Below are 72,089 nucleotides of genomic sequence, written 5' to 3' on the forward strand. Positions count from 1 at the left end.
GAGTTGTCATATGGCAAATGTGGAAATGTTTCCATATTGGGAGTTGGATGTTGAGAGTCTATGTCTAGATTAGAAACTTTTATGCAAGAAGGATGTTCAAAGGAATGTACTTTGAATGTGAGACTTCGCGTCTATGGAATTGTCTTGCAACAATTTCTGAGAGAGTACTTTGTAATTTCATTAGCCAAGTCTTGGTGACTTTTGTGCTATGACTTTATGAAAGGATCGTTGCATAAGATGTTAGAATCTAGCATATTCTAATAGTAGCAAAGAACCTTGTGTTCTTACACTAATGATAAGGATTGGGAATTGTGAAATGAGCATCATTGAAAAGGTTTTTCAATTGATCTATTTCACAAAGTAAGGACCATAGGAAACATAGTGTGCATGCTTTATGCATGGGACAGCTATTGTTGTAATTTGAGTAATAAGTTGATTTTCTGAAACAGTAAACGATAATAATAAGTAATCAATATGGTGGTTAAATAGAAGTGTTTTATTTACTCTCACAAGTTTGAGGCCATATAGGATTAAGTATTATTGTTATGTTTCAATTTTCATGTTTTGACTTCCAGAATAACTAGGTTATTCAAACATCCACAGTCGGTCATACGTTGGAAGTAAGTATGAAGGAAGACTGTCATGAATCTGTCTGTAGATTGTCTGAAGTGTTTAGACATAGCACAAGTTTGCTGCAGAGTTCATGAGTGCTTTGATAAGATTAGAGTATTGGATTAAACCCACACTCACTTGGATCACTTCATGTTTTATCACGAGTGATTAGTGAGACGATAATATTGTATATTCTTGAAACCGAGACGTGTGAGTTGTTATTTGTTGGTCGGTTGCACATTGATAATAAGTAAACGCACCAGTAACTTGGTATTATAAAACTTATTGTTGTGTATGATTCGATCAGTAAATTCAAGCGAGCATTTGAGTCGAAGTTTATCCATTCCTTTTATCCAAAGTGGGATAAAAGCGAGATCTGTGGGCCTCTCAATGATTTAGTGATGACACCTAAGCGCTTGGCCAAGCCGGGACTAAGTTGATGTGTTCAATTGTAGTCTGTTGTCAGTCGTCATAAATCGGAAGTCGGGAAACAGTATAGAGAGAATGATTGAAATTCATGTCTTTTGTCTATACGATATCTTGAGAATGGAGGAATATATAATCCCTTATCTAGAGGACACGCTATCTGATAAGATCAGAGTTGACAGCGGCTTTTGAAAGCTACGATTGCTGATCAGGTTCTGAAGTAATACGGAAAATAGTTATTAGACTTATCCAAGTGGGAGACTGTTGGATTAGTGTCTAAGTCCATAACTATTTTGGTATGTACTTGACCCGATTATGAGCATAGTCCTTTTGGGTTGCCTTCACCATAGCAATATGTAGGATGATTTAAGGAGAGAAAGGTTTAAATATGATTTATTAATATATTATGAGAATAATATATTAAAGGAGAAATCATATTGTTTAATTAATATTAGTCAAGAATTAATTAAGAGTTAATTTTGTGGCTAAAAGAGATTAATTAAATTTAGGGGACTGGACTGCAATTATTGGATAATTGAGTTATTGGGCTAAGGAATGCTAAAGGAGTAAGGGGTGAACGAAATTATGATGGAAGCCCATCATATTTTCTTCCATAGCTTTATCCAGAAGGTTCCATGGGCTGCTTAGAGTTTAAGCTGTCCATTAGGGTTTTGACTGAAACCCTAGCAGCCCAGACAAGTATATAAAGGACCCCTTAGGCCCCAAAAACGTGTGGAACTAATTCTTAAGGGTTTCCAGCCATTTTTGGTGTCTTCCTTTCTTCTCCTCTTCATCTAAGTTGCATATGGTGTTTGTGACTCCATTAGAGGTGCAGCACTTGAGGCACTAAGCTTTCTAAGGCCAATCAAAGCAAGGAATTGATTGTTATTGCAATATAACAATCAAGGTAATTCTTTAAACCCTAATTCAGTTTATTATATGTTAGATCTAGGGTTTATAGTCTTGGATTCATTGCATGTACGATAGAGAAACCTAGATCCAAGCATTAGGGTTTGTATGAGCACTGAGGATTGTTCTTATGCCTAAAACCCATCAAAAGCATGTAATCGACCGAGCTCAAGTAAGTGTTCCCAATGTATTAGCCATGCTAGAGATATATTCTTGGAAATTGATGATTGAATTAGTTATTTGCTAAATGTATGCTTTCAAATTTCTTTATGTCTATGATTTCATAGCCCTAGAATGATGGATTCTGCATTATTCCTGTTCCTTGTTCGGTTTTTGTTTAGGGTAGAAGCTTTATTTGACAGTATATGGGATTCTATCTGTGTATAACTTGCATTCATAGGGCAACCTGCTATGATTGATTTATGTTTATGAGGATTAGAAATCCTAATAGTCTAGGAACTGAGTTTGTGTCGTGTTCTGTGGGTCATGTTATTTGTAGTTGGGTGAATTAGAGGCATCAGGTATGGCCTTAGGGAACGTACAAGTAGGTGTGGAAGGTAGTATTGGGCCTGTACTACTTAAAGCACATGACATGTACCCGAAAAAAGGGCAGACTTGGAAGCTCTAAGGAGCTCAATGAGTAGGAATCCCTTCAAACTTCCTTATCGATTGATATTTATGTTGTATTTTTCTATTTAAGATGGTGATGATTACGCAAGGAGGTTCAGGTTCAGGATCAGGATCCGGATCAGGTTTAGGCTCTGGTGTAGAGCCCATTGATGAAAGGCTATGCGATCTTATCATGACTGAGGTTACTCGTGGCATCCTTGACGCTACCTCGGTGATCTTTGGTACCGTTAAGGAATGGATCATGGATATCATGAAGGAGCGGCTCGGGTCTTTTTGAGCTGAGATTGTTGCGAGTCAGATAGGGACTCAAACTCCCTTATTTCGGGAGTTCAAAGCGTGTGGTGTGCCTGAGTTTTTTGGGGTTAGGGACCCCATTACAAGTCACCACTGGGTTGCAAAAATGGAGAATGCCCTACGCACGAGCTTTTTCCCTGAGGTAGAAAAAGTGGGGTTCGCGTCCTACATGTTGAGGAATCGGGAGAGAGATTGGTGGGAGGAGGTTACCCGTGCGGTAGGATCAGCGGGTATAACTGAGATGTCTTGGGAGGAGTTTGTGCGGAGGTTTGATCTGGAGTTTGCACCTGCTATTGAGGGGCATCGATTGGTGAGGGAGTTTCAGGACCTTCATCAGACGACATAGACTGCGGCGGAGATTACCGCCAAGTTCACAGAGAGGGCACTGTTGGTTCTGTAGTATGCTGCGATGACGAGATAAAGAAGACGAGGTTTCTTTTCATGCTGAGGGATGATATCCACGAGTTTGTTAGGTTTTCAGGGTGCAGAACCCTTAATGACATGGTGGAGAAGGCCCAGGAATGGGAAATTGAGTTGGAGCTCCGGACGAAGTGGAAGCCGGAGCAGGTTCAGACAGCAGTGGGTTAGGCTAAGAATCCTAAGACCTCTGATCCTCTCAGTAGGGGCCAATAGGGCCGAGGCCATTGTGCCAAGTGCGGCAAGCCGCATAGTGGAACCTGTCGGGCAGCAGGCTCGACATGCTATGCTTGTGGCCAGTCGGGCCACATGAGCATGTTGGATTAGGTGTCTAAGCCCATAACTATAATTGGTATGTACTTGACCCGAGAGTAGCATGGTCTATTTGGGTTGCCTTCTCCGGAACAATCTGATAGGATGGATATTTAAGAAAGAGGTTATTTATGATTTATTAATATATTACAAGTATAATATATTAATATGAAATCATAATATTTAATTAGTATTGATCAAGAATTATTAATTTGGAATTAATTTAGTGATCAAAAGAGACTAATTAAATTAACGGGGACTGATTATGTAAATCAGTGATATATATAGTGTTTGGGCTATTGATCCATGTTGGGCTAAGTTTATGTAATTATCCATGAAGAGTTAGCCCACATGAGATATGGATCATAACCTAAGTGTATGGATTAGGTTTTACCCATGACTCTTGGAATCCTACACTATATAAATGTCATCCTTTAGCCAAAATCTGTTAACCCTAAGAGTTCTAAGAGAACCCTAGCTAATTTTGGTGGTGCTTAAACTCTCTCTCAAAGTCCTCCTTTTTTCAGGGTGTTTGTGAACCATTTGAGGCATCACAATTAAGGTGCTAAAGCTTGCTAAGGCCAATAAATACAACTACATCAATAGGTATTCATCTAACTATGAGTTTTATATTGTATATCCTCTATTGTATGCTAGTTAGGATGTATGCTTTTGAAACTTGAAATTACATGTATAATTAGAGAAAACATAGATCCAAAGCATCTAGGGTTGCATGTGCACAATAGGAGTGTTATAGTACTTAAAACCTAACAGTGGTATCAGAGCCTAGGATTGTTTTCTTTTATAGTTGATGCTTGTTGATTTTTAAAGATGAAAAAATCGATTTTCTGGCCTCTGACTGATGAACTCGCCGAGTCCACTGGCTGACTCGACGAGTCCACTCAGTAAAAAGGCAACTCGACGAGTCCAGCTCATGTACTCGTCGAGTAGATGCTTCTGGTTGCAGAATTTCGAGTTTTTGGCCAGAATTGGACTAGGATCATTACCACAAACTGTTTTATAATCATAAAAAAAACGTATTTTCTGATTTGGTAATGATGATCCTCATCCAATTAAAGGACAATTGTCAAATTTTAAGATAATAAGATAATTATTTGTATTATTTGATATGAATTGCCTTGCTACGAGTTAGATTAGATCAATAGTGAAATTATATGATAATGTTGTTAGCTAAAATTGATATAAGTGTTTTTGAAGTGAGTTTTGTAACTTTTCCTCAAGTTATATGAAGAGTCTCATTCATGAACATTAAAACTCATAAGTTTTCATAAGTTATGGAAATGAAAAGGTTTTCAAGAGTTACAAAACTTGCTCTCAAGTTTTGGTATTTGAAAAGTCTCAAATTATGAAAATATTAGCTCTTGTAATTGAAAGGTTTCAAAAGATGCAACTCTTGGGTTCATAACTTAAAAATTAATTAAATAGTTTTAATTTTTGAATTTTTAATAACCTAGTGTCTTTTGCGTAGTCCAAATTACCTCTTATGGATTTCATTAAGTTAATTAAATTTTTAATTAAAAGAAATTATTAATAAATCCATAATTATATGGTTTGAGTTTAATTAAATTAAAAGTCTAGTTTAATTAAAAGATTAAACCACCAAGTATTGTAACAAATTAAAATACACCCTTATACTATATAAAAAATTAAATGTTTAACATATTACATATGTATAAGTAAAAAGTCAGTCTTACCGTTAGTAGGCCTCATTCACGAAGCCGGTCTATAAGGGGGGGGGGGGGTTATAAGGTTACTGCCTATAAAATGGTGGTTTAATGGGTGTTCACTCTCACCCACCGCTTCCTTGACTGTTGGAGGGTCGTTAGCCGAATGGATAGGATAGGACATTAATTCTCATTAAAAGTATAATGAAATACCAAGTAACTAAACACTTATAAATTCCCAATCTTAGTTACTTAGGAAAAATGTGAATTTGATGCTAACCCGTGAAATTGCACATTGCACCTTATTAGTCGTTAGTGGAGTGTGTGTGGTTAACCCGCACACTAATATGAGACTAATGAAGGATGTCAATGGGTAACTCGATGTTAATCATGGATCAATGAAGTGTGTGTCATTAACTGACACATTGATTGGATGATTTGTAACATTAAGCGTACTAAGCTAATTTGCATGCTTATTCACACCTTGTTTGTGATCCTCGACATCCCAGTCACAAACTTGAAGGGCATAATCGAGATTAAATATGCCATTAGAAAGTTCAATGAATCTCAAAAGATATAGGAATTTCAATTCATTTAAAACCTAAAGTTCTTTTTCGTTTTTCATGGTGGAAATTGGTAAATCGTCATTTACCTACCTTCAAATATTTTACAATTGGATTACGACATCCCTCTTCCGAATTGTAGAATATTGTGTTGGGTCCTAGCCTTAATATTTCATTTGGTTGTTATATTGAGGACTTAAATCAACTAACTTGAATTTCTCCGATCATAGATATCTAGGTCAGACAACTATTGTCTTCCTGAATCTTTTGGAAAAAGCTTTCGTCATGAAGATGATATTCTACAAGACAGTAAAGGTGAAAGATTAATCCCTTCCTCATGTTGTAGTGGAACTTCACATCCTCCAGCTCCTCCAATAATTCTCCCTAACCCACAAGTTCAAAGACTTGAAAAGTTCAAGGTCACTCAAGCCCCATTGGCAAGCCAACACCAAGATGGAAGGTTTGTATGTGCACATGTCTTGGAGATGAAGTCATACATTGACAGGCTGGGAATGTTAGGCGTCATTGTGTCGAGGAAGTTGGCTGTTGACTTGGTTCTTCAGTCACTTCCGGAGTCATATAGTCAGGTTGTTAAAGACTACTATATGACAAACCACGATGTGACCCTTATTGATCTGACCTATTTGCTAATTGTTGCTGAATCAGCCATGATTTGGCGTACTGGTAATGCAAATTTGATTGGAAGGTCTACTTCCCAAACTTCCATGGACATTGTGTTGGGTTTTGAGCATTCTAACACTCCTATGGTGTACATGCAACCCTATAAACCTTGGATCTATGTTTTCTCTAAAATACATGCAAATAAGAATTTCCAAAGTTTACATCCTAACTAGCATGGCATGGGGAACTTGAATCATAAAATTACTAGTAGAATGACATACCTTTTAGTAGTGGTTGATTGCTTGGAGTTTGAGAGCCTAGCACCAATAGTGTGGATTCCTCAAATGGAAATCACAAATCACCACAAACTATGGAAAACTCTTGAGAGAATAATGCACACTCGTGAATTGGCCACCACTCTTGTACACACACAACTAGTCCTAATCAAGTGCAAAGGACTCCTTTATATAGTGTGGAGGATTAGGGTCACATCCATGTAAACCTTAATACCCATGACTCTTCCTTTCCAAGGATCCATGGACTATCCATGGACTCAATGCAAGCCTATCCCATTCCAAATGAGTATTAGCCCACACTATATAAAATACAAGAGCCCATATTTAATTAGTCACCTTTTTTATCAACAAATTAATTCTAAATTAATTTATGATAAATACTACCTAAATAATATGATTTCATATTAATATATTATAACTTGTAATATATTAACAAATCATAAACATATTATTCTCAAACGGTTATCTACATCGTTCGGGTGAAGTGCAACCCAAATGGACCATGTCGGGTCGGGACAAGTGCATCTCAAATATTGTTATGGACTTAGACACCTTATCGAATAGTCTCCCACTTGGATAAGTCTAATAACTATATTTACAGATATGACTTCAGGAACCAACCCACAATCGTAGCTCTCAAAACTCTGTTGAACTATGAAGCGCCATTTAAGATAAGTGATCATGTAATCCTATGTTCTAGATATCAGTCGGAAAAATACATGGAACAATGTCTTACTTATTGGCCAGCAGTTTGTTTCTTGATTTTCGATTTGTTTGACATAGAACTTAAGTGAAAAGATCAACTTAGTTCTGACCGGGCCCAGTATAGAGGTCAAAAAAATCATCGAGGGGCCCAAATATCGCTTCTAATCCTCCAAGGACTAGAAGGAACAGATAAACTTCGACTCATATACTTGTTTATACTACTTTTTGAATTATACACAAATGCACGTTTTATAACATCAAGTTAGTGATGCGTTTTAATGCAATCAATGCATAACCAACTCATATCTCTTGTTTTGAAGACTTATATGATATTACCGTCTCACAATCACTCGAGATAAATTTCATGAAGTGATGCAAGTGAGCGTGGGTTTATTCCAATACTCAGAACTTATGAGCACTCATGAATGTTGTAGCAACCATTGCTATGGCTAAACACCTTTATTAATCTACAAGCCCAATTCATGTCAGTCTTAATTCATACCTACTTCTGACGTATGACCGACTGTGGAAGTTTGAATAACTTAGTTATTCGGAAAGAATAAACTAGTTATTATGGAAGTCAAAACATGCAAAGTGAAACACAAGAATAATTGAATCCAGTATGGTCCCAGCACTTATGAATATGAATAAAACACCTTTTATTCATCACCATATTGATTACACATTATTCTGTTTCGATTTATCAACTTAACACTTGAATTAAAACAATAGTTGTCCCATGCTCCAAGCAAGTACACTATGTTTTCAAAACAATAGTCATGCCATACTCCAAGTATGCAACCTATGTTTGTCTATGATCCTTACTTTGTGAAGTAGATCAATTGAACATGATTCCAATGATGCTCATTTCACAATCCCAAATCCTTACCGTAAATGTAAGAATATCAAATTCTTGTCATTTACTGTAATCTGTTAGATTTTAAATTCATATGCATTGTTCCTCTTGCAATGACTATGCATTGTTCCTCTTGCAATGACTATGCACAAACGTCACAGACATTACAAAGTATTCCAATGGAGATCCATTCCATGGAAACGAAGTCTCACATTCAAAGCACATTCCTTTAAATATCCTTCTTGCATAAAAGATTCTAACTTTCTCATAGATTCTTGAAATCCAACTCCCAATATGGAAAATATTTCCATATTCCAATTTTGACTATCACTTCTGAACAAGAGCTACCTCTTTTCTGAATATGTCAATATGGCCCTTTCCAAAATTTAGCATCATACTTCCAACTGTCCATGAGAAACCAATCTTAGGTAAACCTTAGATTGTTCTCGACAATTGCTTAATCATTTCACTCATATCCGGTTTTATTCCTTTTCCCTCTTAATGCTCTAGGCATTTTGAAAATTTAGAATAGATAGATATTGTCGCACATGTGATCGATCCTATACCCCAAGCATATGGGACACGATTCATGATGTCTCACATAAAGACATGATACTAGATCAGTCTTTTGCTACAATATTTTTATTTGCCATGTTTTCAAAAATCGACTATGAAGAGGGATGTTGTAATCATAATCAAATTTTTGAGAACGCAATATATATAGAATTTCTTTATGTTGAACCATTCCAACATAAAATTCATATATATATTCTTGACTAAAGATGATTAAAATCTCAATCTAAACTTTTATGATTGAAATTCGAAATGAAGTATAATATCCTTTCCCTTAATTATAGCAAAACAACCTTTTTCCAAGCGAAACTTTTGTTTTCTATAATTAACAATGTTTATCATTATGCTCCGACTAGCATAATAATTATTTAGCATAATAATTATGCTCCCACTAGCTTCGACATGTACTTAGAAAATAGTTGGACTTCTAGAAATCAATACGTTATTAACTTTCTTACCAAAGTTCAGATTTATGATACGAGATGCTTTGATAAACTTTATCTAAGCTTCTCAGACTCATACATCTTTCCTTAGATAGCTCACATGTATGTCTAAACAATTATGAAGAGGGATTCCATAATCATAATGTTTAGACCTTTTTCCATTTCTCACAAGTCCATGTTAGTGTGCCGGTTAACCACACATGCTCCACTAACGACTTTGAGAATGAAAATATCACAATTGCTATCTACTTAAAATCTACTTTGTGAAAGCGTTTCCTCACCATCATTTTCATGAATTAGAAAAAAACCTTATGACACTTAGATTTTATAGTGTATGTGTTCTTATCCATATGAATTTGTCAAAACCATAATCACAAGACAAGGTTAGTGACAATCTCAAAACCATATGGATTGAACTTGTTCAATCTTGATTTCTTGCCTCTTGGTAGCGCAAGGGCCCACCATTTCTTCCAAGTTGTTATGCACACAATTGAGAACTCACAGAACTCATATACATATTCAACTTTACCGGAATAGGCACAGAAACAAGAATTATGTCAACACGATAGGTTACAAACCTCAAGTCGTGTGCTAGCAATAAACTATAGGTTTTATCCTCGATTAGCTCTTGAAACTTTCAAGACCTTAAAAACTCCCACTGTATTCTTGACATATAAGTTTCTATTTGTCAAGAACCATTCCTTAACAACCAAACAAATATTCAAGAGTTAGTGCGGATTCTTATCAAGATAAACACTTCACACAATTGGCCTTAGTTGGTCTTTGTTTTATCCAAAACATCACAACTTACCAATTTCAAATGTACAAGAGTAGAAAACATTTTACTCTTACATTTGACAAGTGTTGTAAACCTTCTTTAAGAAGTGTCACTCAAGTTACAATCTTGGAGTATGACTCTAAGACTTGTTTTGGAACGAAGTATGACTCATCTTCTTGATTTTAACCACTTCAATAATTCATGACTCCTCTTCTTAGCCATAAGAATGCACTAAGATGTCCCCATAGGATGTATTGTGATATGGTCTCACAATCATTAAGATGATCATAAAACATGATACTAAAGTATTCTCCCATCTTTTCAGATTTGAGAAACTTTTATCTTTCTGCCAAATTTGATTCTTCTCATTCGTTCTGCCATACATTGAAACTTTTCCAATGTTTTAGAATTATACTTAAACTATTAAGTATAACCATATTTACTAAAATTTAGTAAATCATGACAAATAGTCTTATCGATCTTTGTGGTGGACTTTGACCTGCACACACCCAGTGTACCCGATCCTTTAGTCTTTCACCTGACTCATATATACATGTGGTCAGGGAATTTGTCTTAACTTTCCAAAAATGAAAATTCTCATTCAACATGCAATACAACCTACATGATGCCAAGTTTATGTACAATTGAAACTTGGGTGATGAGAATCTTTCCTTATTTAGTAAATTTAGACACTACCACAGATGAAAGAATCAAATTCATTATTGCTAGAAACATACACACATTAACTTTCCATGAACTCCATTGCAAGGAGATATAAAATGAAGTAAAACAAAATTTATATTCATTTATAAAATGCGGAAAAAACTTTTTCCTTACAATGCAACTTTAAATGGAATCTATGCTATTACATATTTCCTAGCAATCTATTATAACTCCTAAGCACCAGCTCAAGAATCCAATCTTCGAACCATGCGATTGAAATCCATCTTTGCGATCAGATTCATCATACTCTTCTTTTAAGCTTCTTTCCTTTTGTTTGATCCAGCAAAACATTAAAATGCAACCCAGTCACATCATGTATTAAGGATCAACAATTAGGAACTTAAAAGAGTTAGATAGTTGACTTACCTAAAATAGAACCATACATTCTGACTAAAGATCTCAGGTAGTCAGGGCAACTTCGATTCCAATGTCCCTTTCCTTGGTAGTAGAAACACAGGCTCATCTGAGCCAGCAGATAGAGCAGTCTCAGAAATGGCCTTTCTCTTATGATCATCAATTTTGACCATAGCCAATTCCTTCCCTTTAGGAGAAAAAAATCATTTATGGGATGTCCATGTCAGCTTGGGAGGCATACCTTCCATTCCAAGTTGCTTGACCATTGTGCCAAATCATTGTTGATTCAGCAGCAATTAACAAATAGGTAAGATCTATTTAGGGTCATGTAGTGATATGTCACATAGTAGTCTTTAACAAACTCACTATATGACTCAGGAAGTAACTGAAGAACCCAGTCAATATCCAACTTCCTTGGGAGCCCGACACCCATCATCCTTAGCTTGACAATGTGTGCCTTCATCTCTAAGACATGTGCACACACTGGCTTTCCGTCCTTGTTTTTACTATCCAATAGGACTTGAGTGAGTTTTAACTTTTCAAGTCTTCGAGCTTGTGGGTCAGGGAGAATAATTGGAGGAAGTGGAAGAAGTGAAGCATGATGTTGTGGGACATCATGTTCAAGAGATTTGGGAAGATCATACTTGTCTGAATCAGACTTCTATAATGGGAGAGATTCAAGTTAGTTGATTTAAAATCCTTAATATAACACCCAATATGAAATATTAAGGCTAGGACCCAACACAATATTTTATAACTTGGAAGAGGGATGCCGTAATCCAAGCTATAAAATGTTTGAAGGTAGGCGAATGACGATTCACCAATTTCCACCATGAAAAACGAAATGATTTATTAGGTTTTAATTGGATTTGAAACTCCTAGATCTTTTGAGATTCATTGAAATTTTCAATGGCATGTTTCAATCTCGATTGTGCCCTTCAGGTTTTGTGACTGGGATGCCGAGGATCACAAAACAAGGTGTGAATAACCATGCAAATTCACTTGATACCCTTAATATTATCACCTAATCATTGTGCCGGTTAACCACACATGCTCCACCGATCTATGATAAACATTAAGTCACCCTTTTCCATCCTTACTAATCTAATTAGTGTGTCGGTTAACCACACACGCTCCACCAACGACTTGGTAAGGTACAAAGTGTAAATTTCATGGGTTAGCACCAAATTCACATTTTTCTAAAGTAACTAAGATTGGGATTTTATAAAAGGTTTAGTTACTTTATATTCATCATTAAACTTTTAATGAGAATTATTGTCCTTGTCCTACCCGTTCGGCTAACGACCCTCCACCAGTCAAGGAATCGGTGGGTGAGAGTGGACACCCATTAAGTTGCCATTTTATAGGCAACAACCTTATACCCCCTTATAGATCGGCTTTGTGAATGAGGCCTACTAACGGTAAGACTAACTTGCTCTTATACATATATATTATTAACTTATAATACTATAAAGTATAAGGATTGAATTTTAACTTTTAAAACTCTAAGGGTTGGAACAAAAGTGTGTGTGAGACTTTACAAACTCCAAAACTTGAGGGCAAGTTTTGAAAAATTCAAAAACTTTTGGATTTTCATAACTTATGAGTTTAATTAAGGTTTTAAAAACTTTTAATGAAGAGACTCTTGGTCATCCATAACTTGAGGACAAGTTATGGAGTCCATAAAAACAATTATGATGAAAAGACTCTTCAACTTGTGAAACCTATGGTTTTTAATGGACTTTAAAGAAAAGACTTTTGGTAATCAATAACTTGAGGAAAAATTATGGATTCCATTAAAACACATCAAGATCAAGAATTAACTAACAAACCATTTGAAAATAACTCCTATGATCGAACAAAACTCATAAGTTCATGAACATCCATATCAACAATTTCAAGAATCATATGAACACATACAAAACTTGAAATTTTGATAATAGCCTTTGAAATTGGATTAGCATAATCATTACAACATAAAAAACAGTTTTTATAAGTCCAAAACATTTTAGTGTAATGATTCTAGTCCAATTCCAGCTTAAAAACTCGAAAAACTGCACTCTGGGCCTCATACTCGTCGAGTGCATGAACCTACTCAACGAGTAGGATGAATGTATGCTTGGTCTTGTCGGGTCCCCCCATGGACTCGGCGATTCCACTGTCCAGATAGCAATATTTTTCGATTTTTCAAGTCTTTGCATCAAGTATTCAAGAAAATAAGCCTAGCCTCTGATACCACTGTTGGGTTTTGAGCATGCTAACACTCCTATGGTGTACATGCAACCCTATAAACCATGGATCTATGTTTTCTATAAAATACATGCAATCCTAACTAGCATGGTATGAGGAACTTGAATCATAAAATTACTAGTAGAATGACATACCTTTTAGTAGCGGTTGATTGTTTGGAGTTTGAGAGCCTAGCACCAATAGTGTGGATGCCTCAAATGGAAATCACCAATCACCACAAACTTTGGAAAAATATTGAGAGAATAATGCACACTCTTGAATTGGCCACCACTCTTGTACACACACAACTAGTCCCAAATTAAGTGCCAAGGACTCCTTTATATAGTGTGGAGGATTAGGGTCACATCCATGTAAACCCAAATACCCATGACTCTTCCTTTCCAAGGATCCATGGGTTAAAAGCTCCATGGACTATCCAAGGACTCCCATGCAAGCCTAGCCCATTCCAAATGAGTATTAGCCCACACTATATAAAATACAAGAGCCCATATTTAATTAGTCACCTTTTTTATCAACAAATTAATTATAAATTAATTTATGATCAATACTAATTTAAATAATATGATTTCATATTAATATATTATAACTTATAATATATTAACAAATCATAAACATATTATTCTCAAAAGGTTATCCACGTCGTTCGGGTGAAGTGCAACCCAAATGGACCATGCTGGGTCGGGTCTAGTGCATCTCAAATATTGTTATGGACTTAGACACCTTATCCAACACACTGACAATGGCAACATTGGACGTCCAGAAAAGTCTTCTCATCCCAATGGGAAAGAATCAAAGAGAAAGGCTAAGTCTATGATTGTCTTGTGTACTATTCCAAAGGAGTCTGTTTGTTTCTATTGCCAAGAAAATGGACATTGGAAGCGAAGCTGCCCTGACTACCTGAGTGATCTAAGAGATGGTAAAGTCAAAATGTATGACTCTACTTCAGTTAAATCAACTATCTAAACTCTATTAAGTTCCTACTTGTAGATTCTTAATACATGATGTGATAATATTGCATTTTGATGTTTTGTAGGATCAAAGAAAAGAAAGGAAGCTTGAAAGAAGAGTAAGTTGATTCTGATCGCGAAGAGATGGATTTCGATCGCATAGTTCGATGTTTAGAATTTTGAGTTGCTGCTTAGGAGTTTTGATAGATTGCTTAGAAATATGTAGAAACATAGTTTTCATATGTATTTGCATTTTAAGGACAAGTTTTCATGTTTTATAAATAAAGAATAAAATTTTGATTTTGTCTTAGTTATATTTCCTTGCAATGGCATTTGTGAAAATTGATGTTTGTATTTTTAGCAATATGAATTTGATTCTCTCGTTTGTGATAGTGTCAGAAATTTACTAAATAAGGAAAGATTCTCATCACCAAGTTTCAATTTCTCATGCAACTTGTATTGCATGATTAATGAGAATTTTCATCTTTGGGAAATTAAGACTAATTCCTTGTTCACATACATAGGTGAGTCAAGTGAACGACTAGGGATCTAGTACAAATTGTTGTGTACTGGTTTAGGTCCACCACAAAAAATGATAAGACTATTCGTTATGATTTACTAAAAGTTTAGTAAATATGGTTATACTTACAAGATTAAGTATAGTTTTGAATCATTGAAAAGGTTTCAATAGATAGCAGAACGAAAAAGAAGGATCAAATTAGGCAGAAAGATATACATTTCTCCAATCTGAAAAGAAGGGAGAGTACTTGAGTATCGTGTTTTATGATCATCTTAGTGATTATGGAACCATATCACAATTGATCCTCTAAAGTGAACTTATGTGGTTAAGAAGAGGAATCGTGAATTGTTGAAATGGTTAAATCAAAAAGATGAAACATACTTCATTTCAAAATCAAGTCTTAGATTAATAATCCAAGATTGTTAATACATGATGTGATAAGATTTCATTTTGATGTTTTGTAGGATCAAAGAAGAGAAAGGAAGCTTGAAAGAAGAGTAAGTTGTTTCTGATCGCGAAGAGATGGATTTCGATCGCATAGTTCGATGTTCAGAATTTTGAGCTGTTGCTTAGGAATTGTGATAGATTGCTTAGAAATATGTAGTCACATAGTTTTCATATGTATTTGCATTGTAAGGACAAGTTTCTGCGTTTTATAAATAAATAATAAAATTTCGATTTTGTCTTATTTATATTTCCTTGCAATGGCATTTGTGAAAATTGATGTTTGTATTTTTAGCAATAAGAATTTGATTCTTTCGTTTGTGATAGTGTCAGAAATTTACCTAATAATGAAATATTCTCATCCCCAAGTTTCAATTGGACGGAATTTGGGATCATGCAACTTGTATTGCATGATGAATGAGAATTTTCATCTTTGGGAAATTAAGACTAATTCCTTGTTCACATACATAGGTGAGTCAAGTGAAGGACTTGGGGATCTAGTACAAATTGTTGTGTACTGGTTCAGATCCACCACAAAAAAAGATAAGACTATTCATTATGATTTGCTAAAAGCTTAGTAAATATTAAAAGAAGGTAGAGTACTTGAGTATCGTGTTTTATGATCGTCTTAGTGATTATGGAACCATATCAAAATTGATCCTCTAAAGTGCAATTATGTGGTTAAGAAGTGGAATCGTGAATTGTTGAAATGGTTAAATCAGATAGATGAATCATACTTCGTTTCAAAATCCAGTCTTAAAGTAATACTCCAACATTGTATATTGAGTGACATATCAGCAAATGTAGAGTAAAATGTTTTCTACTCTTGTACATTTGAAATTGGTAAGTTGTGATGTTTTGGATGAAACAAATATAACCTAAGACTAATTGTCAGAAGTGTTTGTATTGATAAGAAACCGCACTAACTCTTGAATATTTGTTTGTCAATGAATGTTCTTGACAAGAGAGTATTATATGTCAAGAAGTCAGTGGGAGTATTAAAAGATCTTGAAAAGTTCAAGAACTAATCAAGAGTAAACCTATTGTCAATCACTAGCACACGACTTGAGATTTGTAATCTATCGTGTTGACATATTCTTGTTTCTGTGCTCATTTCAGTTAAAGTTCACTATGCATGTGAGTTCTATGAGTTCTCAATTGTTTGCATAGGGCAAAGCACCTTGATCATTGAAAGTTCATTAATCAGTAAGGGTGATTTGCTGAACAACTTGGAAGACATGGTAGGCCCGTGTGCTGCAAAATTGCTAGAAATTTAGATTGAACAAGTTCAGTCCATATAAGTTTGAATTTGCCATAGACCTTATCTAATGATTATGGTTATGATAAATTCACATGGATAGGACACATACACCATAAAGTCTAATTGTCATAAGGTTTCTCTCTACTTCATGAAAATGATTGTGAGGAAACTCTTTCACTAAGTAGACTTTAAAGAGTTAGCAATGGTGAAATTTGCATTCTCAAATTCGCTTATGATTACGGCATCCTTCTTCATAGTTTGAATTGTGAGAAATGGAAAATAGTTTGAGCATTCAGAACTTATTTTTGTAAGTTCTGAATAGTTTAGACATACATGTGAGCTATCTAAGGAAAATTGTATGAGTTTGATAAGCCTAGATAAAGTCTTATCAAAGCGTCTTGTATAAGAAATCTGAACTTTGGTAAGAAAGTCAACAAGTATTGATTTCTAAAAGTCCAACTAATTTCTGGGTACATGTCAAAGCTAGTGGGAGAATAAGTGTTATGATATTAATATAATAATTATTATGCTAGTAGGAGCATAATGATTATGGTAAGTGTTGCGAGTTAACAATGTTAATTATAGAAAACAAAGGTTTCCATTCGCAAAGTTGCAGGGTTTGAAAAGTTGTTTTGCTATAATTAAGGGAGAGGAACGTATACTTCATTTAAATTCTAAAGGTTTAGATTGAGAAATTTAATCAAATTTAGTCAAGTACATATATGAATGTTATGTTGAAAAGATTTGACATAAGAAAATTCTATATATGGAAATGTTATAGCAAGAGATTGGTAACGTATCAGGTCTTTATGTAAGACATTATGAATCGTGTCCCATATGCTTCGGATATAGGATAGACTGCATGTGCTATAATATTCTCCTATTCTAATTTTCCAAATGCCTAGGGCATTAAGAGTGAAAAAGGTCTAGAACCGAATATGACTAAAGTTATTAAACAACTGGCAAGAACGATCTGAAGTTCTCTAAGGATTGGTTGCTTAAGGATAGTTGGAAGTATAGTAATGAATGTACCATATTGATATAATTTTGAGTAGATAGGATTCTATTAAGAATGGATAGTCATATGGAAATTATGGAAAAGTTTCCATAATGGGAGTTGGATATGAAGAATCTATGAGTAAGTTAGAAACTTTTATGCAAGAAGGATGTTCAAAGGAACGTGCTTTGAATATGAGACTTCAGATCTATGGAATTGTCGTGTAACGATCTCCAATGGAATGTTTTGTAATTGGCAAAGTCTCTGTGACTTCTGTACACAGTCATTACAAAAGGACCACTGCATATAAACTTAGAATCTAACAGATTATAGTAAGTGGCAAGGACTTGGTATTCTTACACTTTCGATAAGGATTTGGAATTGTGAAATGAGTGTCATTGGAAATGTTTACAATTGATCTATTTCACAAAGTAAGGACCGTAGGTAAACATAGTGTGCATGTTTGGAGCATGGGATGACTATTGTTTTTAATTCAAGTATTTATACAATGAATAATGTGTAATCAATATGGTGATTAAATAAAAGGTGTTTTATTTATATTCAAAAGTTTTGATACTGTATTGGATTCTATTATTCTTGTTTTTTACTTTGCATGTTTTGACTTCCCAAATAACTAGGTTATTCAAACCATCCACAATCGATCATACTTTGGAAGTAGGTATTGAGGCAAGACTATCATGAATCCATATGTAGATTGTCTAAAGTGTTTTAGACACAGCACAAGTTTGCTGCAGTGTTCATGGGTACTTCTGGAATAAGATTCAAGTATTGGACTAAGCCCATGCTCATCTGAATCACTTCATGGATTTTATCACGAGTGACTGTGAGACGATAATATCTTATATTCTTAAAACCAATACATGTGAGTTGTATTTTACAAGTTGGTTGCACATTGACATATGTAAACGCACCAGTAACGTGGTGTTATAAAACGTATTGTTGTGTGTGATTTGATGAGTAAGTACAAGCAAGCATTTGCGTCGAAGTTTATCCATTTCTTTTACCCAATGTGGATAAAAGCAATATCTGTGGGCCCCTCGATGATTTAGTGATGACAACCCTAAGTGGTTCGCCAAGCCTCGACTTATTTGATTTATTCAATTAGTCGGTCGTCATAAATCGAAAATCGGGAAACAACACATGAACCGAGAGAATGATTATAATCCATGTATCAGTTCATAGGATAACTAGAATGGGGGAATATATGATCCCTTATCTAATGTACCTGTCATTTGACTAGGTCAGAGTTCGACAGTGGCTTTTGAGAGCTACGATTGCTAGTCGAGATTTTGGAGTCATACTTGCAATAATAGTTATTAGAATTATCCAAGTGGGAGACTGTTGGATTAGGTGTCTAAGCCCATAACTATAATTGGTTTGTACATGACCCGAGAGTAGCATGGTCCATTTGGGTTGCCTTCACCGGAGCAATCTAATAGGATGAATATTTGAGAAAGAGGTTATTTATGATTTATTAATATATTACAAGTATAATATATTAATATGAAATCATAATATTTAATTAGTATTGATCAAAAATTAATTTAGTGATCAAAAGAGACTAATTAAATTAACGGGGACTGATTATGTAAATCAGTGATATATATATATATATATATATATATATATATATATATATATATATATATATATATATATATATATATATAGTGTTTGGGCTATTGATCAATGTTGGGTAAAGTTTATGTAAGTATCCATGATGAGTTAGCCCATATGAGATATGGATCATAACCTAAGTGTATGGATTAGGGTCTACCCATGACTCTTGGAATCCTACACTATATAAATGTCACCCCTTAGCCAAAATTAGTTAACCCTAAGAGTTCTAAGAGAACCGTAGCCGATTTTGGTGGTGCTTAACCTTTCTCTCAAAGTCTTCCTTTGTTCATGGTGTTTATGAACTATTTGAGACATCACACTTGGGGTGTTAAAGCTTTCTAAGGCTAAGAAGTACAACTACATCAAGAGGTATTCATCTAAATCTGAGTTTTATATTGTATATCCTCTATTGTATGCTAGTTAGGATGTATGCTTTGGAAAATTGAAATTGCATGTATAATTTTAGAAAACATAGATCCAAAGCATCTAAGATTGCATGTACATCGTAGGAGTGTTAATTTATGGTGCTTAAAACCCAACAGAGTAGGGATATCCCCAAGAAGGTCTTGATTTGTTTCCGCTGCAACCAGACAGGACATAAAAAGGTCGATTGTCCAAGGGTGGCTGGAGGAACAGTGGAGGCGCTTGCGTCCGCCACAGTGAGGACTATTGATGGCCACCCGGACAAGGCAGATGCTCCTACAGTGAAGAGTCACGCATTTCAGCTAACCACAGAGGAGGCTCGAGCAACACCGAATGTCGTGACTAGTATGTGGTCTATTTCTGTCTTAGTTATTTTATGGTTATGCTCATGTTATTATGATCTTGTATAGGGACCTTTTTGGTCATTGGATTGTTGGCTCATGTTCTTTTTTATTCGGGGGCTATCCGATCATTTGTATCTCTTGCACTTAGCAAGAACTTTTGAGATGCTTCGAAGACTTTGGATTCCCCACTTGAGGTGGAGATTGCGGATGACCATACCGTGAGCATTGCGAGGGTATTTTGGAAGAATGTTCTAAATATGCTCGGCGAGAGGGTTCCTATTGATTTGGTATTAATTCTATTGAGAGGATTGAAAGTAATCATCAGGAAGGATTGGATGGGGCCCAATGCGGTCATGATATATTGCGAGTGGTAGCATCGGAGAGACTCCAAATGGATCTGGGAGCCGGAGGACGAAAAGAGAAAGCATTACCCGGATCTATTTGCATCTGCAGACTTCGAGGACGATGTTTAAATCAAGTGGGGGAGGGAGTTATAACATTCAAAAATCCAGGTATTTTATTTGGGGCTTTGTGGACCCTTCGTATGTTGGGCGTACATATGTGTACGTTTAGCGTACGCGAGCGGATAGGTCAAGTGACTTAGGCTCGTATGTGGGGCGTACAAGGCCGAGGTCAAAAACCCTAATATTCAGACATGTGACCTATTTAAACGTTCTTAAGTCATTTGGACCTTACCCTAACTAGCCTCCATCACTTTCAAACGTCTCTAAAACCCTAAAACCTTTATGTGTGCCTCTTCGTCTTGAAAGTGCATCAAAAACCTCCTTTTGGTGATCTAGAATGGAGAAGGAAGTAGAAGCAAGCCTTAAACGTGGGAAAAGATTTTGGATCATGCATTTGGAGCACCTTGGGAAGCTTGTGGAGGTAAAAAGCTCTTACCTTGCTCTTGTTTATAATTAGTTAAGTTAAGGTGTGGGTTTGAGTCCTTTCTTGGTCCATGATCTTCTCTTGTGAGTTTGGTCAACTGCATAGGTTAGGGGGTTAGATCTAGGTCCCCTTGTCTGGTTTGAAGCATAAAAATGATAGTTTGATGGTTGTGGTGACTTCTTGCACAAGCTTAATAGCTTAAGATGAAAGTTAATGGATTAAATAAGGTATTGGGTTCTCTTATGGCATGCTAGGGCATAAAGCTTCCAACTTTATGCCCTAGGACCTTAGAAACGACCTAGATCTGGATTTGGAACACGAAGTATTCGTGTATTAAGCACTTAATGGATGTTGTGCTTTACCTGTTTGTACATTGGGTGTACTGACCTGTACGTTGCGCACACAACTGAGGAACCCAGTACGCTAAGCGTACTTCTGAGGTACGTTGGACGTATGCTCTATTGAAGGTGTTGGGCTTACGGTGGGCTTTTGGGCCAATTGAACTCCACTTAGCCTTGGGTATGGACTGATTGGGGTAATTGGGTCTTGGGAATTTTTTTGGGCTATTGATGTCATGTTTTGGCCTTATTGGGCCATATGGCCCATTATAGTCTTAGACTTTGATCCTAGGCCTATTAGTGAAGGAAAGACTTTTAGGCCATCATGGAGGGACTTTGACTTAGGATTTTGGGCTCTTTGACTAGGTTGAGTTGTAATCCTAATTAGGGTTACTTGTATATTTGTTTAGTGTGAGATTTTGGACTGGTAGTCGAGTAGCTATTGTTTTCAGCAGACTGAGGTGAGTCTTCTCACTATACCAATGAGTCTTCTCACTATACCAATTGGTCTTCGAAATGATTCCTTGGTGGTTTGATTTTGTTCTTCCCACCTTGGTCTTAGAAATGATGCCTTGATGGAATGATTTGTTCTTTCCACCTTGGTCGTGGAAATAGAAATGGAAAAGAAGATAATGAAATGATAAGATAAGAAATGACACTTATGATATGATATGATATGATATGATATTTTATGTATGACATGATTTTCATATAAATGATTGAAAATGCTTTATTGTACGAATGAAAGAAAATTTTCTTGAATATGATTAAAAATGCTTTATGGTATGAATTAAAGGATTTTTTATTGAAAATGATTGAAACGTTTTATGGTCTAAAACCCATGTAGTTCAAGAGACATTTTTGTTTTACATATCTCCTTTTAATGCCATGTATCCCAGGTTATATGCAATGATAGAGTGATGTCTGATAAAAGCTTGATGATGTCTCTTGATAGATGGAGTGGAACTTGTCAAGTTCCTTATCAATGTACTGATGTAATTTTTATTTGCTTGCTATGGTTATGTAAGATGCTTAATGGTAACACCGAATATTTTAATTGTAAATGTTTTTATAGGACCAATATTTTTAAATGTGGTTTAACACCCACAGTGAATTTTATAACCATAGCATTTGAAAAGGTTTTAAAGTATGAAAATTTTAGGGTGTTATAGAGGCGGTGTCATTCTCATCTTGAACAAGCTGCTGATCTTCAAGCACCAACATAGAGCGAGTGTCCCAAAATGATGGGACGTGTCGTTGATGTTTAATAGTGATGGTAATGTGATGGTACTTTGTAGATAGTCCATTCAACATGTAGGAGACTAGATTGAGTTTTGGAACTTTTGCATCCATGTTCTCAAGAAGATAGGCTAGATCCTGAACATGATTACAATAATCAACCATAAAGGAATCGCCAATAGTAATATTTTGGAGCTCATTGTCAACCTAGATGACTTTGTTGTTCTTGTTATCACGAAAAACTTTTACAATTGTCTCCCAAACCTCATCGGTCAGAGTTTGTTTTTTGAAGATGAGATGAAGGAGAGGAAGAGATAAGGTATCGTAAAGCCAAGACTTGACTATGGAATCATTGTGTTTCCATGTAGCAATTTCCATGATTTGAATGGTATTTCTAGGAGCTTTGTCGACATAAGTAGACGAGCGTTGAACCGGAGGTGCGAGATGCTTAACCACTCCATAACCAATACAATGACTTTTTAAACAATTCACGCCAGATGTCGTAATTTATCTGATCGATATCAAGAATAATATGAATTATGTGTTTGATGTTTATTGCAGAAGATGGTTTTTCTGAGGGGTTGGTCATGATGGAGATTGGTTAGACAGATGATCTAGACATAGCATAAAAAATTAGGGTTACAACTAGGGTTAGGATCTTTCGCTGTGATACCATGAAACATGGTATTTTCCTATGAAATATAGCTTCTATTAATCATATATATATATATATATATATATATATATATATATATATATGTGTGTGTGTGTGTGTGTGTGTGTGTGTGTGTGTGTGTGACATCCTCATTTTCACGGCCAGAAAAGACCGATTTTGTTTATGCTTTATAAAAATCAGCGTACCTCTTTTAATAAAAATGTTGCAGAATTTGTTCCCAGTAAAACATGATAAATACGTTATCAAAGCATTTCCGAAGAAAAGTATTTTTATTCATTTTAAAACATTTGGGATGTCATCATCAATACAGAAACATAAGCATAAACATAACTTACATTCATTATCACTAGTGATTTATATATCCTTAATCTTTCAGTGTAATGTGACTTCATAACAACACTTGTGATATAAATAAACTGAGTGGGTCAGGTTGGGAAACCTGGTGAGTACATAGGGTTTTCAACCCACAATAATATAGATTTATGTTTAAACAATTAAGCAATCAACCCAATTACCCATCCCCCATTATCATCTTTATTCTTAAGGATCTTCCCTAAGAATCAACTATTTCTCGTTCACTCATTCCTAAGGATCATCCTAAGGAATCGGCACGAAGTCCATCATTGCCACGGTTTACACAACGGGCACTAAGTCTGCATAGTCGTCAGGGTTTAGGCATCAAGTCTGCATGATCACCAAGGTTTAGGCATCAAGTTTGCATGATCACCAGGGTTTAGGCATCAAGTCTGCATGATCACCAAGGTTTATAGTACAACGGGTGAACACATCGTTCACAACACTTACAGGTTGCGAGCCTTTTAGTGTTCCACTGGACTGTCTAGAATAGTCCGTGGTTGTCATCCATACTCTGCTGAATGACGGGGCCATCGTTTAGGAAAAGGTTTCTCACATCGTCCACCTCTCACCCTCACCTCGTGGTCTATAACACCTCTCAACTCATCATCCAACTTATATTCCATCTATTACATCTACCCATGTTTTACCCCAACATTATCATAGATATAAAATACATATACAGTTTAAATCATTTAAAACAAGTATAAAATCGTCCATCCAGCATAGACAACACGTACTCAGATAATATGCACATATAGGACGTAATTTATATAAAATACTTCATCTCTATGTGTAAGATGAAAGTAACTATGCACTCACTTGATAAGGTGGTGACTCGGTACTCGGACAGCACTTCGTTTACTTTAAAATAATTTCCTTCGATGTAACCTAGTTTTATTACCACTAGATTTTAGTCTAATATTTACCATGACTAATTATTAGTCTTATTATTATTATATAAGCGTTTAAACAATACTTTCCTACCACTATGTACAGACAGGGGCCAAACATAAAACACCGGAGGTCAGGACCATTTTTGGCATATAGCACTTCTGAAATCCAACAACCCTATGCGGCCCTTTAAACCAGATTCTCCGTACCGTGAGTAGTTAAAAAGATATATTAACGACACTTATATAATAATAGCTCAAATATTTATTATAAGTTCATAATAACAATACTAATTTTAAATATAAGCTATATTAAAATAGGGTAAGCATAACTTACTTACAATGAGATTTTAGCTAGGAGTCGGGCTCTACAGGGGTAGAACTTCGTCGCTGAATCTTTCAAAGAAAGATCCGTGCAGCGCTTCAACGCTCACCTTACTATACTAAAACTACAGAAAAAGAAGTCGAATCACGAGGGACCAAAATGCTCGGGGTGATAAGAAGAGAAAGACTATTGAATCAAGAGAATGGTTTAAGAAATATGAGAGCTAGAGGCTCTTATTTATACTAATTGAATTTTCAAAAACTACCTTCCATAATTACTTAATAACCTTATAGTTATATAAACAACTAAACAACCCTTTATATTACTATTTTAAATAGATTTAACGATATTTGTACTAAACTAATGTCAAAAGAACTCAACATTAGTCTTTTAATGACCGAATCGTCGATACCTTTCTAATGGTATATACATATGTATATATATGTGTACGTATATATGATTTATACTTTATTTTAATACGTAAATATGCTATTATAATTTGTAATTCGTTCATACGAACTCCTTTTTTGACGTTATTTATATTCACGCGTAGGTGGAGATGTACTCTACAACTTTCGTTTAAACTCCGTCGACAAATTTTGATTTTATTTTTAAAGTTATATTTTTAACAGGCCGGGACAGGATTGGTCCGTTAAAATCTCATAACTTCTTCATCCAATGTCCATTTTCGTCTGTCTTATTATCGTTACGCTGCTAATAACGAGATCTTCTATTCTCGTTTAGGTTGTGTCGGCTAAAAACCGTTCGATCTAATACTTGAACTTCGGGCTGTTCACCGTTAAGCCGAAACTTCGAAAAATCATAACTTCCTCATACAAAGTCAGATTTGGGCGTTCTTTTTATGGACGTTCTCAGGTTAACATATTCTATGATTGTCATTCAGATTACTAAGGCTAAAATTCTCTCTATCATAAATTCACTATTTACGTCTTCCCGGTGCCGTGTCGGTTCCGTTGCGAAACTTCGACGGGTCATAACTTCTTCGTTATAACTCAGATTTCGGCGCTCTTTATATGTACGGAACCCTTGAGACATATTCTACAACTTGGTTAAGATTATTTATTCTAAATAATCTTTTGTCGAAAAGTCGTTTTCGACCCCTATTATCTCTAAATTGACTAGCCCGGATCTACGGGCGTTACATATATATATATATATATATATATATATATATATATATATATATATATATATACATATAAGCTTAGGTTATTATATTCAAAGTAATTACTGTGTTATTGTATGCATAAATGTGGGCCAATCATTTTACTTATTTTAAGAAAGTGATTAATACATATTATGCAATTAAATATAATTGATAAATACCATCAAATATACCTAGAAGGGTATTTTAGTCAATTAATATAGATTTAATAAAGTAAATTTGCATATTTTAAGGGATCATAGATTATATTAATTTTAAAAATCCGATTTTACGAATTATAATGTTTTTAATTCGGAAATTCTGACAGAATATGTTTGAGTATGTTCAAAAATAAAAATATTCTAGAACCATAAAATAATAAAAATATTCTTGAACATATTTCTTGATCATGACTTTAAAAATTTCTTGTAGAATAACAAATTCTCGAACCAGCAATTGAAGAATTAAAACAAAAATTATATTATTTCTTATAGAATACGTATAACAATTGCTAAGAATTATATTTATTTTTAAAGAATAAAACTAAAAACTTTCAAATTGGGAAAAAAAACATAAAAATCTAACAAAGACACTAATAGATTTTAAAAGAATAATGTTGCTAAGAGGCGTCGTTCAAATTTCGTGGTCTTCTCAAGCATCAGCTTCTGTGGAAACAAATCCAATGAATAAATTAGTAAGAAAATATCCATATTCCATTCCAAAATAATTGGAATTCGTGATTCCATTCTGATAGAATTGAAATTCATTTACCGATAATTATATTAATTTGGGGCTTTCTAATAGAATATTTTCATGATTATCATAACAAAACATTCTTTTCTGATAGAATACTATAAACAAATAAATACCGTTCAGTTGAAGCATTTTAGCGAGAACTTGGTGTGCATCAAAACAACTTTCAATTTCCTATAAATTAAACAATCAGAACAAATTCCCAATTCACCAAAAATATTACACCTTGAAAGAATTAGACAATAAACCTAAAAAATTTCACCTTGAAAGAAGTAGACCTCCTTGTCTCTCGTTCTCACCTCACCAGAAAAAAGGAAGAATTGGCAGAGCCGCCTACTGTCGCCGCTGATTTTTCTTATCCCTACCTAATCGATTTTGTTGTAATGGAATACACAGTGATGTAAGACACCGATCGATAAGAGAGTCACCGGAGAAGGGTGTCTGCCCCTCTCTTTCTCGTCTTTTCTTCTTCCTGTCAAACACAAAAATCGAACGCCCCCTGGATCGGTGTTGTTGTTGGGTTTTGAGAAAAACATCATTCCTATGGTGTACATGCAAACCCTAATAGCTTTTGGATCTAGTTTGTCTAATGAACATGCAATTGAATATCCAAAGCTATAAACCCTAGATCTAGCATACAATTAATCATATTAACATAAGAATGGGGTTTAGATCTTACCTTGATTGTTATGTAGCAATAACAATCTCAAATCGTCCTAATAATGGCTTTAGAAAGCTTAGAGTCACAAGTGTCACTCCTCTAATGGCTCACAAACACCAAGAGCAAGAGGATGAAGAATGAGAAGAGAGGAGACACCCAAAAACGTGTAGAAACCCTAAGGAAACTCTTGGCCACGTTTTTGGTGCTCTAGGGATCCTTAAATAGTGAGGCTATTAGGGTTATCTAACAAGGAAACCCTAATTTGATTGCTTAGGCCCTAAGCAACCCATGGACTCCCTCCTTAGAGGCCTTGGATGATTTCTAATGGGTTTCCCCATAGAATTCGTCCATTCCATCCTCTATGGAGTCCATTAGCCCAATATTCAGCCATCACACTTTTGACAATTTTAGCCCCCTTTATTTAATTAATGTCTTTTAGCCACAAAATTAATTCTTATTAATTCTTGACTAATATTAATTAAACAATATGATTTCTCCTTTAATATATTATTCTCATAATATATTAATAAATCAGAATTAATCCTCTCTCTCTCTCCATAATTCATCCTATCAAGTTGCTTTGGTAAAGGCAACCCAAAAGAACCATGCACCATCGAGTCAAGTACATACCAAAATAGTTATGGACTTAGACACTAATCCAACAGCTTACCCGATGCTTCTTCCCTCCGCACCTCCTCGCGATTTCCCAACTATCACAGAAGCTCCGTCGACATGCCATGTTCCTTCGTTTCCCTTACCGTCAGCGTCTTCGGCTGATTAGAGGGGCAGGGCACCGATCGATAACTGCTTCCTTCGAACCAACTGCCACCTCTTCATCCCGTCGATTGCACCACCCACCTCTTTTCCCTTCACACACTATGCCGGAACCAGGAGAGAAGCAGCCGAGAGCTGCTTGATCATTAAAGGTCGATGTTTTCTGTCTAGGGTTTTAAAGCGGTAAATGTAAACGATTTTGCCTAAATTAAAGGGTTTATGATTTGAATAATTAATTGCCAAAATTAATTAAAAGCTAAGATTACAATTTTACCCCTATTAGGTTTTTAAAATGATTGGTCCACATTTATGCATACAATAACACAATAATTCCTTTAAACACCTGAACCTATCTCTCTCTCTCTCTATATATATATATATATATATATATATATATATATATATATATATATATATATATATATATATATATATATATATATATATATATATATATAGAGAGAGAGAGAGAGAGAGAGGGGGGAGAGAGAGAGAGAGTGTGTGTGTGTGTGTGTTAGGTTCATATATAATCTCTAATTATTGTGTGAATGTGTGACTGATTCTTGACCAATCAACATTCAAGGGTAATTTCAGAATTTTACATAGGACATATCCCTTAGACATGGGATCGGTTATTTTCTTTCCCTTAAATCACTCTTTCACCGTATTCACCACACTCCTAGGAAGAACCAGAGGGAAAAATCAAGGATGTGTGTGTCGATCGACTCCCCTACTCTAGCTCCTGCTCCATCCCTAACGATCAAAGCATTCGTCGACCCTATGAAATCACCTCCCCCTGAATATTAGTGGTCTGATTTTTGTACTGAAACAACCCTAAACGTGCGTTTTTTTAGGGTTATGGCCTGTTTTTTTTTATCAAAACTTGCTTCAGGTGATATATTTCTTGATTATTTTCCCACCTCTTTTTAATAATTTAGGATGTTGTTGATTTCATCAGTTGGGATTTCATATGGTAATATATCTCCTTTCTTTCTTGATGTCTCGATTTCATTATGATGATTGTGGTTGAATCTATATTTCTCATTATTTATGACGAATCTCGATTTCTATCTAAAATATTTTTCTTTTTGGTTTCTTTTTGAACTTGTCTTCTCGATTTAGGGCTTAGTTCCAGCATTGACGTTAATTTTTGGATGAAATTGCAAATATAATGTTTTCAATTGTATGGTGGATTCTTAGGTTCTATTGGGTTTCATCATTTGAGCAAGCATTAGTACAAGACTCGCCTAACCTCTGTCTTCTCAATTTAGGACTTAGTTCCAGCATTGAAGTCATTATAGTTATTATTACTTTCAAAGTCAAAGGCAAACAGTAACTATGATATTCTCAAAGAATTTTGACATACGAAATCCAAAAGTTAAATTTGAATGATTTTTTATATGTTTTCTATAAAAAAAAAATATTATTGCCAAATGTTTCATTAAAAATATAATTCTTAAAGAATGTTATATGAGAATAAAGAGTTTTTGTTTTACAAGTTTAAAATTTAGGGAACACAATCTTTAAGAAAAGGTTTACTAGTATGTTCGATGGTGCAGCTTCCCCTCCAAAAGGAGGGAATCCCGACTCAAATATACTCATAAGTGATATAACTACAATCATATGTCTAGATGATTACCATTCTTTTGACAGAACTGGCAGGAAAGCGAAGAGAGTGACTGCACTTGATCCACAAACCAATGACTTTGATCTTATGTATGAACATGTTAAGGCTCTTAAAGATGGTGTGGCTGTTGAGAAGCCGATTTATAACCATATAATTGGTCTTTTGGACGCTCTTGAACTCCTCAAATCCTCTAAGATTCTAGTCATTAAAGGTCTGCACCTAATGTAAGTCTTAAAGTTTGATTAATTTCTTTAACATTTTTAAAGATTTTAGAAGATATTAGAAAGTTTGATCGTTATTTTATTGTTAAAGTTTAATGTCTGTTTGTTTGTGGAGGATATGAAGAGGATATCTAAGCTGGTACATTTAATTTGGGTATACATTTGTATGGCTGAGAATGTTATGATCATATCCTCATAATATCAGTGGGCAATGTTGAAGACAATTTAAACTTTAATTATTTTTTATATTTACTTTTTCTTAGTTTATTTTTCTAACCTTATGCACTAACATTTTGTTTTACAAGTTTACATTTATGTCATTCTTAAAGAATCTCATATTAGGAAACTATTATCATATCTTAAAGAATTCAGGATTTTTTTTTATAAGAATTATTATCTCACTCTTAAATAATTCAAGATTTTGTTTCTCATGGACTTTTAGTTGTTTATAACAATTCATGAATATTGTTTACAATAATTATTGATTTATGGATTTTTGTTTCTCATATGTAATTGTTATCTCATTCTTAGAGAATCTGATCATAGATATAAGAGTTCAAGAAAGATATTTTGAAAGCGATTCTTGTAACACCCCCCTCTGGCACGTATCACAATATTGTCCGCTTTGGGCCACTCGGCACGAGGACTTCCCAGGGGGTCACCCATCCTGGTACTACTCCCGCCCGAGCACGCTTAACCGCAGAGTTCTTATGGGATCTGCTGCCCTCACGGCTTTAAAACGCGTTGTGACAAGTAAGGTATCCACACCCCTTATAAGGAGTGTTTAGTTCTCCTTCCAAGCCGATGTGGGATCAGATCTAACCCACTTAAAGTGGGTTAGATCTGATCCCACATCGGCTTGGAAGGAGAACGAAACATTTCCTTATAAAGGGGTGTGGATACCTTCCCTATCACAACACGTTTTAAAGCCGTGAGGGCAGCAGATCCCATAAGAACTCTGCAGTTAAGCGTGCTCGGGCGGGAGTAGTACCAGGATGGGTGACCCCCTGGGAAGTCCTCGTGCCGAGTGGCCCAAAGCGGACAATATTGTGATACGTGCCAGAGGGGGTGTTACAAATGGTATCAGAGCTAGGGCACGGGTCGATGTGTTCGACGGGGACGTCGAACCCTATAATGGGGGGTGAAAGTGGGTTAGATCTGATCCCACATCGGCTTGGAAGGAGAACGAAACATTTCCTTATAAAGGGGTGTGGATACCTTCCCTATCACAACGCGTTTTAAAGCCGTGAGGGCAGCAGATCCCATAAGAACTCTGCAGTTAAGCGTGCTCGGGCGGGAGTAGTACCAGGATGGGTGACCCCCTGGGAAGTCCTCGTGCCGAGTGGCCCAAAGCGGACAATATTGTGATACGTGCCAGAGGGGGTGTTACAAATGGTATCAGAGCTAGGGCACGGGTCGATGTGTTCGACGGGGACGTCGAACCCTATAATGGGGGGTGAAAGTGGGTTAGATCTGATCCCACATCGGCTTGGAAGGAGAACGAAACATTTCCTTATAAAGGGGTGTGGATACCTTCCCTATCACAACGCGTTTTAAAGCCGTGAGGGCAACAGATCCCATAAGAACTCTGCAGTTAAGCGTGCTCGGGCGGGAGTAGTACCAGGATGGGTGACCCCCTGGGAAGTCCTCGTGCCGAGTGGCCCAAAGCGGACAATATTGTGATACGTGCCAGAGGGGGTGTTACAATTCTTGAAGATAGAATTCAGAAGAATGGAATGCAGAATGAAAACTAATTATTGAATGGAGTTGCAAATAAAACATGTTTACAATAAGGATGTTTCATATATTTGTAATTGTTTTCCTTTTTATTTTTTATGAACTATTTATTAAGAATGTTTTTTTGTTTTTTTTTTCCAAGAATGTTATATTATTTTTTATACATTTTGATCATGTCTGTTATTCAAGAATGTCATTTATAAACTTCATATCTTATGCAACATATGCTTAAAGAATTAACTATAATTCTTATATAATTAATTTTATTCATATGAGAATGTCAATATCAACTATTTTGATCATCAAAAAGTTATAACTAAAATAATTGATTTGTAACGATTCTCATGATATGAAACAAGCTTTAAATTAAAAAATTATTATTATTAACAATGAATATTGCTTATTCTTCAAGAATAGTTTAGACTATATTTTCCTATTCTTAAAGAATTCAACACATAAATAATATCCAATATGCAAAATTTATTATACCATATTTTTAAAGAATACGACAAAAAATAATCAACTTCTTTTTTTTTTTTTATAAAAAACTCCAGAGTTTACTAATAATATTAAAGATTATTATAATTAAATTAAAATATAAAAAATATAATTTTATTTTTTTAAATCTAATTTAAATTGAATTCATTAATATCGTTACCTTCCATAAATTCTTGTTAACAAATTAGACTAATTTACCCTTACAACTAATTATGTGTAATAATATAGTAATGTTATCCCATGATAATACTATGTACCCCTAAAAATCACAACTCTTCATTTCTTATAATCTCATGGCCAAAATTTAATGATACGTTCACACAATAATTATGGTTTACGTTTGATCCTCTCTCTCTCTCTCTCTCTCTCTCTCTCTCTCTCTCTATATATATATATATATATATATATATATATATATATATATATATATATATATATATATATATATATATATATATATATATATATATATATATATATATATAGGGCCAATGCAAAGGAGGCCGAATAAAACCAGTCTGGTTAAACTGATAAAACCGGTCAAACGTCATAACGATCTTACGTGAGACATTCATTAAGGAGGTGACACATGTTATCTTGTTTTTCCTGTTTTTCCCGTTTAGTTAGACCGGTCCGATTAATAATGATTATTTATGACATTATCCTGCTTTTCCCGTTTTGTTAGACCGGTCGGATTGATTGGACCAGTTGAATTATCGAACTAGTAAGACCGTCGGTTCGGTTTTCAAAAACTTACTCCGAAGATCAAGATTAGTCTTTTAATCCCAAGATTAAAAATTAGGTTATGTTTGGAGGATTGGCTGAAAAGCTAGCTGATAAAAAATAACGTTTGGTAAAACTAGCTGAAAAGCTAGCTGAAATATATAAAATTACATAAAAGGACATGTAAGAATATGTGTTTCTATAATTAATTAAAGGGTGTATTTGGAAAATTTTAAAAAAGCTCATAAAAAGCTAGTCTAAGTAGTTTTTCAAAAAGCTAGCTTATAAGCTACTTTTTGGCTTACAAAACACGACAACATAAAAAAGATCGAAAAATAAGCTAGCTTATCAGCTAGCTGTGGCGCGCCAAACACAGTCTTAATAGTTTCTTGAACTGATCCCATTTTAAGAGGCTAGCCAAAAAAAGTTCTATTGGGTTGTTGCTATTTCGAAACACGATCATAGGTGGCACACGTGGCAGTATAAAGACAAAGAGCACATGAATTTCAAGGTATAAGAAGGATACTTGTTGCAACACGAAAACAAAAGGTCTAAATTCAAAGCCCTTTTTATCAAATCACACTTTAACTGACCTTAACCATTAGTTTTTGAGAATCATCATTTGACTATTTATTTGTTTCTCGTTTACTAAATTTACAGTTGAACTTATAATTAATAACATTTAAGTTTCCAAGAGTTAATTCATCACAAAGCATTTACATATAACATGATACAAAAAGAGAATACTTCAAGGCACACATATATAGCAACATATTATTATCATGAAGAGTTTTAAGCGAGGAGGGATAATGACTTTAAAAAGTAATATATTTTTTAATTTATACATATTCGGTCATTGAGTTTTTTTTTTCGTCCATATTTACCACTTCAACTTGTTAAACTGTACACATACAGTCCTTATAACCGAGTACTCCAGGTTAGCCACTAAAAATGACTTAATAGGGTAATATATAATGACTTAATAGGATAATATATTTTTCACTTTGTACACATTTAGTCCTTAATACTTTTATACATATTTAGACATTATAAGTCATTTTTGTTTTTGTATTAATTTAGTACTTATGAATAATTTCTTTAGGTTTTTTGTTATGACATCTTCCCTAGGACATTCATTAAGGAGGTGTTTGAGACTTTTGATGTTTATGTCCATCACGATCTTGACTACATGGTTGCTTAGGTCATTTGTTCTAAACGTCGTAACTTCTTTATACGATCTCGGATTTTAACGATCTTTATATCCATGCGTTCGTATTTTAGTCTACCACAACTTTCATTTAGATTACTCCGTTAAAAAGTAATATATTTTTACGTAGGGTCTTTATACCCATAAATTTTTTATGAATGCATGTATGGATGTTCTTTTGTATAAAATCGTAAGTAAAAACATATTACATTTTAAAGGGAGTAATCTTAACGAAAGTTGTAGTAGACTCAAAAAATGAACATGTGGATACAAAGATCATTAAAATCTGATATCTTATGAAGAAGTTACGACGTTCAGAATACAATACCTAAACCAAATCACAAGACCTATACAACCAAGCAGTCGAGATCGAGATAGATATAAGCATCAACAGCCCCAAACACCTCATTAATGATTGTCTCACGTAAGATGTCGTGAGAAAACTTAAAGAAATCATTCGTAAGTACTAAATAGTACAAAAACAAAAATGACTTATTTTGAACCAAAAAAATATTAAAGACTAAATATGTACAAAAATATTAAGGATAAATGTATATAAAATGAGAAATATATTGCCCTATTAAGTCATTTTTCCGGCTAACCTGGAGTAACCGGTTATAAGGACTGAATGTGTACAGTTTAACAAGTTGAAAGGATAAAAATGAAACGGAAAAAAAAACCTTAATGACTAAATGTGTATAAATCGAAAAATATATTATCATTTTAAGTCAATATCCCTTTAAGCAATGACTTTCTAATAATAATAATGTTGTAAAATTAGTATCTTAGTAAAGCCTAAAATACAATATTTAATAACATCAAACTTTACATCTTTAATATAATTTAAATTGAATAAATTGTAGTTATTATTTATCTTTATTTGCAAAATAGAAACTAATCCTAGATGCATGCATCATTTAGTGAGTAGTGACATAAAACCTTGACAAACTTCAAGTCTTGAAGGATATTAGGGAAAAGTCCACCACTCCCACTCTTAGACGCAAGTCTCTACAATTCATGATAGTGACACCAAAAGTTTTCAATTTGTTAAAACCATAAAATACTATTTATTGATATATCAAAAGTTAGACTAAAGGTATAATTCTGATCAAAATATATGGATTATTTTTGTAATTTACTTTATTTCAAATGTTTTATATAATTTTTCGTTGAGTAAATGCAAATTTGGTTCCATGATTTGCAAAAAAATATGGATATATTCCAAAATCTTTTTAAATTGTATTAGTTATCTAAAAGCTGATTTTGTGTGTGTGGGAGGGGGAGGGAGGGGGGGGGGGGGGGGGGTGGTCATTGAAAAGACAGTTTTGCCTTCTTTTTTTATTTTTTATATTTTTTAATATATAAATAATTAAAAAATATAATGAACGTAAAATCGTTATAATAGTTTTCAGTGACTAAAAAAGTAGCTTTTTGGTGTAGTAGTAGAAACACTTATTTTTTTTCTTTCTATAATGAAAAAAATTTCGATCCTCTTTTGTTTTTTTACTTATTTTTTTTATGTATCGACAACATTTATTTTATCCCGACAATATTTAGTTTGTATTTTTGCATTCACCCTGATATGAACATCAATCGTGATTTTTTGCAAAACACAAAGATCGACTTCACGGTTCACTCTTTTTCTTTCTTATAATGAGATCATGCATTTTTATCATTTAGTGGTAAATTTCTTAAAAAATTACGTGTATCATTTTCCTTTATCGAGCACGTATTGTAAACAAAATCAAAATCGCAAATAGCGAAACGTTTGTTTGTGTTAGTAACCTTGAAGATTAAATTATTATTTATATCAACTGTTTGTCTTATGCTAAAACGTCGATTTCCATATGGATGTTTTTCTAATTAATTTATCTTTTTCTTTTCAAAAGTATGCTCTAACTCTGAGATAATATGAAATAGTAATAAACTAATAGAGCACGTGCATAGACCTTATAGAGATTATTTCTTGAAACTACTCCAAAGATAATACCATTTAAAAGATGAAGAAATTGACGGCATTGATCCTGATATGCGATATGTGACATTAATTTTTTTTCAAAGCATATGTATATATTTTTTAATGGTTGCATCTTAATATATAAAATTTAAAATAAATTTATATTTTTTTTCAGTTATAAGCTGAAATTGAATCTAAAACCTTTGGATCCGTCACTGCTGATATCCTAGCAAAAAAGAAAATTTAAATATCCTTTCTATTTTTATATTCATATACATGGTTCTAAAACTATTGGATAATGACAAGTGTCATAAAAATTTATTAATTTTTATTAAACTAGATAGGAATCATGCGCGCCAACGACGCTGTGTCACTTTATTTTTTTCTTCTTCCAGGTTGTATGAGGTACCTTAGTTGTTGGTTTGAAGTGCATCAGTAATCCATTCAGATGCAACCTTTTCAATATCTGCCTCAATCATATGAGATACAAATTTGGGAGTAACTGACACCTGTTAAGTTTCAAACAAATTAATCAGATTTAGGGTATGTACTTCCATAAATTTTATAATCTAATATAAATCCACTCAAAAGGGCTCTGAAATCAAGATTTTCATCTGTTTCTTCTTGGGGACTGTCTTGAAACTGCATTATTAATTATAAAATGCTTCTATTTCCATAAATAATGGTAGAAACTATGATTGAAATCCATTATTCCATATATGATAATTGATATTTAAAAACCTACCTCTAGCCTGAACTATTTGACTGTTTTATTGGGGTCAGCCTTCCCTGATACACCAACTGATTCAAAAACCTCCAAGCTCTTCTTCTGTGAGTTTAATCTTCTTGCTGCACCCTTCAACATATAACCACAACAAACCAATCAAATTAAAAAAAGATCCAAAATTTTATAAAAACTTAACAGCGTTTATATAAATAATAAATTACATACTGCTGCAGATGCACCTCGACCAAGTTGTGCAAGTTGCAAACCCATGCCTGGTTGATTTGACATAAACCTTGCAGCAGAAGGGTTCCTATTGGCTACAATCGCTAGCCATACTGGTTTTGACCTCCATAAACTCTACTTTGCCAACTTAAAACCCTGAAAATATGAAAAGTAACGGTTTTAGTCTTATATAACAAACCTTGTTTTTGTAAAGGGGAAGAAGGAACGATGATATGTAAAGAAGAGCTTTTGGGGAAAGTCCCATTTTCTACATCTTTTATGGCTGCATTTATAACAGGTAAGCAAACAGATGCAGCATCCTTGAATTCATTTTCTTGACTTTCACCTTTTTTCCTGGAACATACGAACATTTGATTTGATCTATTAAATGTGTATAAAACCAATAATCTTAAAGGAGATTTGGTTACCTACCAGTTTAGGGAGATTGATAAAGACGGTATCCCAGTAATTAAGGCTTGTCTAACTCCAGCTATAGCACTCGAGGACAATGTAAAAGAACATGAATTATAAAAGACTAAAATAGAACTTTAGAGGAATACGAGCAGGACATTACCATATATAGTGAATAACCTTGTTTGATCAACTTCAAATGCCCAGTGATCCTCTCTTTGGCATATTGAGTTGGATGAATTGTGACATTATCCTTGAGGTAAACTATTTGTGCATCTTCTGGATCACTAGAAGAGCTTCTCTTGCTACTGTCACTACGGGTCATACTTGATGAGCCCTAAAACATATTGAAAATAGGTAGAACCTAAGGATACAAGACAAGGGCTTCTAAATAAATTCAATGTAAAGCAACATGAACTGATTATCAATGATTTTCTCTCTCTAAAACCAAAACATGAGCAAGCATCACTTAATCATGAATTTAACATCAATAACTTTACATTAAGTGAACTTTTAACATAAAATAGTTGAATTCTATGAAAGCAGTTTTTATTAAGTCAAATATAGATATAGACACAAAAGATTTTCGAAGTTTCTCCCTTGACCTACTTACAGTTATCAACTAAGAAGATCACTTCCAATCAATATGAAGTACTTTGTTAACCTATCCAACTACTATTACCAACAATTATAGTTAACCAAGCCCTAAAACACAAATCAGCCAACAGCTTCTGAATAAATCCAATTGAACTACTACCTAGCGAGTTTCGCATAAATATGAGTACACATTAATGGCTTTCCAATTAGGCCACTACAAGTACAAACAGTAACAAATCATGCTACCAAAGTGATCAACTGATAACAGATCGCATTCAATTACCAATCACGATTAAACTTCTATCACTAACAAACCTGCTCGTAGGAGCCCTAACTTACATGCAACCAATAACCTTTAACCTCGCTGCCGGAACACTCAAACTAAATTCAATTCGCATCATTACCATTCAAATCAATGTACTTCTAATTTGAGGATTGATATTAGATATAGTAAGATGGAGTTGCTTACCTGTTTCGACGCTGCAGCATAATCGGTGTCGTCGGACAAATCGTGAATCTCAGTTTTGCATTCGTTTGTGGTATATCCAAAAAGATGAAGCAGCAGTATTAGGGAAGACAAAAGAGGAACCTGTTGAGAGAATAGAGAAGAATCGAAGAATCCCAAGAAGAAGAAGAAGAAGATGCATAGGAGAAAGACTGCAGGTAAACCGAGACAACCGAGACTAAACCACCCACCGATTAATCCACCTTCGCTGCCTATTTTGCCTCTGGTTTTCATCTTTCCCGGTGGCGATCGGATCGTTTTCTGGTGAAGTAAACTCGAAAGTGTACAGTGATTGCTATGATTGATGATCAATAATCATGGGAAGGTGCAATCAAATCAAATGTAGCTAGAAGAATTGACTTTGTAAGCGGCGAGAATTCTTGCTATATTTGGAGAAACGATGCTGAAACGAATTGAAATTTAGGCAGACATGGACCGTGGATACTCATACTAGTGGCGATTAGCGAAGAAATTGGGATGAAGGCTCGGAGGATAAAATTCCTGACATCAAATAATTGTATAAGAAAGTGAATTGCAGAGAAATTATTGTAAACAAAAAAAGACAGACAAAGAAAATTAGAGAAGGATGGCAGTGAAGAAGAAAATCGGTAATGAAGAAAAGAAGATAAGGATAAGGAAAAGGAAAAGGTAAGGCGGTTTGGGGGGAAAAAATAGAAGTTTTATAATACGCAAGCGAAAAGGGGGAATTGTTAACATTGTGGTGGTAAATATTGAATACCCTCAAAATCGTGTGGCAGAAATTGATATGGCAAAAGATTTCTGTTCACCATGGTTTTAACAATTAATAGTATATATAATATGATAAATGTTACAATCTTAAGTGTATAGGAACATAGTTAGAAAAATAAGATATCACGATTTGTCATAAATATCAGACAAAACTATAAATATGGTCGTATGTCGAAAATTGTCACTTTAGTCCAAAAAGATTTTGACTAGCACCACCGGTCCAAAACTTTCATTTTGTTGCGCTTTTGGTCCACTTTTTAAAATTATTTAAATTGACGGATTTACACTTCTTGTGTTGTGTAGTTTTCCCTTTTCTTTTATTACATTTTAAAAAAACAATAAAATACTACCCTATCCCTCTCACCTCTCTCTCTCTCTCTCTCTCTCTCTATATATATATATATATATATATATATATATATATATATATATCTTCTAATTTTAAAAAAGGTATGAACAACCATCACCACTCGCTGGAAAGTCATCGTCTTTGTCGAAATGTGCCTCTTCCTTCTGATTTTCACAAAAAGAACCACCACCATCGAATGGTCGTTGTCGAATCTGCAAACCATAACACCTTTGTAAACCTATTGGAAAAATATGGACAACCACCACATTAAAAAAAATGATGGTTGAGGAAGAAAGAGACACAAAAAACAGAACTGGATCCGTACACGACAAACATATTCACTGCAACTCAACCCCCTACCCCGCCGATATTGTACATGGCGCCCAGATCGGAAAAACCTTGTGTCGTGCCAACCTGAACCCCAAACGCCACTAAAAAATTAAGGGGGGAGCAGATCATCTAAGCCGGAGAAGAAGGAGATTGTCGTCGTTCTAGTTTCACCCCTTCACAAACGGAGATCATCTTTGTTCTCAGAGAAGGACATCGACCTAAGGTTTCAACGCCAGGATCTACAAATGATGGTGGTGTTCGTCGGAGGTTTCTAGAGATGTTTACGATGATTAAGGATTTGGAGATCTTTCTGTCGGCTATGTGCGATGTTCTTCGGAATATATTTTCTTCACTAGAATCGAACCCTAACCAGAGAGAGAGAGAGAGGGGGGGGGGGGGGAGAGAGAGAGAATGTGTGTGTGTGTTGGTTCGGTTGGGGTCTGGAAGATTTTCAGCTCGGAGGGTTTCTTTGTCTTCACCAAGAAAATCAAGGGTGTTGAGATCAAAAGTTTCCAAGAGGTGGTGGTGGTGTTGACATGTCGTGGTGGGAGTTTACAAATATGATACTTGAGTTTGAATTGCATTTGGAAAATTTTGTTTGAATTCATCTGGTGATGATGGAGGTGGTAACTGGTGGTGCTGGTGCTTGTGGTGGCAGAGTTGAGCAGTGGCGCTGGCGCTGACCGATGGTGGTGGTGTTTATCGGAGGGTAAGAAGGTGAAGATTTGGGATGACTGGCATAGTAGCAGGAAATAGAAGGAGAAGGGGTTAGGAATGAAGATTATTTTTCTTTTTGTTATTATTTTATAATTGTTGTACTAAAAAAGTAAAAAATAAAATAATAAGGGCAAATACATCAATTTAAATATTTTCAAAAATATAGACAAAAATCGAAACAAAATAAAAGTTTTAGACCAATAATACCAATCCAAAATTTTTGGATCAAAATGGTAATTCTTGAAATACTACATGGACCATTTTTGCTAGCTAAATCATAAAGTCACCATAATTTGAAAATCTCAAGAAAAAAAAAGGGAGAATTTCATTGATTTTGAGGGGAAAAAAATAGGTCAACGTAGAAGGATATCCTGTTGTAGCAACTTGGTCCTCATGCTTCATCCATAATATCTTAAAATAGTAAATTGTATACATTCTTTTATCCCCGTCATGGGGGCTTAGGGGAAAAATGACGGGAGCTAATTTTTTTTATTATATATTTTTATTTAAAAATATAAAATTATAATAAAGATAAAGACTTTTTTTTTTGTTCTTTCTGAACTTTAAGAATATTTTATTTTTCAGAACTGACATGATCTCTATATACAAATGACGTCTTATTTACGAAAATCCGGTGACCAAATTTGAAATCTTGAGAAAACTGGTTTGCTAATCTTTAGAATTAACATATTTAATTATTGGATATTTACAAAATTGATTAAATCCAATTATAAAGTAAATTTATTGACCACTAAGTGGGAAACAGAAGCATTATCGATTCCCAAGATTATATAAAGTTGGGTTTCCTTTCCATTTCTAGTTTCCTCTAAATAAATTTTATCAACCCGACCTAGAGATGCTTAAGATTCTTCTAGTTTTCCTCGGAAAGTCAGGATGTTATGTTCTTATATTATAGCGCACTTTATATTAGGTATTAGGCGAATATCCCTTACGCAAAATAGAATTATATATCAAACGTTTTAGTACTCATATGTCATTGAACATATGTATGTCATTTATATTAACTAAAAATAATTATGATTATATTTAGACGTTTAGTTAATTTAACATTATAATTAATTTGAACAGTAGATACTATAAACTTACTAAAATCGAATCAATTAATGGTATGTACTTACCAAAGGGCCAATGGCCTAGCGGTATGGATTAACCTTCTCATATGAGAGGTTAGAGGTTCAAATCTCGGTGAAGACATAGGTGGTTATTTAGGAGTAAATTAGTTAGTTTGTTGTATTAAAAAAAATAAATAAATAAATAAAAATAATGGTATGTACTTACGTTTTACGTGTGTATAAAATTAGTTATATTTCTCATATATTTTAATTAACTAACGTTATGATTTATTATGTTTAAAAAAAATTGACAACGTTTTAATTTTATCAGACCATGGTTATTTAAATTATCAATAATTGTTTGTGATGTAACGTAATTTAATTTATAATTTTATGTTATTTTTAACTATTATTATTATAAATTAATTTAAAAACAATTTAACTGAATTTTAGTTATTATAAAAATAGTGTTTGGAGATCTTTTTAATTTTACTTTTAAATTTATGTTATTTTATGCTTATTGTATATAATATTTTCCTTTAACTCTTAAAAATATACATTGACTTTTTTTAAAACTTTATTTGATATTTTACTTTCGGTTTTAAATTCTACATTATATTTTTAAGTTTATTTGATATATTAATTTAGATTATGCATTTAACACTATATTGAAGTTATTGATAATTCAATAAGTCTTCCATTTATGATAAGATTTATAATTAATAACATATTTAAGTTAGAAAGTATATTATATGGAAATATGAAATATTGGGAGTTTCAAATTGATGTGGTGAAAGAAAAAATATTTCCTTTATAAGTATAGTATTAAGTATATAGTAGGCAAATATTCGCACGTTACGCAAAATAGAATTATATAGCTAACCTTTTAGTAATCATATGTCATTGAAAATATTTATTTATATTAACTAAAAATAATTATGATTAGATTTAGACGTTTAGTTAATGTAACATTATAATTAATTTGAACAATAGATAATATAAACTTACTAAAATCGAATCATTTAATGGTATGTACTCACATTTTACGTGTGTATAAAATTAGTTATATTTCTCATATATTTTAACTAACTAATGTTATGATTTATTATGTTTAAAAAAATTGACAGCGTTTTAATTTTATCATGATGGTTATTTAAATTATTAATCATTGTCTCTGATGTTATGTAATTTAATTTATAACTTTATGTTATTTTTAACTATTATTATTATAAATTAATTTAAAAAAACTAAACTGAATTTTAGTTATTATAAAAAATAATTTTTGGAGATCTTTTAGTTAATTTTACTTTTAGATTTATGTTATTTTACATTTATTGTATTTAATATTTTCCATTTAACTCTTATAAAAAATATACATTGAGTTTTTTTAAGCCTCTATTTGATATTTAACTTTAGGTTTTAAATTTTACATTATATTTTGAAGTTTGTTTGATATATTAATTTAGGTTTTGCATTTAACATTATATTGAAGTTGTTGATAATTCAATAAGTTTTCCATTTATGATAATATTTATAATTAATAACATATTTAAGTTAGAAAGTATATTATATGGAAATATGAAAAGTTGGGAGCATCAAATTGATGTGGTGAAAAGAAAAATGTTTCTTTTATAAGTATAGTATGATATGATATGATGTTTTTTGAGTTTTGGTAGTATCTTTTCGGATTTTGGAGTATGAAATAACTATATGTCGATATTATTTTTTAGATGTCGAAGTCCAAAATGCACGTAATTCAAAGTTCCAACGCTGTGGTATATTGTTTCTAATAATACATTATTAGAGAATATTTTCACTATATGAAATTTAACATTTTACACACATATACTATGTGATTGTAAAAGCCTATTATGTGATGGAAATTATATTTATGTATGTATAAATTTAGTGTTAATATGAGTCATAGATATCTATCAACACATTGGTGATGTGTGGGCATAAAATAAATAATGCCTACACATGTATGTGTGAGTAAAATTAATGATTATGTATGGTTAACGGTTTCGTATGATTTTTAGAAAGATGATGTAGCTACCGACGTGACATGACCCTACAAAATGTTAGTGACATGTGTCATACGAGATGTCTTGGTAAAAATATTTTGTGTAGTAAAATTTTATAGATGTATAGGTATTAATCTTTTATGTGTAGGAAAAACATATGTATGTGTTTGTAAAAACACAGTTATGTGGGCATTAACCGTAATAAAAGTAGGTAATAGTTATCTAATTATCCAATATGTACAAACAAACACAAAATATGTTAGTGTAATTTGGAACAAATGTGCGTAAAATACTACTTCTAATTAAAAAAGTTATAACATAGTTCAAAGTTCAAACCACAAATAAAAAATTTAACTATTAAAATTGAAATACTTAAACTACTAACTAAAAAACTAGTTATAAATAGCTATAAGAATAATAAAAATACTAAACATTCTTGAATATTCATTCCATATGATCAAACTCATCAATATTCTCACCATGACTGTAACAACCTGAATTTATCTCATCTAATACTCTAGGGATATATAAGAGTTTTCTAATAATACGGAATTCTAGAACTTCAAACACACTTTACATCTCAAGCTAATATTGAGTTTACAGTAGAATCATGATCATAATTCAAAGCAACAAGGGAATACTAAAAGTAAACTCTATTTCTAGTTTAATTCCTTGGTGCTCCTACTTCATCTCGTACCACGACTACTACATGAACTTGCAATATATGAAAAATCTACAACATCAGACCACATGTGTAGTGAGTTATATCATACTCCGTTTTCATGCAATCACACTCTACTTCTATTTTTTCTTTCTTTGGATACTCTAGCATTCTGTCATCTTCTTCTCACACTCTTATACTCTATTCTCATTCCATCTAATCTCATTTTTTCTTTCTCATCACTTCTCATACTCATACTCTATCTCATCTCATGCATTCTCATCTCTTCTCATTACTTGTCTCATGCTCTATCTTTATCTTTTCTCATACTCATATCACGCTTTATTCATACTCTCTCTTAACCTCTTCCTGGGCCCATCTCATTTCATTTTCTTGTCTTATCTCTTTACTCCTCTCTTACTCTATCTACACCTCCTATCATACCCTTATCTCTCGTCTCATACTCTTTTCTCATTCCATGGCATACTTCATCCTCTCTCTCTTCTTCCCATCTTATCTTTGCTTCATTATCTTCTCACCTTCTGCCTCTTTATTCTTATCTTCTCATGTCCTGCCCTTTTATTCTCACTTAGAACCAATCGGTCTAATCACCTATGATAGCTTCACCTATCATATAAGGGAACAACATATTTCTAACTTATCAGAGTACAACCATCCGAACTAAGTCTCTTCTCTTTGATCCCATACAGATCCTTTGGAAATTTCTCTTTTCTTAAATCCTTCATGGAGTTCAATGATCCTTTATGGATCCTGAAGGGTTTTGATATGAAATATAAGATCTTTTTTCACAAAAACCGGCCACGGAAGTCTTTTAAAAATAACTAGTTTATTTTTATTTCGTAACAAAACCAAACCATCTAGGATCCATTTATAGAGGTTAGAATGATATTAAAACAACCGTAAGATGTTTTAGAGATAATGTTTGAAACCTTTGAACCCAATTGGTTTTGGGGTGTTGATGAAGATGTAAAGATCAAAGAACATGATCTTCTCTACAAGTATCCACCATCAAGATTAAGGCACTTGGAATGCTAGTTCCTTATTGTATAAAGTACTTCTTAAGCCTTTAAGTGCTTAACTTAAATAACAACTAAATGAGAAGCAATTTGAACCACCAAGACTTGAATGATCTTCAAAAGAAAAAGCAAGAGGAGTAGGACTTTGCCAATTACAGTTTTGGTGAGAAGAAAGGAAGAAGAAGAAAATGTTTCACTTGACAAAAATGCAAGCCTCATGCATCTCTTAGATAGTACATGCAAAGTAAGGCCTTTTGATTAAAACACTCTAAAGTATTTCTAGCCTTTAGAAGCATGGGAGATAAATCATGGAGGTCGACAAGCAACCCCCATATTTAAAATACTTTTGGCCATAACTCTTTAAAAGAGGAGGATTCTTTAATTTTTATTAAGTCTAATTTTATAAAATATAAACTTTGTCTTTATGTAAAAGAGAAAAGAATCCAACTAGTCCAAAATGTTGTGCATGACTTATTAATTCATACCATATGGAATAATAACTAGTTATATTCTCTTATAATTATTATTTTCATAAAACAATAATTATTCCCATAATTAAATACAAGAATTGATATTATTTATTAATAATCGTATTAATAATAAATATACAAAATGTGCCAACTTGATAAAGGTGTGACTCTATAGGATCATATATTATTAGCAATATCACTCCATAATGATTCTTGGGCATATAGATTCAACAATCTCCCTCTTGCACAAGATTCATTATAGACTAATAGGGATGAGCAAAAGGACCGAACCGGCCGGAACCGGGAACCGGCTTCGGCCAAAATCAAGAACCGAACCGGCCCGGCAGTTCTACCGGTTCCCGGTTCCTACCAGTTCTTGTCGTGTCTTCAAATGTTAGAACCGGTCCTCAAAAAGTAGCATCATACGGTTCCGGTTTTTGCCGATTCTACCGGTTTCGGTTATATCGGTTCCGGTTCCTACCGGTTCCTACCGGTTCCTACCGGTTCCAAATCTCCATAAAAATAACGTCCCGGTCCCGGCCCGACCGGTTCTATTGGGTTCCGGTTCCGGTGCCGGTTCCAGTTCCGGTACCGGTTCCGGCCGGTTCCCCGGTCCATATGCTCATCCCTATAGACTAACATAGACAGTAGTTGACGTCTAGCAACGGGCTACTGCCCCTAACAACATATGAAGGGTATCATCTCATCAAAATCCAATTCCAGGAGCTCTAAGCTACAATTGTTACTAAAAATGTGATATCAATTATATCTTTGTATCAGACATCATGTTGAACATGAGATATGGATCGCCATCAATCTCATTTAGTGTTCAACTTTTAGTAAGGCCTTAGATGTCTAACTCTCAACGACTAAGAAGACAAATCCCATCTTAACTACATATGACCATCAATGTAGTTAATGTCATACCTATCAATGGCCCTTATGAATGCTTTTTACGGAACATCGTTAAAACATGTCAAAGCACAATAATTCCTACACTTAAAGTACCATATATATATATATATATATATATATATATATATATATATATATATATATATATATATATTAGGTCTAAGAATACAAAGATACAACCTTGATCAAAACATCACTCCTGACTACGATCCATAAAGCGATTTTGATGCGGGTTAGTTTCAATACTTATTCTACTAATCAAGTACCTATGAAGTTGGTAGCAGCTCTTGCTATATTCATCTCCATGAAGATCAACCAATCCACTCATATTAGTCTTACCTCATAGATGCTCCCACAACTATGAATGACTATGGACATTTAGAATAACATATTTATTTAAGGATTTAAACATGCAAATATAGAACACAACAATTATTTAATGAAAGACTCATATCCAATATATCATTCATTACAATATATGTTGCTTGTACTGTTCCAATATCCAAATACTAAATTTCAATCAAATATATCGACTTATATCAACAAGGCCCTATAGCACCAACTTGACTTTCATGCTTTAGCTAATGAAAGAGCTTTGGTAAGTAGATTTGACAAACTCGATTTGTATAAACTTTGCGAATACAAACATTTTCCATTTTATATATATAACTCATATATAAAGAAAACTATTTAGAATGAATTAGATGCTTAAATATGACTTAGATAGCAATACTTGCGTAATGGGATTACTCATAGGCATAATGAACTATACATTAAGCATCTTTGTATGTGGTTCTCCAATACACAAGGTACTCTAACTCTAATGTGTAACTATAATAAAAATCTTCATGGAAACATTATCCCTGTAACTTTCTCTTCATTCATAATGAGCACATGCCCGATTTTGATTGAGAATCATCTCAATCTATTTGGAAGTTTAGCATATATGTAACTGCTTTAAACGTAGCTTTCTTTCATATACTCCGCAAATTAGGAATATTTCTATAGTTCTCGCAAGTACTTTAGAATGTTCCTATAAGTCACACAATGAATTATTCTCGGATTATACTGGTATCAGTCGACATACTCCAAGCATACGACTTATTTGGCCTTTATGCAAAATGATGACATATATGGTTAACCCAATTACAAAAACATATGGAATACAATCATATTATCTAGTTCAAAAACATGTGCACTAGGATTTTGCTCAAAATCATGTCATGTGGCATTTGACAAGATCATTCTCTCAGAGTCCTTTATCTTAAGCTCTTTAAGATCCTTGAAAATTAATGAAATTTTACTTAATCATTTAAGTTGTCATGATCTATCTATATTGATCCATATTCCATGATTTAGTATGTCAACTACATATAAGGATAGGAATGTTACTACGCTCCCACTATAGAAAACACTAGTGACATCTTGATTTAGAATCAAATCAAACTATGTAATTATCTTATAATAAAGATGATTCTTACTTTGAGATGTTAGCTTAAATCTGAGAAGATTTTCATTCATATATGTTTTCTCCTTTTAAAACTCACTTACACTTTATTTTCAAACTATATCAAGGAAGATTAATCAAGCCCATTCTTGATAATCATACATGAATGCATTTCTATGTGTTTTATTAGTTTTTGATTAACTATTAAGAAGATTCAACAATAGTTGAAAAATTAGTTCCAAACTATAATGCATTTAGTTTATGGATCTTTAACTCTTAAAGTTCCAAATTGCTCCCACTTAGAAAGGGAAAATTTCTAAGTACTTGTCTTCTGGAATGACAATTAGTGGGATTGGTAAAAACTTCATCCTAATCAATCATTTAGGATAGTCTACATAAATGCAATTAGTAGATTCTAGATTGGTTAAGCTTATTGTCTAACATGAGCTTAATGACTCCATACATTTTAGATAATGATAAACCATTACATCCTTAGCCTAATGAAAATATTTAATCCACTTGTTTTTTTGGAAAAATATATATATTCAATATATATGTTGCAAAGAGCATAATTCCAAAATTTTATAAAGAAAATAGTTCTTCAAAACATCATATAATAGACTAAAAGGTCTATGCTTTATCCTCTTCAAAAACTTGTACTATCGACATTCAGTTAGTGGCCAAGTGACCCTATCCCACTACAGAATACAAAGGCTATCTCGAACATCAAAAGATAGATCCAAGTGACCAAGTGATCCTGTGCCACAAGAACCATACTAATGCGAGTGAGTGTTTTTTTGGAATGAGGTATGAATCAATTCTACAACTCTTAAGATGTTCCAAGAAGAGTTGGTTTACAATACGCATTTACTTTATCACAAGGAAAGAATGATGATCTTATTAAGTGGAATCTCAATCTTCACAATGAAATAATTTGAGCAAATATAAGGTTTCATCAATAACAAATAAAAGTCGTTAGTGAAATTGATTAAACATCTATCATCAATCTATTTATGGATTGATAAAATTACATACATCACTTATATATAATTCTTTTCAAGCCTTTGTGTTCTTTAACTACTAATACGCAAAGATACTTGTGAATCATCTTCCCATATGAATAGGACCCTCATATATCAAATGAATCAAGCTCATTTGCCTTCAAAAATTCCATCCTTTTGAATTTGGTATGTGTATTTCTTATTTATATTTTCATAATGATTATGAGATAGATAAGTTCCAATCAAATATCATTTGATCATTTAAGTGTTATGATTAGAACTATCAATTTAATGAAAGCTTATAGTTTTACTTCATAATTAACATTATGAGAAAATATTATTTAACATAGAATACATCGTTTTTGAACATGAATGTGAACATCCATTAAATGATAAGTAAATCCGGATTTATTCATAAAGTTACAACTGTTACATGTCCTTATAAAAGTAGGTACAAAACATCTATTGTTTAAATAAAGACTATAACAACACTTGTTATATCTTCAACACAAAATATCATTTGTTTGTAATCAGTTGATTATCTCTTCCAATCATAAACACATAATATCATTTATTAGTGTCACTTGAAGTATAACATACTCAAGTGAATGATGGAAAAATAAATAGTTATATCTTATACATTTATAAAGTATTGTCCAAGTTAGATTTCTTCAGCTCGATGAGATTAGATGAGCAATTCCTCTTTTAGTGTTTAGTTCCTTCCATAATAGAAACAACAGTAATCATTTTGTCCTTTCTTAATGTTTATTTCCCTTAACTGAACTATAAGTCTATTTGAGTAGACAATCTCTTAGACTTCCTTTTATTCAATGCTTGAACCATCTTGAAGTACTTTCTAGTGTTCTGATTGAATTTATGCTTTACTTGATGAGACATCTAATATGTTTCATAATTATCCAAGACTTTCTGCAAGTCAAGGTCAATTACTTCCAGTATGATGTGAGACACATCAACATTATCACAATAATACTTCCATCAAAGTATCATGATCAGACTGACTGGCTTGCAAAGGTTATTCAACTATGAGATCTTTCAGTATATATAATTTCTATTTATCTTAAGGTGGAACCTCAAGATATTATACCAGTTATAGAAATTCTCACCATCAAATGTTACTGTCTCTTGAAACTCAACAAGAGAGATTGTGCAGGGCGTAAAATTATTAACAGTTATCAATAGAATTTAACAAAGTTTCATTTAGTATTTTCAATATTTAGTCTTTAAAAATTAATACCTATTATTGTTTATTAAAACATTAATTTATTAAAGTCTAGGATCCAAGTAATGAAACAAGTAAATGGTTAGGTGATCTTTATCCCATAAACCTAATCAAACTCGGTAGGTAGTGATTACCAATCGCATACGATATGTAACTCCTAGATAATGGGATCCTAAACAACGATTTCTTAGCTTGGCATGTTTATCCCATCTATGTCTCGGACCTCTCATGCTTAGGTGATCAATCAAGATTCCGATCAAGTCATCCTACTTGAAACAACTTGTAGTATTGTAACTAACCAATGACAAGGTGACCATTTAGAAACCAGAAACTACAAAACTACCCCGAACATCATAATCCAATCCTAATGACCAGGCGAACCTATGACACTAAGGCCATACAAATGATAATGAGTGTTCTTCAAAAGGACGACAATGACTCGCATTTTTAGAAAATGTTATATATATGTTTTACACTTATAGTTTATAAAAACATGGGAACATGAATATTGCATGCATCCAACAATTCATGTACCCTTTTGTAAAATTCATATCACTTGTTGTGAGGTTCTTTAGGTGACCAATAAAACTTCATTTTATTTGCCATTAGACGTGTTGGGTTTTGAGCATAACATCATTCCTATGGTGTACATGCAACTCTAATTGCTTCGGATCTAGTTTTTTCTAATTTGAACATACAACTATGAATACTAAAGCAATAACCCTATGGAAGAGTATATAACAATCAAAGTTGACATATAAACTAGGGTTTAGATCTTACCTCTCTTGTTATGTAGCAACAATAAGTTCACCTTGAACATCCTTGACCTTTGAAAGCTTAGTGCCTCAATTGTTGATCCTCTAATGGAGTCACAAACACTTTATGCAAAGGATGATGTAGGAAAGAGGAGGATTTTGACCACTCTAGGGTTTCTTAAAGCCTTACACGAAAATCCTCAATAATGGGGTCTATTTATACTTGTGGCTTCTAGGATTTTAGATGTAGACCCTAATATGACTGCTTAGGCCTTAAGCAATCCATAGAACTATTCTAGAAAGCCCCTTGGACGAATTCCTTATGGGCTTCCCATAGAATCCGTCCATCCCATCTAGAAGGAGTCCACTGCCCAAATTATAATAATTAGATAATATCAATATCGGCCCCCTTAATTTAATCAGTCTCTTTTGATCACCAAATTAATTCCTAATTAAAATCTGATCAGTACTAATTAAATAATATGATTTCCAAATAATATATTAATCTTGTAATATATTAATAAAACCATTTTGAGTACCAATTTATTATTCATCTAATAAATTCTACTCTCTCTCCTCTTGTCATCCTATCAAGTTGCATAAGTGAAGGCAACCTAAAAGCACCATGCTCATAATCAAATCAAGTACATGTTGGATTTGGTTTCTATGCCCATAACTATAACTGGTATGTACTTGACCCGATAGTAGTGTGGTCCTTTTAAGTTGCCTTCACTAGTGCAATTTGATAGGATGGTTTTATGAGAATAAGTTTATTTACGATCTATTAATATATTATAAGTAGAATATATTAATATGGTTATTTAATTAGTATTGTCCAAGAATTAATTTGGAATTAATTTTGTGGTCAAAAGAGACTAATTAAATAATGGAGAGATTGATTATGTAAATCAATGATATTTATACTATGGGCTAAGAGATCCATGATTATGTAAGTGGGCTAAACCAATAATATAACCCATGGATTGTCCATGGAGGTTAAACCCATGGATCATAGAAATGTGGAAAGTCATGGATCATTAGGGTTTGCAAAGTGTAACCCTAGCACTTGCCACAACTATAAATAGCCCCCTCCATGTACCATAATCGGTTGCACCAACCATAGAGACAAGTAGCTTATTCTCTTAGAACCTCCTCTTTCATATTGGTGTTTGTGAACCATTAGAGGCATCACACTTGAGGTGCTCAAGTTTCCAAAGGTCAAGAGCTCTACCCTACTCAAGAGGTAAGCATCCTAACTATGTTTTGATTATATATAGCTTCAATTGTATGATAGCTAGGGTGAATGCTTTGGAAAAAGAAAATGCATGTATAATTAGAGAAAACATAGATCCAAAGCATTTAGGGTTGCATGTGCACTTAGGAAGTGTTATAGTGCTCAAAAACCAACAGTGGTATCAGAGCCTAAGGCTGTTTTCAATTATACTTGATGCTACTTATTATTAAATGCTTTAAAATTTGACTTTTTGGCTATTTGGATAGTGGACACGTTGAGTCCAAGCACAAATGCAACCAACTCGCCGAGTCTGTTCTTGCACTCGATGAGTTAGTGCTCCAAAGTGCAGTTTGTCGACTTTTAAGTTTGGAATTGGACTAGGTTCATTACCCTAAACTGTTTTTGGACTTATAAATCTGTTTTTGATGTGGTAATGATCATTCTTATCCACTTTAGAAGATAATTATCAAAGTTTCATGTTTTGTATTTGTTTATATGATTATGCTAATTACATGAAATTTGTTTGATATGAATAATCTTGTTCATATGAGTTTAATCTAGATTATGGACATTAATTTACATGCTTGTTAGTTTATTTGATGATCTTTATGGCCTTTAATGTACTCCATAACTTGTCCTCAAGTTATGGAAAATGAAAAGTTTTTCTTTTAAAAAGATCATTAAAATCATAAGTTATGTATTTGAAGAGTCTTTTTCCCATAAATAGTTTTATGAACTCCATAACTTGTCCTCAAGTTAAGGATTTTCAAGAGTCTTTTCATTAAAGCCTATATTAAACTCATATTTTATGGATTCCAAAAGTTTCTTGAATGGTTCAAAACTTGCCCTCAAGTTTTGGAATTTGTAAACTCTCACCTTTGAATACTTTAATTCCAAATAAAACCCTAGAGTTTTAAAAGTTAAAATTCTACCCTGATACTATTATAATATTAAAGTTTAATACTTATATATATGTATAAGACAAGTTAGTCTTACCATTAGTAGGCCTCATTCATGAAGCCGGTCTATAAGGGGGTATAAGGTTACTGCCTATAAAATGGCAGTTTATGTAACAACGTAAATTTTAAAACAAAATTTTCATTTCTTAAAATTGTATTTCCATCCACAATAAAACATAAAAATCCAATGTATCATGTCATAAAACAAATCATACAAATCCCAAGATCATAAATCCCCTATCAGTGTGTACAGATCACGCCGGCGCCTTCCCACGGTCCTCGCTGGTACCTGAAACATGTAACACAACAACTGTAAGCATAAATGCCTAGTGAGTTCCCCAAAATACAACTTACGCACATACGCCTTCCCAGGCCCTGACCTTCCGGTCCACATTACAACGCCTTCCGGCCCATAACATAATGCCTTCCGGCCCATAACATATTCGCCTTCCGGCCCATAACATAATGCCTTCCGGCCCATATCAAGCATATTATACATAGCGCATATAACAATTAACTTTTCACACATAGCACATACGTCTCATATCATATCCGACCTTCCGGTCACACAGTCAAAACCCTTCCTGGTACAGTATAGTGAGAAGACTCACCTCGTGGAAAGTCTAAGATCTCGAGTCCTTGCTAACACCGACCTCGAACGACGGCTCAACCTCGCCTAAACATAAAAATATCATATATTACACAAGGACTTCCACCACTTAGAACTTTACTCCTTATCATCATTCCTCAGAGGGTAAAAGACCATTTTACCCTTCCTTGACCTAAAGTCCTCAAGTTGACCAAAACCCTAAAAGTCAACCAAAGTCAAACCCTGAGAGTACGCGGGGCGTACGTCGCCAACCCCTTCCTGATCGGGGTCTCCACCCAGTACGCTGCGCATGCTGGGAGTTACGCCCAGCGTAACCCCCAGAATCAGCCACTTTCCATTTCTGGTCTTAATCGGTTAAGCCATTACTTCCACTTCTAGATCCGACTCTTTTAACGTGTCTTAACCCATAAAGTCGAGACCTTTAAGCCTTGGCACGACTGTAAAGGCTCCAACATTACAATACAACCTTTTATTCAAACTCAAGGACCTAGATCTCATGCATGGTGAAATCCCCAGGTACAAGATGCCATTTTTATGAGTCTACAACTCCAATAAATCAGAAGTATGAAGTATCTAAGCTTATGGAGGCTATTTGCACAAAAGTCTCCACCTTTGGGACTTAAACCCAAGAAAATGACCTTTTAAGCATACAACATGAACTAAGTGACAAGATCCGAACTTTATACCTGGAAATGAAGCTTTAGCCCTTGCAAAGTTCAGATCTACACTTGAGCACCACTTCTAGCCTCTCCAACAAGCTCTTCTTCTTCTTCTATGCAACCTTGAAATGGCACCACCAAGCTTAGAATACACACATAATGGCCTAGGAACGAGGGTACACTCTTTTTAGGGTTTCACTCTGATGGATGGTGGCTGAAAAGACCAGCCACATGTTCCTTATATAGCCCCATCAAGGGAATTTAGGGTTTGGGTCTGAATACATTACGCCGGGCGTAACCTTGGGTACGCCCCGCGTACCTGAGGGAAAACGCGTCCAAAATGATGCGTGCGAGTATGCGCAGCGTACACCTTGTACGCCCAGCGTACTCGCTTACCATGAAAACCCTAATTCACAAAACTTAACCAAGATGCAAGGCCAAAAGAAGAATACCTGGATTTCGGGCTGTTACAATTCTCCCCCACTAGAATCAGACTTCGCCCCCGAAGTCTCATACCGAAAACAACTCCAGATACTGATCCCGCATCTCAGACTCGGTCTCCCACGTCAGCTCGGACCCTTTCCGATGTTGCCACTGTACTTGTACCAGGGGTATTTCCTTGTTCCTCAAAACCTTAACTTTTCGATCCCTGATCGCTATTGGTCTCTCCACATAGTTCAGGCCTGCATCCACCTGAATATCATCCAATGGCACCACTGTCGACTCGTCGGCAATACATTTCCTCAACTGCGAGACATGAAAGGTATCATGAATCTGCCCCAACTCAGCAGGTAGCTCCAACCGGTAGGCTACCCAGCCCACCCTAGCAATTATCCTGAAGGGTCCAATATACCGGGGTCCCAACTTGCCCCTTTTCCTGAATCGTATCACCCCTTTCCAAGGAGAGACCTTTAGGAGCACAAGGTCGCCAATCTGAAACTCGAGCTCGGACCGCCGCCTGTCCGCATAACTCTTCTGGTGACTCTGCGCAGTCAAAAACCTCTGCCTGACCTGCTGAATCTGCTCAGTCGTCTGGAGTACAATCTCCGTGCTACCCATCACCCTCTGCCCCACTTCTCCCCAACAAATGGGCGTGCGACACCTCCGACCATACAACAGCTCAAAGGGTGGCATACCAATGCTCGAATGATGGCTGTTGTTGTACGAAAACTCTGCTAAAGGCAGGTAGGTGTCCCAGATCCCTCCAAAATCTAAAACACATGCACGGAGCATATCCTCAAGCGTCTGAATCGTCCGCTCGCTCTGTCCGTCTGTCTGCGGGTGGTATGCGGTACTGAAATGCAGTCACGTACCCAACTCCTCATGAAACTTCTTCCAAAACCTGGAAGTAAAACGCACATCACGATCTGACACAATCGACATTGGAACCCCATGCCGCGATACCACCTCCCTCACGTATAATTCCGCCAACTTCTCCGCAGAAGAGCTCTCGCTGATGGATAGGAAATGAGCGCTCTTCGTCAATCTATCCACGATCACTCAAATCGCGTGGACTCCCCTCGTATTCCGCGACAATTTGGTGATAAAATCCATGGTAATCTGTTCCCACTTCCATTCGGGAATCTCTAGTGGCTGCAACTTACCGTGCGGACGCTGGTGCTCGGCCTTAACTTGCCGACAAGTCAGGCATCTCTCGACAAACCATGCAACATCCCTTTTCATACAGGGCCACCAATACTCCTTCCTTAGATCCAAATACATTTTCGTAGCCCCGGGATGAATCGAGAATTTCGATCGGTGCGCTTCCTCCATCAAAATAGTGCGCGTACCGCCCACAAACGGTACCCAAATCCGACCTTGGAAAGTCATAAGCCCTCGACCATCCGTAACGAATCCTGATACCTGACCCACAACCCGCTCCCTCTTCTGGTTTTCTGGCTTCACAGCCTCAGCCTGAGCTCCTCGAATGGTGTCTAAAATCGGGGTCATCACCGTCAACCTCATACAATTATCTCGGATCGGGGCGCTTTCCGCCCTACGGCTCAACACGTCGGCTACCACATTAGCCTTACCCGGGTGGTACAGGATCTCACAATCGTAATCCTTCACCACATCCAACCATCTCCTCTGTCGCATATTCAGGTTTGGCGGATCCATCAAGTACTTCAGACTCTTGTGGTCCGTGTAGATGGTACACCGAACCCCATAAAGATAATGCCGCTAGATCTTGAGGGCAAATATCACAGCCCCCAATTCCAGGTCATGGGTGGGATATCTCGACTCATGAGGCTTCAACTGTCTCGAAGCATACGCTATCACATGCCCCCTCTGCATAAGCACCGCCCCTAAAACCGATATAGATGCATCACAGTACACCACAAAATCTTCCATCCCTTCCGGGAGTGCAAGCACCGGGGCCTCGCACAATTTCTGACGAAGGGTCTCGAATTAGGACTGCTGCTCCGGTCCCCACGAAAATGCAATGCCCTTTCGGGTCATCCTAGAGAGTGGCACGGCGATCTTGGAGAAATCCTTGATAAACCTGCGATAATATCCAGCCAAACCCAGAAAGCTCCTGATCTCTGTGGGCGATCTCGGCACTTCCCATCTCATCACTGCCTCTATCTTGGCCGGATCGACCAAAATTCCGTTCTGGTTAACGAGGTGCCCTAGGAACTGGACCTCTCGTAACCAGAAATCACACTTGGAGAATTTGGCGTACAGCCTCTCCGACCTTAGAACTCCAAGAATCTCCCTCAAATGCTCCTCGTGCTGCTCCCTAGATCTCGAATATACCAGAATATCATCAATGAAGACGATCACCGACCGATCCAGCATCGGTCTGCACACCCTGTTCATGAGGTCCATGAATACAGTTGGGGCATTGGTGAGCCCGAAAGGCATCACCACAAACTCATAATGTCCATAACGAGTTCTGAAAGCAGTCTTCTGAATATCTTCATTCCGAACCCTCATCTGATGATAACCCGACCTCAAGTCTATCTTGGAGAACCAAGATGCCCCCTGCAACTGATCAAATAGATCATCGATCCTAGATAACGGATACCGGTTCTTAACCGTCAACTTGTTCAACTCCCGGTAATCGATACACATCCGGTGTGAACCATCCTTTTTCTTGACGAACAAAATCGGCGCTCCCCAAGGTGAGCTACTCGGCCGGATAAATCCCTTTCCCAACAGCTCCTGAAGCTGCGAAGCTAACTCCTGCATTTTCGGTGGAGCGAGACGATAAGGCGCCTTGGCAATGGGCGCCGCTCCCGGAACCAAATCGATACGGAACTCCACTTGCCTTTCCGGAGGCACACCTGGTAACTCCTCGGGGAACACATCCGAAAACTCGCATACAACAGGAACGTCATCCACCGAATTGGGCCTCCCCGCGGCCACTCGAGTATCCGTCACGTAGGCTACCATTCCAAAAGAATCTATTTGCTTTTAGTGCCAAGAGAAGGGACATTGGTTGCGAAGCTTCCGTATCTACTTGAAGGACCATAAGGTTGGTAATGTCAAAAAGGTTTGACTCTGATTCAGGTAAGTCCACTTTCTAACTCTATTAATTTCCTATTTGGAGATTCTTAATACATGATGTGACAGGGTCGCATTTTGATGTTTTGTAGGATCGAAGAAAAGAAAGGAAGCTTGAAAGAAGTTTATGCTGAATCTGATCGCGAGGTTGGATTTCAATCGCATGGTTCGATGATCGGATTTTTGAGCTGCTGCTTAGGAGTTATGATAGATTTCTTAGAAATATATAATATCATAGTTTTCATTTGTAATTTCATCGTAAGGAAAAGTTTTCCGCATTTTATAAATAAATATAAAAAAAATTATCTTATTTTATATCTCCTTGCAATGGCATTTATGAAAAATTGATGTTTATGAATATTCTAGCAATATGGATTTGATTCTTTCGTTTGTAGTAGTGTCAAAATTTACCAAATAAAGAAAGATTCTCATCACCCAAGTTTCAGTTGGATAGAAACTTGGAATCATGCAACTTGTAATTGTATGATGAATGAGAATTTTCGTCTTTTGGAAATTAAGACTAATTCGTTGTTCACATGTACATGTGAGTCAAGAGAAGGACTAGGGGATCAAGTACACTTGGTTTTGCACTGGCCCAGGTCCACCATAAAGAATGATAAGACTATTTGTCATGATTTACTAAAGCTTAGTAAATATGGTTATGCTTACAAGATTAAGTATAATTATGAATCATTGGAAAAGTTTCAATGTATAGCATGACGAATAAGAAGAATTAAATTAGGCAGAAAGATAAAAGTTTCTCCAATCTGAAAGGATGGGAGAGTACTTGAGTATCGTGTTTTGTGATCATCTTAATGATTATAAAAACCATATCACAATTGATCCTCTAAGGACATCTTAGTGCACTCGTATGACTAAGAAGAGGAATCGTAAAATTGTTAAAATGGTTAAATCAATTTAGGTGAATCATACTTCGTTCCAAATCAAGTCTTAGAGTCATACTCCAAGATTGTCACATGAGTGACATATCTTAAGAAGGTTTATAACACTCACCAAATATAGAAGTAAAATGGTTCTTAGTCTTATACATTTGAAATTGGTAAGTTGCGATGTCTTTGTAAGGACAAAGACCAACTAAGACCAATTATGTGAAGTGTTATTTTTGAAAAGAATCTGCACTAACTCTTCAATATTTGTTTTGTCAAGAATATATCTTGATAAGAGAATCTTATATGTCAAGAGGTCAGTGAGAGTCTTAAAGATCTTGACAAGTTTCAAGAACTAATCAAGAGTAAACCTATTGTTAATCACTAGCACACGACTTGAGGTTTGTGACCTATCGTGTTGACATATTCTTGTTTCTATGCCCATTCCAATTAAAGTTGACTATGCATGTGAGTTCTATGAGTTTTCAATTCTTTGCATAGGGCAAAGCATCCTGGTCAGTGAAAGTTCATTAATTAGTAAGAGTGATCTGTTGAACAACTTGGAAGACATGGTAGGCCCTTATGCTTCCAAGAGGCAAGAAATTAAGATTGTGTAAGTTCAGTCCATATGCAATAGATTTTTTCACTAACCTTGTTTTGTGATTATGGTTATGACAAATTCACATGGATAGAAACACATACACCATAAGATCTAAGTTAAGGTTTCTCTCCAATTCATGAAAATGATTATGAGGAAATGCTTTCACTAAGTAGATTTTAAGAGTTAGCAATTGTGATATTTGCATTCTCAAATTCGTTTATGGTTACAACATCCCTCTTCATAGTCCGAATTGTGAGAAATGGAAAATAAAGTTTGGACATTCGGAACTAATTGTTGTAAGTTCTGAAATAGTTTAAACACACATATGAGCTTTCTAATAAAAGGTGTGTGAGCTTAGATAAAGGCTTATCGAAGCATCTCATTTCAGAAATCTAAACTTTGGTATGAAAGTCAATAAGTATTGATTTCTAGAAGTCTAGCTCATTTATGAGTACATGTTGAAGCTAGTTGGAGCATAAATGTTATAATTGTTATTCTAGTGGGATCATAATTATTATGTTAAATGTTGCAAGTTAGCAATGTTAATTATAGAAAAAAAAACAAAGTTTTCAATTCGCAAAGTTGCAGGTTTGAGAAGTTGTTTTGGTATAATTAAAGGAGGGGAACATATACTTCATATCAAATCTAAAAGTTTAGATTGTGTGATTTTTAATCAAATTTAGTCAAGGACATATATGAATGTTATGTTGAAAAGATTTGACATAAGGAAATTCTATATATGGAATTGTTAATTGCATTCTCAAAATTCGATTATGATTATGACATCCGTCTTCATAGTTCGAATTGTGAGAATATGGAAAATAGAAATATTTTAGCAAAAGACTGGTCAAGTATCACGTCTTTATGTAAGACATTATGGATCGTGTCCCATATGCTTCAGATATAGGATCGATTGCATATGTTATAATATTCACGTGTTCTAATTTTCCGAATGCCTAGGGAATTAAGAGGGAAAAAGGACTAGAACCAGATACAACTAAAGTGGTTAAACAATTGTCAAGGACAATCTAAAGTTCTCTAAGGATTGGTTGCTTATAGATTGTTGGAAGTATAGTAACGATTGGGACATGTTGATATACTTATGAATAGATATGATTATATTAAGAAGATAGTCATATGGTAGTTATGGAAAAGTCTCCATAATGGGAGTTGGATATTGAGAAAGTTAAAAAAGCTTTTATGCAAGAAGGATGTTCAAAGGAATGTACTTTGAATTTGAGACTTCACTTCCTTGGAATTGTCTCGTAACAACTTCCAGTGGAAAGTTTTGTAATATCGTTGGTCAAGTCTGTGTGACTTTTTGCAGCTAGACATTACAAAAGGAATCTTTGCATAATAGCTCAGAACTAACACGTTCTAATAGTGGCAAGAATTTGGCATTCTTATGCTAATAGATTTGGAATTGTGAAATGATTTTAATTGGAAATGTTATTAAATTGATTTATTCCACAAAGTAAGGACCATAGGTAAATATAGTGTGCATGCTTGGAACATGGGATAACTATTGTTTTACTTCAAGTATCAAGTTGATCATTCGAAACATTATACAATGAATAATGAGTAATCAATATGGTGATTAAAAAATAAAAGGTGTTTTATTTATGCTCACAAGTTTTAGGGCCATATAGGATTAGTATTATTCTTGTGTTTCACTTTGCATATTTTGACTTCCAGAATAATAAGATTATTAAAACTATCCACAGTCGATCATACTTTGGAAGTAGGTATGAAAGAAGATTGTCATGAGTTGGCTTGTATGATTGTCTAAGGAGTTAGGCATAGCAACAAGTTTGATACACCATTCATGAGTACTTCTGAAATAAGATTTGAGTATTGGATTCAACCCGCGCTCACTTGAGTCACTTCATGGAATTTATCACGAGTGATTGTTAGAGGATAATATCATATAAATCTTCAATCCTAGATATATGAGTTGTTAACTATGAGTTGGTTGTACATTGATAGTATGAAAACGCATCGGTAACACGATGTTATAAAACATGCTATTGTGTATAATTCAATGAATAGTTAGTACAAGCATATGAGTCGAAGTTTATCTGTTCCCTTTTATCCTAAGTGGATTAAAAGAGATATCTTGGGCCCCTCGATGATTCTGTTTTGACTTATGTGTCGGGCCCGGTCAGAACTAAATTGATGTGTTCAATTATGCTCTTTGTCAGACGAATCGAAAACCGGGAAACAAACTGCTGGACAATAAGTACGAAATTGTTCCATGTATTTGTCCAACTGATATCTTGAGAACAGAGGATTATATGATCCCTTATCTAAAGGATGCATCACTAACTGGGTCAAAGTTGATAGCGGCTTTTGGAAGCTTACGATTGCAAAGTTGGATCCTGAAGTCACATAGGCAGCTCTAGTTGTTAGACTTATCCAAGTAGGAGACTGTTGGATTTGGTGTTAAGCCCATAACTATAACTGGTATGTACTTGACCCGATAGTAGCATGGTCCTTTTGGGTTGCCTTCACCAGTGCAATTTGATAGGATGGTTTTATGAGAATAAGGTTATTTACGATCTATTAATATATTATACGTATAATATATTAATATGGTTATTTAATTAGTATTGTCAAAGAATTAATTTGGAATTAATTTTGTGGTCAAAAGAGACTAATTAAATAATGGAGGGATTGATTATGTAAGTCAATGATATTTATAGTATGGGCTAAGAGATCCATGATTGTGTAAGTGGGCTAAACCAATAATATAACCCATGGATAGTCCGTGGAGGTTAAACCCATGGATCATAGTAATGTGGAAAGTCATGGATCATTAGGGTTTGCAAAGTGTAACCGTAGAAATTTCAACAACTATAAATAGCCCCCTCCATGTACCAAAATCGGTTGCACAAACCATAGAGACAAGTAGCTTATTCTCTTAGAACCTCCTCTTGCATATTGGTGTTTGTGAACCATTAGAGGCATCACACTTGAGGTGATCAAGTTTCCAAAGGTCAATAACTCTACCCTACTCAAGAGGTAAGCATCCTAACTATGATTTGATTATATAGCTTCAATTGTATGCTAGCTAGGGTGAATGATTTGGAAAAAGAAAATGCATGTATAATTAGAGAAAACATAGATCCAAAGCGTTTAGGGTTGCATGTGCACTTAGGAAGTGTTATAGTGCTCAAAATCCAACAGTATATAACAAAAATAGTCATGGGCATAGACACCTAATCCTACAGTCTCCTACTTGGATAAGTCTAATAACTATTATTGCAAGTATGACTTCAGAATCTGATTTGCAATCATAGCTTTCCAAAGCCGCTGTCGAACTCTCATCTTTTCAGCAACGCGTCCTTTAGATAAGGGATCATATATTCCTCCATTCTAGATATCGTATAGGCATGAGACATGGATTATAATCATTCTATATGTCTATATGTTGTTTCCCGATTTCCGATTTACGATGACCGACTAATTGAACAAATCAAATCAGTCCAGGATTGGCCAAGCGCTTAGGGTTGTCATCACTAAATCATCGAGGGGACCATAGATATCACTTTTATCCCACTTTGGGTATAAGTATTGAATAAACATCAACTCATATGCTTGCACTATTTACTCATCAAATCACATACAACAATACGTTTTATAACATCAAGTTATCGATGCATTTACACATTATCAATGTGCAACCCACTCACAAACAACATTACATATCTCTTCGTTTCAAGAATATAAGATATTATCGTCTCATAATCACCCGTGATAAAATCCATGAAGTGATTCACTTGAGTGTGGGTTTAATCTAATACTCAAATCTTATTTCAGGAGCACTCATGAACACTGCAACAGACTTTTGCTATGTCTAAACACTTTAGACAATCTACAGTAGATTCATGATAGTCTTGCCTCAATATTTACTTCTAACGTATGATTGATTGTGGATGTTTGAATGATCTTATTACTCTGGAAGTCAAAACATGCGAAGTGAAACACAATAATAATCGAATCCAATATGGCCTCAAAACTTTTAAGTATAAATAAAACACCTTTTGTTTAATCACCATATTGATTACACATTATTCATTGTATAATGTTTCAGATAATCAACTTAATACTTGAATTAAAACAATAGTCATCCCGTGCTCCAAGCATGCACACTACATTTACCTATGGTCCTTACTTTGTCAATGATATTACAAAGCGCTCTGTTGGAGATTATTACAAGATAACTCCACATAGATTCTTAATATCCAACTCCCATTATGGAAACGTTTCCATATTTTCCATATGACAACACATTGTAAACTGAATCCTATCTATTCATAATAATGTCCATATGTTCCATTCAATACCATACGTCCAAATGTTCACAAGTGTCCAATACTTGGTGAACCTTAAATTGTACTTGAGATTTGTTTAACTTACTTTAGTCATATCCAATTCTTGTCCTTTTCCCTCTTAACACTCTGGGCATTTGGAATAGACAGAATGGTCAAATATTACAACATATCTAATCGATGCTATACCCGAAGCGTATGGGATACGATACATGATGTCTTACATAGACACATGATACTTTACCAGTCTCCTGCTGTAATATTGCCATATATATAATTTCCTTATGTTTAACCTTTTCAGCATAATATTCATATATGTCCTTTGACTAAATTTGATTATAATTTCTCAATCTAAGCTTTTAGAATTGAAATGAAGTATAAATTTCTCTCCCTTAATTATAGCAAACCAACTTTTCAACCTCCGTGACTTTGCGAATTGAAACTTTTGTTTTCTATAATTAATATTACTAGCTCGCAACACTTAACATAATAATCATGCTCCCACTAACATGATAATTATATCTTTACCAGCATAACACTTATGCTCCCACTATCTTTGACATGTATTCAGAAATTAGCTGGACTTTCTAGAAATCAATACTTATTAACTTCTTTACCAAAGTTTAGATTTCTAACACGAGATGCTTCCATAAGCTTTATCTAAGCTCATACACCTTTTATTAGAAAGCTCATATTTGTGTCTAAACAATTTCAATACTTACAACAATAAGTCTTAAATGTTCAGACTATTTGTCACTTCTCACAATTCGAACTATGAAGAGGGATGCCATAATCATAATCGAATTTAAGAATGCAAATATCACAATTTCTATCTCTTTAAAATCTTCTTGGTGAAAGCGTTTCCTCACAGTCATTTTCATGAAACGGATAGAAACCTTATAACTTAGATTTTATGGTTTATGTGTTCCTAGCCATGAAAGTTTGTCATAACCAAAATCACAAGACAATGTTAGCGACAAATCCAAACTCATATGGACTGAACTTGTTCAATCTTAATTTCTTGCCATCTGGAAGCACAAGGGCCTACCATGTCTTCCAAGTAGTTGAGCAGATCACCCATACAAATCAATGAACTTTCATTGATTAAGGTGATTCTGCCTTTATGCATTCAAATGAGAACTCATAGAACTCACATGCATAATCTACTCGACTGGAATGGCACAGAAACAAGAATACGTCAACACGACAGGTTATAAACCTCAATTTGTGTGCTAGTGATAAACAATAGGTTAACTCTTGATAAGTTCTTCAAATCCTTTTCAAGATCTTTAAGACTCTCACTGACCTCTTGACATATAAGATTCTCTTGTCAAGAAACATTCCTCGACAAACAAATGTTCAAGAGATAATGTGGGTTCTTATCAAGAAAAACGCTTCATACAATTGGTCTTAGTTGGTATTTGTCTTATCCAAGACATCACAACTTACCAATTTCAAATGTGCAAGATTAAGAACATTTTTATTCCACATTTGATAAGTGTTATGAACCTTCTTAAGATTATGTCACTCAAGTCATAATCTTGGAGTTTAACTCTAAGACTCGATCTTGGAACGAAGCATGGTTCACCTTTTGATTTAACCATTTCAATAATTCCCGCTTCCTCTTCTTAGCCATACTAGTACACTAAGGTGTCCTTAGAGGATCAATTGTGAAACAATTTCATAATCACTAAGTTAATCATAAAACACGATACTTAAGTACTCTCCTTTCTTTTCAGATTGGAGAAACTTTTATTTTTCTGCCTAACTGATTCCTCCTATTCGTTCTGCTTTACATTGAAACCATTTTCAACGATTCAGAATTACAATTAATCTTGTGAGCATAACCGTATTTACTAAACTTTTAGCAAATCATGACGAGTATTCTTATCGCTCTTTGTGGTGGACTTGACCTAGTACACAACAATTTGTACTAGATCCTTTAGTCCTTCAATTAACTTACATAATTATGTGAACAAGGAATTAGTCTTAATTTCCTAAATATGAAGGTTCTCATTCATCACACAATACAAGTCACATGATTCCAAGTTTCTATGCAAATGAAACTTGGGTGATGAGAATCATTCCTCATTTGGTAAATTTTCGACACTACCACAAATAACATAACTAAGAATCACATCCATTTTCAATATTGCTAACAATAGAAACATACAAACATCAATTTTCACAAAAGTCATTGCAAGGATATATATAAATAAGACAAAAGTCAAAAAAATTTAATTATTTATAAAAGTGCGGAAATCTTGTCCATACAACGCAATTACAAATGAAAAACTATGTTAATAATCATTCCTAAGCAATCTATCATAACTCTTTAAGCAGCAACTTAAAAATCCGATCATCGAACCATGTGATCGAAATCCATTTCTTCGCGATTAGACTCAACATGCTCTTCCTTCAAGCTCCCTTTCTTTTCTTCGATCCTACAAAACATTAAAATGTAATCTTATCATATCATCTATTAAGAATCTACAAATAGGAACTTAACAGAGTCAGATAGTGGATTTACCTGAAGTAGAAGCATACAATTTAAGTTTACCCTCTCTTAGATCTCTCAGGCAGTCAGGACAGCTTCGTTTCCAATGTCCCTTCAAACGACAATAGAAACAAGTAGACTCTTTGGAATTTGCACATGGAACTATTTCAGAATTGGCTTTTCTCTTATGATCAAAACTTTTGACCATGCCTAATTATTTTCCTTTAGGAGAAGAAATCATTTCTAGGATATACATGTCATTGCCTATGTCCATGGCAGCTTAGGAAGTTGATCTACCAGCCAAATACGCTTTACCAGTACGCCAAATCATTGTTGATTCAACATCAATTAGCAAATAAGTCAGATCAATGATGGTCATGTCATGGTCCATCTGTTAGGATATAAATCCTTAAAGATTGATTAGATTCAACAGGTAAACAAATAACACAAAGATAATTAAACTGATGTTGAATGATTAAAAGTCACGCCTCATCTGAACTCGATGAAGAATTTCAATTGTAGAGGCGTGCTAGGGTTTACAAGAGTTTCTATTTCAAAAGCGTTAATGATCTACGGTGCATACATGCACTATTAATACTCAAAACATAATTAATGAGACGGATTGGACATGCCCAATACCAAATACAAAAGTGACTAACTAAACAAGCCCAATGACGCAACACTTAATACCTTACAATCTCCCCCCTTTGCGTCAATGGAGGCGAGAGATGCTTCACTGTTGTCTCTTCTTGATCGTCTTGAAGAGCTTGGGAATCACAGCAAACAAAGTTCTGCGAAATAGGATGTACCACCGAATCATGTTGTTAAAGTTCTTCTTTGCAACATCATCATTCAAGGTGCACTTGTTAATAATCTCCACGATATGCTCAAGCAAACTTGTTGAGAATAGGTGTTTGTTAGGAAAAGTGAAAAGTCATTTTTGAAAAAAAATCCAGGAACATCAGTTCCACGTTAAAACATTAGAGTTAAGTGAACTGTATCGATCTTTCCCATACTTATTTTGCTTATGTCGCTGGCTTTCCTAATCGGATTCATGGTAGGCTTTCGATTCAAAACTTTAGCAATCTCAACATTTAGCTTCGCCACTTCGTATATATACGAAACCAACATTCACTTCAGATTAACCAGAATGGGTTCGTATTTTTGTTCTTCGGTCAAAAGAAGGCTGAGCAACAAAATCCCATCATGTGGATTAAGGTTGGGAAGATCTGCAAGCATGAACTCATGCAAACTATTTTCAGATCCCCGTGTCGCCTTGAAATTTGCATTCACGAAGCTTCCAGTAATGATTGGCCCTGTGACCTTGACTGTAGTTAGTTTCTGAGCACTCCAAGTCAGGTACTAAGGTTTTCCATAAGTGAGATAAAAGTCAATCAAGGCTTTATCCACTTTCGCGTCAGGTGAGGGAATATCCGCAATCGAATCAAAGTAGTGAAAAATGAAGTCCCTTTTCATTATTGGCATATCAAATTGATTATCCCTCATGTTAGTCAGATTAAACGAAATCACCTACTCCAATCAATGAACGCTGGGAAATTCAAAAGCTTCATACATCAATTGCTCCAACATCCACGATGGAAGGAACGTTTTCTTGCATTCCAAGGTGTCGTGAGCTTCTTTCTCTTTTCGTTCTTTTTCCTCAATTTCTCTCGCAATGCGAGCACTTTCATTGAGCTCATGTTTGCTTGATTTTCGTTTCAGTTAATCCTCTTCACTTTCATCTTCTTCATCATCAACACCCATTGGATCTTTTCCTTTTGAACCCGAAGCTGCATTAACCTTCGGTTCGTTTTTCTTAGATTTCTCTCCTGCCTTAGCATCTTTCTCTTTTCCCCCTTGTTTCAGAAGGACAGGGGCAGTATTAAGATCTGTCATAAACACCTTCGTTTCTGAGATTAATTTATCGAATTTTTCGGTCGCTTGCTTGTTTAAAAGTGTGGAATCCTCAACCACTTTTTTCACTTTAGCATGGTTCGCTGCATGCTCCTTTACCAGAGTGTCGAGCATACTCCTAACTGTGGCTTCAGAATAAGTGTGGCTGGTGGAAGCAGTAACATATGCAAGAAGGGTATTCAGCTCTTTGAGATGCCTCTGAGTGAGAGGAGCATCATCATCACTATTTTCTTGAATAGAGAATGGACTATAATGGAACGTATCAAAGTCCAGTCCATCGACATCAAAGTCCAGGAGGTGTGGTAGAGTTAGTGACAAAACCTGAAGTCTTTGCCCCCACATCAGATGTGTTAACATTAACAGGAGGTTCGCTTGTGGTGGTGGTTGTTGTAGTACTTTCAGTGTAAATAGGTGGGGAATGTGGATTAGAAATAGGTGGTTTAGAAGTGATAGGTGGTGGTTGAGGTGTAATTGATGGTGATTGAGTAGTGATAGAAGGTGGACAAGGTGCTATTGTAATTGGAACTGAAGTAGCAGGAGGTGATGGTGGTGGAGATGGAACAAAATTTACCTCTTGTTCGTTTTTGTGGACATCATCATCCGATTCGTGAGCATATTCCAATTCGCTTTCTGAGAAGGTCAAAGGAAGGGACGTGAATATTATGGACAGTTTTTTTTCACATGCCTTCACTTTGGGGATGAAGGAGTAGCTTTGGACGAATCACCTTTTGTCTTTCTCTTTTTGGAAGGCAAAGGTAGGGTAGAAGGACCCTATTTAGGTTGCTTTGAATTTCCCCTTTTCTTGACTTTATTAGCCTCATCAAGTGTTTGTTGCGTCTCCGAAGTGAGGACTCTAGGACTGGAGACTTGACGCTTTTGTATTCCCCAATCAGCTTGCTCGCCCCTGACACACACCTATACATGGATTTAGGAATTGAACGCACAAAAGCAAACTTGGAATTATCAGTCACTATGATCTTCTTGGTGTGAAAGGTAGCAATTGATGACTTCAATGAATCTACCATCACTGGAATATTGAGCTTCGTGATAGCACATTCGACCACAATAGTCCAAAATCGACCCACAGAGATCTCGCTGTGGCGAGTTGTGGAGTTGGTGTTTTTTACCAGTTGAGCATGTAACACTGAACCGTAATCGAGGCTAATCCCATGGTAGAGACCATAGATGATGATCATGAATGATTTGCTCGCGTAATCTGAACCAGTGACCTTCTTTGAAAACACCTTGAAGAGAAGGGTAAAGAGACAGTTCCACATTGAAGGAATATTTGATTTCTTAAACTTAGTGATTGAGGGAATAGGATCTGTAAACATATCAATGATTTGCACAGTGGAGATCGAATCTGGGTTGATCAATGTATCATCATAAGTAAGCCCTAGAAGAGAGAAAAACCTGGCCTTTGTAATTGAAGTTTTTTTCTCAAATACTTCAAAAGTGATCCTTTCTTCCTCCTTGACATATGCAGCGGTGGAATAAGCTTTAGATAGCAACGACATTGGAACACATTTAACCTTGGTTAGAGCGATGACCAAAGGTGAATAGTTTAGGCATTCTACGATTGGCAGCATAAAGGCGTTGTATTTGAATGGAGCCAAATTGAGAATCAAATTCTGCTTCTGCTTGATAGTCAGGAGAGAGGATTAAGCAGTTTGTTCTTGAATCGATGACTAATCAACCATTGTTGCAGATTGGATAAGGAGGTGAAAATTTGAGAAAGGAAGCACCGTTTGGGTTCAAAAGTTATTTGAGAGTGATAAAATCTGAATTGTCAATTGATTTGAATATATATAGTGAGAGAGAGAGAGAGAAAAAAAAAATCAAGCGAAGATTGCGTGACGATAACTGATTAGACACCTAGAAAAGCGTGATATGACAACTGTAGCGGCTGACAGGTTGTCATCATGACCTTAGGTGGCGTGAGAAGTGGAACCGTTTAAAATTCCATGTGCCTTTTTAGTTCAAAACCTTATCCTCAAATGTTGCGTCAGCAACCTTTATCTCCAACGTTTCAATATTCTCAATTTCATGTAAAAGATAAGCACCTTTCGCTTTTCAGAAACAAACATCAATAGTCATACAAAAGCGAATCTGCGAAACTGAAAATGCTGTAAGTGTCACGAACCATGCTTTTTGATAATCATAAAGATCTTCATGCAAAAGTGTACCAAAGATAAAGAAATAAAGCGAAGTATATCAGTGGGATTAAAGTGCTGCCAATAGAGACACGAAACTGAAGATCCCGGGCACGAATCTCTTCCTTCTAAGTCAAGAGAGACGAAGAAGTGTCTACATGGTTTCCCAATGAAGTACAATCATATGTTTGTTAAGAAACAATGAAAGACATCTTTTAAAGTTAGGCTGAAGAGTGGTTAAATCTTCTATCAAACAACGAAACTTGACATAAGTTCGTGTGTTGGATGAAGTACTCGTGTGACCAGTGTAGTCAGTTGAACGAGTAGGCTTGGAATTATTTAAGTGACTAAGCGAAAGTTGGAAATCTCAAAAAATAAAAATAAAACTAGATCTTATGAGTACAAAAGTCTTGGTTGTAGAACAATTCACAAAGATCACGCAAAAAGAAAAAGAGATTTTGAGGTACAGTCCATAGATATAAAATCTAGAACTTTCAATGATTCTCCGTTAATTCATTTAAGGGTGTTGAATGTTGGGTTTCACTTAGTTCGTGGTGAACAAAGCTAAGATTATGAACTCAGATGTTTCGTAACCATAAACCTCATTGGTATTGTTAAGAGTCTCAAGGGTTACATATATGAGTGTTAAGGCAAATGAAGAAAAGAAAAGGTGGCTTCAGAGAAGTAGATTTACCTCTGCTATAAGTATATGACCAGGCAAATAACTCTTAACTCAATATGAGAAGGGTAAGGTAGCTCGTGACTCATGTGAATGTAACAGCCTAGTTCGGAAGAAACGAAGGGTAGATTCGATTCATTAAGGCTTCACATGAAGTCTATTGAGGCTTAGGACAACACGCAACAATATGCTTCTAGGGACACCTAGTTAGTACAATGATATGGAAATTATACCTGTCCCATCATTCGTTTCAGCAAGATAGCCTGCAATGGTACTAAAAAAAATTGAAACAAGAAAAGAAAATATTTTTGTAGTTTAATAATTGCTTGAAAAAGAAAGAAACAAAATAAATTATTTTTGTATTTTAAATATAAATGAGAAAAACATAGACAAAGCAAATACTTTTATATTTTTGAAAAACTTAAAATCAAAATAACATGAAACGAGCGAAGTGTACAAAATATACAAAGGTTAGAACACGGATGTTCGCTTTTAAGAATTTTGAGGAGCAAGATAGGGCGAATGTTCGTCGCAATTCGTGTCTCGAAAAAATCGGAAATGAACTAGAGCGAGCGTTCTTTCTATTTTGCTTGTCTAAAAAGTAAGAGCGAAAGCGAATAGGTAACGCAAAAGTGAACAAGCTACTTAGAAGGCAAGAGAGGCTTTGGAACCGATTCATCCTCCATCATTCCTAGGCCTTGGTGTATTCTATTAAATGATGCTTCAGGTAAGACTTTAGTGAATATGGCTGCCATTTGATCTGCTGA

General features: G+C 34.8%; 2 protein-coding genes and 1 pseudogene across 2 annotated transcripts; 1 reads left to right on the forward strand and 2 right to left on the reverse strand.

The window, feature by feature from the left end:
* Positions 1-29,633: 29,633 nt before the first annotated feature.
* LOC111902504 (phosphoribulokinase, chloroplastic-like) lies at positions 29,634-29,945 on the forward strand. Its single transcript, XM_023898328.1, has one exon. It carries the CDS (start codon positions 29,634-29,636, stop codon positions 29,943-29,945), a length of 312 nt encoding a protein of 103 aa, XP_023754096.1.
* Positions 29,946-36,284: 6,339 nt separating this feature from the next.
* LOC111902503 (uncharacterized) lies at positions 36,285-37,524 on the reverse strand (annotated as a pseudogene).
* Positions 37,441-39,088, reverse strand: LOC111902510 (uncharacterized). The gene is made up of 2 exons (XM_023898334.1): positions 38,487-39,088; positions 37,441-37,757 (listed from the first exon to the last, which is right to left on the reverse strand). Exons 1-2 carry the CDS (start codon positions 38,754-38,756, stop codon positions 37,545-37,547), a joined length of 483 nt encoding a protein of 160 aa, XP_023754102.1. The 5' UTR covers positions 38,757-39,088; the 3' UTR covers positions 37,441-37,544.
* Positions 39,089-72,089: the final 33,001 nt, after the last annotated feature.

The sequence above is a fragment of the Lactuca sativa genome, chromosome 5 (assembly GCF_002870075.4).
Source record: "Lactuca sativa cultivar Salinas chromosome 5, Lsat_Salinas_v11, whole genome shotgun sequence".
NCBI classification, from domain to species: domain Eukaryota; kingdom Viridiplantae; phylum Streptophyta; class Magnoliopsida; order Asterales; family Asteraceae; genus Lactuca; species Lactuca sativa.

Excerpts from the sequence above, each read along its gene's own strand:
- LOC111902510 (XM_023898334.1), bottom strand. The coding sequence starts at position 38,756 with ATGAAAACCAGAGGCAAAATAGGCAGCGAAGGTGGATTAATCGGTGGG. Across the intron at positions 37,758-38,486 it reads ATGCTGCAGCGTCGAAACAG|GGCTCATCAAGTATGACCCG; the intron begins GTAAGCAACTCC and ends AATATGTTTTAG.
- LOC111902504 (XM_023898328.1), top strand. The coding sequence starts at position 29,634 with ATGTTCGATGGTGCAGCTTCCCCTCCAAAAGGAGGGAATCCCGACTCA.